Source organism: Sylvia atricapilla, chromosome 3 (assembly GCF_009819655.1).
Source record: "Sylvia atricapilla isolate bSylAtr1 chromosome 3, bSylAtr1.pri, whole genome shotgun sequence".
Classification (NCBI taxonomy): Eukaryota; Metazoa; Chordata; class Aves; order Passeriformes; family Sylviidae; genus Sylvia; species Sylvia atricapilla.
In genome coordinates, this window is record NC_089142.1 from 72,259,551 (window position 1) to 72,320,498 (window position 60,948).

A 60,948-nucleotide genomic window follows, 5' to 3' on the forward strand; every position below is an offset into this window, starting at 1 on the left:
TTCACTTGGCACAAACACTTACTATTGCCAAAAAACAGAAAAAATGGGCAGGGTGAAGGACAGGATGAAAAGCTCTTCAATTTTTGTTATTTCATTCTTCTTCAAGACTATGCAGTTATTAGTATCATCTTTAGGGTTCCAATTGCAGAACACAGAAAAGCTGAGAAGTAAAATAAAGTCAATTCAACCATTCCAGTATTAACAAAAAATGTGGAGGACAAAAGATAATCAAGACTTATATTGTCACTCAGTTGTCTTGCTGATAAGGACTGTATTTAGTTTACACATGACACTTGGAAAAATGCCAAACTGAACTGGGAACTGTCTGTAAAGCCATGGCAAGTGGTTGACAGCTAGTAGCTGATACAGTATCAGCTTCTTTTTAAACAGTATCTTTTTGATTTTTTTAATATATAATATTACAAAAATACTTCATTGTGAAAAAAAATCTAATGGTTAACAATGGCCCATTAGCCAAAGTATTTCAGCCCCAAAAAATCCTTCAGAAGGCCCCATATATTCTGTGCTACTTTTCCTCAGAACAGTTATAAGTAGCATGCACAAACAAGAAGGACCCAGCCCGGCTCCTCACACCACAACATCCTTGGACTAAAGGCCAGCCTACATGCCAAACATGAGACCTTCTAGCACAGAAGTGCTTCCAAATCTACAGAACAGATACTATAAGTATCAGATATTTTCATCTGAACAGAAGTTTGGTATTCTGTGCAGGATTCTATGAACATAGCTAAGTAGTCCAGGAATATGAAAAAAGATTAAGCCCCCAAATTTTCCTGAATAAATCCATGAAGGTAGAAACTATGTCAAACTAAACTTTCTAAACTGTTTTAAGTTCATTAGAGGGGAAAAAAATCTCCCTTTACTCTTGTATAAAAGATGGTCTGCTGCCTTCCTTGACACACATCCTCAACAACTTTTTCCCACCTTGTAATACCTCTGCATTTGAAGAAGCAGTGTAACTCTGCTTTTGAGTCCTTTGAGAAAAGTATTTCCTGTTCATTTACTTGAAATTGCCCCATTTTTTTGTGCTGAGTGTGCAGCCTAGGATATAATTCAGAAACTCTTCCTGCTGTGTGTAGGTTTTGATAGGAGGAGTGTGGAGACAGGAAACACATCCAAGATTTATGCTTCATAGAAAGCATATTGCATTGGTAAAATTTTCTGAATGTTTGAACAGTTTTAGTCATCAATAATCACAGAAAAATGGAAACAGGAAGTAGTTGAGCGTCTTAAAAAGGATGTAATCAGAATTCTTTTTGAACAGCTGCTTAAGCAGACACAGTGAAGAATGTTAGTGAAGAAAGCAGGAAAGGTTTTTAGCAACAGAGCTAAGTTTTGCTTTATACAACCAGAGAAAACTTGCTCTATTTCCAGACTTATTAAGATTGATTTGAAGTTAATGCATCACTCCAATCATCAATTTTCAACACATTTAGTGCTACTAATTAGCACATCATTCACGTGCACAAACCTTATATAAAATATCTTACCCAATTCTTCATTTGTGTTGTCATTATCAGTAGCAAATGGAAGCCGTTTTTGCTCTGCAAGCAACTTCGCTTGACTCTGTAAAACATCCCGTTTTTAAGTGTTTAGCAAACACAAAATTTAACAAAAAATTCATGTCTTAAATCCTTAAGAGAATGCCTTAAAACACAAAGTTACAACTAATGTGATTTCACTAAGGTAACTGAAATCAAGTTCATCCCTAGTCTTCCACAGGGAGAAAAGCTTCTCTTCAGTCAGATGCCGCTGTTTTCTGCTCTAACATAAGGATAACCAAACCTCAGGAAGAATATTGTCAGCATTTCACCAGGGACTGATGCTTCTGTATTATATTTGCTTAAGGTCAAGTTGTTAGGCCTATTTAAGACACCTTATTTCATATGATTAATTAACCTATGAATTATAATAGGCTAATTAACCCTATAATTATTCCTTTGTCTCCTGCAAAAGGAAGAGTATTGCAGAAGAATAAAACACTGAAAATAAAATCACTCCATCAATATAGAAAAGCTTAAGATCACAATGCCATACCAAAGAGCCTGTCCTTTCAACAATGACATTCTATCGGTTCTACACTTTGTCCAAATTGTATCCTTATCTAGGATGTCTGTTCCCTAAATAACGCACCTATAGAAACCAACACTGTCAAAGACATGCCTCCCAGAAATGTAGAAATACTCAGCTCTGTTTATTTCTACAAGTACTTCCCATAGATAGCTGTAAGCCTACCAGAGTAGTTTATGTCAGAAAAATACAAAATGTTCATTTAAATTAATAGGTCTTTCAAACTGTTTTAGGAAACAAGAAGGGGGAAAATTAACATCTCTCTCCATTCAGATCTCTTCTTTCATTTCAACTAAACAGCTCATTTCTATTACTGTCCTCCTTTAAGATTGTTTTGCTGGTCCAATCCAATCAAAAGTGGTCACATTACTTGCATCCATGACTCGGTTATTTTGTTTATCTACAAAGTGCAAAAGTTAAATGGTCAAATCCCATTGCACAGTTTTTGCCCTGTGAATCTAATGATGAGAACATCAGGTCTGCTCTAACAACTTGAGTATTTTGAAAAGCATGAATAATTAGCAAATGAATTTTGCAAACTTTTTTTTTTTAACTGCAATTGAAGGTGATGTGTTAGCTCTACATTACACTGTAACACTGAAAATTGTTACTTCACCTGTATCTGCACCTCTGCAGTGATGGAGTGTGGCAGTTATTTGCCTTATAGAGAAAAGGCACTAAAAAAACAGCACAAAACCCAGCAGGGTTCAACAGATATAACAATAAGAAAACTAAATCTACATTGCAATCCATATGCATCTACAAACACAACATTTTTATATCACCAATGGCCTTAATGTAATACTCAGAAAATTACCTTTAATGCAAAACATTATTCTTCTATAATTGTCTTAATATTAGGAAAAACACTACAACATTTTTACTGAAGGACAGTGTGTTCCTTGGTGGATTTACAAAACCAAATCTACACATCTTTGCACACAAAGATAAGATATAGCAAGATTCCACACTGGCACTGGAAAGTTAGCCACCAGCAGAGGAATCTCACAATATATTAGAATAATTTCCTATGGATTACTGAGCTGCATGTGACAGCAGGAGAAGTACCACTAACTCATCTGTTTTGTCATTACACAGTAATGTAACAGAACTGTTGGGGTGGTATAGAAAGTGGTTTCACACTTCCTCAACAAACTCTGAAGTCAGGTACAGGTTAAACATCCTGCAACTGTACACGGAAAAAAATGTCAGTCACTCTGTCTTCAACAAACAGGAGAATTTTCATCACAGCACATATCCCAACAGGTTCAATTCTTGCTCTCTTCAAAACAACCAATTTGGATTTCTTTAACAGGGAAATTTCTTACCAGCAAATATCCATTTCACTGTGTCAGTAAGAATTGCTGGCACTGTTGGATTAGACTACAAAGATCTTCTGACCAATATATGATGAAGTCTAAGAATATTTAAGTTAAATAATCGGCTTAATGGACTTGCAGTATGGTAGTTTTAGTTCCAAGTGCCACCTTTGGAGAAGTTGCTTCCAGTTACAATATTGCTAACATACTCCCTCATAGCCAATAATTTCTAAAAAATTTGCCAAGACTACTTTGGAAATCATGGAAATCATCTGAAGATTTTCAATGCCTGTACTCTACTGGACTGAAGATGTAACATCAAACCTGTGCTCTCCTAAGAGTAGTTTTCTTAACTCTCCTAAGAGTTAAGAAAACCCAAATTCCAAAATAATCCTTTTGAGGTCTCTCTACCAAAAAATACTCTTTAATTAGAATATTCTTCACATGCCAGGTCAGTATCGCATTCAGTGAAATATGGTCTGGAGCCTCTAACTCTAATCTCTATACAATGTTACTTCCGTAGACAAGAAGTCATTACTCTTACTTCTACAAGTGTTTTGTGGCAAACCTCAGGAAGTTAATCTGGGTAGAAACTAATGACTCCCCCTTTTTCAGGCATAGTCCCTGCACCCCCAAAACCAAAAAATTAATTTGTTGATTAATCGAGGTGAGGATTAGCTCCCAGTGACAACATCTGCTTCAACTAGTTGACAGCCCTAAAGACTCATGACAGATTACTATGAAGTAATACTTTTATGAGCAACTTGAGTTTATTCCTACTTAAGCCTTTTGGGCAGCTATGCCTACTGATTAATACATTTTATTTGCATTTATTTCCCTGAACTTCATTCTAACCAAAGCTCAGCTTCATTCTAACTGAATGAAGCCATGCAGCTGAAGTGATCTGCTACTTCAACAATCTATTAAAATTATTTCATATGTTATATTCTTGATAACATACCAGGATTTTTTCAGTATTCAGAGAAAGCATAGATTCACAGGACGATGATCCTCCTATGTCACAATCCGATTCATGGAAGAGCAAAAATGATGAATCTGGGAGAAAAGAGAGAAAATACCTTTAGAAAATCACAGAGTTACATATATGTTTTATTACTACAGCTCACATTTCCTCATGTTTGGCTGAACAGCTTCCCCACTGGGCATCCCACGGGGCAGAACTTTCATGAAGCACTTTCTGCCCGTAGCACGACACCCGCACAGGGAAGCAATAGCTGACAGGACAGTGTTTACATAATTAGTTTTATCCCTACTTATGCTTATGCTTTTGGTTAAAAATAGATTAATAAAGAGGTGATAAAAAATGGGGCAGAGGTAAAAGGAGGAAGCAAATAACAAAAGCTTGGGGTAGGCATGTCCCCTTTCAGCACTATAAGTCCATTCTCTCACCCAAAAAACATCAGATGAAATTATCATTTCAATCCCACAGAGGAAAATAAATTGAATGGACCATAAAGAGGTAGAGAAAAACCTGCAGCCAGAATAATGAACTTTAATTGACTGAACATATACAAAGGTAAGCTACTAAGAATGTCATTACACAAAGTCTAAGACTGATTCATTTCTTTAAAAAATCAAACACAGCTTGTTGGCATAGCAGAGAAGTTTAAGATATCAAACAAAGAAGTAACAACAAAAATCAACAACACCCCCTCAAACTGATAGACTACAGAAGCCACTACTTCCCCTACATGATGCTTTTAATTGCTAAATCAATAGAATTGTTGACTTTTGAATCTTTGGATCCTAAAGCTTCTATCATCTTTAAAGATTTCAAGACTAAACAAGAAAAAACAAATATACAGTATTATCTCCTTGAATCCATGCCACAAATACCAAATTTTATCATCTTCCTTAATGTTTGTAAATCTAAGCTTGATGCTAAGTTTGAAAGGCTGGAGGCCAGGGTGTGGTCTTATATTTTTACTTCTTAAGGATTACAGTTAGTTAATTCCCTCTCTCTCACAAGCACAGAGCTAAAAAAGAAAAAGAAACTTGTAAAGAGAAGTCAAAGCAGCATCTAAAATCATTCCATGTAAACAAGAACTTGGATCTACGTTGAGCCATAAATGATAACCTGTGGGAGAAGTTTTACAACAAAAGCAAGGGTGGTAAAAGCAGAAGGTCAAAGTTTAAAGTCAGTCCTGTGAGAACAGTGGCCAACCACTCATCGTTTCCAAAAAGAGCACTACCAGCACAAGGTTTCATTACTGCCCTTTGTTCTTCACATCGGCCAAACACTCCTTTGCTGTGCCAGCGTTATTAACACGTTACTTGTTCCTGTTGGTGCTTGTGATTCAGTAACTTAAGAGTTTTGGCTGCAGACTCACTGAGAAACTTTCACTTCAGACATCAAAACAAAGAGGTGCAGACATGGCTTGCCTCTGGAATAATTTTTTTCACAACAGCAAGGATTAGTGAAGGAATTTTTTGGAAGGTGGTAGGGAATAAGACAGCCAAGCCACAAGCTTGATACAAGCTACAGCAGGGAAAGGCCCCTTCAAATCTTGCAGTTCTTGGGACAACAAACTGCTTTACCCACAGAGGAAAATGGATCTGCCTTTTTCTGCAAGTCAGACAATCAAAACTGAACCACATTAACTTCACTAATAACTAGAAGCACCAACCAGATAAAGTCCTTTGGACCCTGTAGTACACTCCAGGGAAGAGACGTCCAGAGGTCTTTTTTTGAGACCAAAAAAAAAATCTTAACTTCTGTGCAAGCTGTACTAAAACAAAGACCAAGAGCTTAAGGGAAATTTTCAACAGGCAATTAATTTAGTCCTAACTGTTAAACAGCAAGGAGTGAATTGGTATAGAGCTATTTGAAGGTAAGCATGTTGTTCTTCAACTAGGGGCTATCTTATTATCAGTGCACGCAAGGTACCTGAGACACACAATGATTCAAGCAGAATTCTTTGTATCAATCCTAGTTACACTGGTTTCTTTAAAACAACATCCACCCTTAAATCAGATTCTAATCTTCCAAATCCACCTCTGAAGGAGCACCTTGAGTTAATCATTCATGTCAGGTCTAGTAACAGATGTAATCAAGTTCTCTGCCATTTATTAACTTGTCGGGTATACAGATTTTTATCTCAACACTGGGTGAAAGTCTTCTTGTTTTATGCTTAAGCTTGAATAATTTGTATCAACAGTTACCTGAGATAACTTTCACCAACTGATTTCATGTTTACGTTCCACATTCAAGTGAACTATACTAGTTTTATATTAGTTGTTAGGAACCATGGGAATTGTTGATATGAGCACAGGCTTTATGAAAGAAAGGGCAGAAAAAAATCACAAAACCATGCTGACAGCTAAGAATTCATGACACATCACTGGTTATTCTCTTATACATAATTCAGTATCACATTCCAAGCAACCAATAAACCTTTTTCTTCATCTGTATTATACACACATTGTGATTCAGACTGGCATTTTTGTATGGCCCATTCACACCATGCTCAAGATCAACAATCGTAACACATTAAGCTGCATGAACCAGAAACAAAAGATATTCGAGCACATAAAAATAAATAGTTTTAAGTATGCCTGTATTACAAGACACTAAATAACATGAAAAATAGCAGATTTGCTACCCAAATTTGGAACTCATGAAGAGAAAACATCCAATTCACCAGTAAAATGCATAGAACTGTAGCTGAAATTAAATCAAGCTACATTTCACTCACTGAAACATGGAAGTGATATGGCTGGAAGAGACCTATGGAGATCATTCAGCCCAACCCTCCTCCAGGGTCACCTTGAGCAGGTGACACAGGAACACATCCAGGTGGGTTTTGAATGTCTCCAGAAAGGGAAAATCCACAGGCTGCCTGGGCTGCCTGCTCCAAGTGCTCTGACACCCTCATACAAAGTGGTTCTTCCTCAAGCTGAAGTGGAACTTGTCATATTTTAGTTTATGGCTATTGCTCCTCATCCTGTCTCTGGGCATCACTAAAAAGTCTGGCACCATCTTCTTGACACCCGCCTTTGAGATATTTATACACCTTAATGAGATTCCCTCTCAGTATTCTTTTCTTTAGACTAAACAGGCCCAGCTCCTACAGTCTCTTCGTGGGAGATGTTCCAGAGTCCTGGACTCTCTCCAGCAGCTCCTTATCTCGTACTGAGAAACTCAGTAATACGAGCACGGGGTGCTGGCACATCCACATACTACTGAGCGCAGGAATTAAAAAGCAGGCAGAGCCCAGCTACTGGGCTCGGGAGCCGAGTGGGGCAGCAGGGATGCTCCCGCGTGGTACCTAAGGTTTGCCCGTCCCAGGGGTGAGAGGTTTTCCTCGGCTCGCTGCCACAGCCTCTGTGTCTCCGCGCCACACAACGGCACGGCGGGCTCAGCCGGAGATGCCTCGCTATGAGTCAGCCGAGCGGCAGCGGCGCGCACAGCCGAGGGGCCGCCGGCGCCCCGCACCGTCCCGGGCCCCCCACCGCCCCCGGCCGCCGCTCCAGCGGCCTCAGCTCCGCCGCCCCGGGGCTGCGGGCGGTCACCGCGGCGACGCCCCCGACTCACCGCACTCGGCCGAGTACTGCTCCGCCCACTCCTCCGCCGGGCCGTGGCGCTGCCGGTGCCGCTCCTGCTGGAGCAGGGACAGCGCCGGGTAGCGCTCGGTGAGGGCGAGCGCGGCCGGGGCCAGCACGGCCAGCACGGCCAGCGGCACCCACGCACCCCGCGACAGCCCGCCGGCAGGTGCCATCTTCACAGCGCGCATGCGCCCCGCCTCGGCAGGGAACACGGGGTGCCCCCGCCGCTCCTCCCACGGGGCCGCCGCCGCGGTGTTCTCTGGGACATGCGGTTCTCCGCCGGCGCAGTCGGGCGCACGGCAGTAGCAGGAAAACCACAGCTCCCGGGATGCAGCGCGGCGCGGTCTGGCTCGGGTACGCTCCCAAACGCGGAAACGAGGAGGCGGTGTGGAAGCGCTGACAGGGCTGGGCGTGCTCCCGCGCCCATGGCGGCGCTCGGCGCCTACCGCTGCATCGAGTGCAACGGGGAGGCGACGGAGCTGTACCGGGACTACCAGCGCGGGGTGCTCCGTATCTCCATCTGCGTGAGTGGGGGCGGCGGGCAGTGGGTGGGGGAGGCCAGGAGTGCACGTGGGAAGCTGTGACGTCAGCAGGCGGCAGCGCGCGGCGCGTGGTGGTGGGCCCGGCGGCACGCGGGCGCCGGAGCCCCTAGAGCGCCCCCTGCTGCCGGGCTCGGGCCGTGCCCGCGCCTTCCGGCCGCTTTCCCTGGATCCCGGGGCCTTAGGCGGAAAGGCTGAGGGACCTGGGCCTGTTCGGGAGGAGACGACTGTAGTGGGACTCATCAACGTGAATATATATCTAAAGGGAGAGTGTCATGAGGATGGAGCCAGGTTTTCCTCGGTGGTATCAAGCAGTAAGATGAGGCAAGGGGCAGAAACTGATGCACAGGAAGTTCTTCCTAGATGTGAGGAAGAACTCCTTCACTGTGCAGGTGACTGAGCACTGGAACAGGTTGTGGAGTGAACATCTCCTTACTGGAGATGTTCAAGAGCCATCTGGACACAATCCTGCGCCGGATGCTCTGGGATGGCTCTGCTTGAGCAGGGAGGTTGGACCAGACCCCGTAGTCTTTTTCAACTTGACCCGTTCTGTGATTCTGTAGCTTTTCTGTCTGCTCTGTTTCCTCCTGCTTCTCGAGTGCAGCTGTGTGGTAGAGCTGTCCTGACTGTGTGATTTTGTAAAGGCTCCGCAGAGTGTCTGCTGCTCTGTGTGCTTGGCCTGGCTCTTGCTGAAGGGCAGATCTGAGCGTGGCTCCTTGGTTGAACGCACCTCCCATGCCACTGGACCTAAAAGTCAGGGTCTGATGATTATTGAAAGGGATGTGGAGGTCCTTGTCAATGTGAAATTGAACATGAGGCAGCAGTGCCCTGGCAGCCAGGAGGGCCAACCCTGTCCTGGAGGCATCAGGCGCAGCATGGCCAGCCTGGCAAGGGAGGGGATTGTCCCATTCTGCCCTGAGCTGGGGCAGCCTCACCTCCAGCGCTGGTGGCAGTTTTGGACAAAACAGTGTAAAAAAGATGTAAAGCTACTGGAGAGCATCTAAAGGAATTCTACAAAGCTGATGAAGGATGTAGAGGAGAAGCCGTATGAGAAGCAGCTGAGGTCACTTGAGGTATCCAGCCTGCAAAAGGGAGACCTCATTGAAATCTACAACTTCCTCTTGCTTATTTCGGATGATGATAAGCAGCTCTAAGGCAGCCTGGAAGCCAGTAGATGGCACTCATTCCCCGTGGCATTTAACCGTTTGAGGACCAAAGATCCTAGTCTGTTGGAGCTGTGGCATGCCATGTAGATTCAAAGACTTAAGTCCCAGTTGCTGTATTTATCACAAATGCTAAACTCATATAAAAAGAGTAAAGAACTGAGTAAAAGAAAGAGCAAAGAATCACACATTCCTAGCAATTTGGAATTCTGTCCACCTTTCTCCATGCAGCCCCACATCTGTACCATTTTTCACTGATGTGTACCAGTCTGTTTCCTCTGGCTATGTTGTGGGTCATCACGGTTCAGTTTCAGTTTCAGTTGTAGTGGCTCTTACGTGGCACGTGTCATATCATCCCAAAACTCCCTCAATTTCTGTCCACACAGGCAGTGCTGAGAGCAGGAAACATGTTAGCTCACAGTATATAAAGTGGAGATGAGAATGCTGAAAGATTGCCAAGATCAAAAGATTCTTTCAGTTGAACTGATGTGACTTTGGGTTTATCTGCACTGAGCAGGAAAGCCCTACTGTTGTCTTCAGCTACTAAGGCTTCATGATTTCCAGTAGAGCAATGCTTGGTTTACTTTTTTCCTTTTAATCTGCAAGGATAGTTTTGTCACGGTACTAACTCTCTGCAGGCATTCTATTCCATGCAGGCAAGGCTGTGCTCTGGCCAGAGACCTGGAAACTTGTTCATCATCATGCTGCTGACAGCAAAAAATAGTGAAGTACTGAATGTCATTTGATACACTTCACAGAATTTCATGTGTAGTGATATGAGTGTGTCAATGTTATGAATCTTCTTGATGATAGAACCTGAAAATAATGATAGCTTAGAAGTCTTCACTTAAAAATATATGAAGATCCCACTTATCAGTGTGGAACATCATTTATATGAGTATGTATAAAACTTAGAGTGTAGCCCTCTAAAAACTTAAGGAAAGCTGAAGGAATTTAAGAAAAATTAAAGGTCTGAGGCAAGGTTAGAAGATGTGATCACTCAGCCTGAGAACATTTTTCATCTATCTTTGTGGATTGAGAGCACTGAGTACTGCTACTCCACTGTAGCATTAAGAAAGAAGAAGTGGAAAATTCATAGAAAGATTGTGTATTGATACTCAAAGTGAGACCAGTGGGCATCATCTAGATAATTTTTTTTTTTTTTAATAAAAAGCACTTGTGTTTCATTCCCATTTTTCAAGTAGTACCTGGAAGTACTGACACCTTAAGAAAAAAAACCAGGCAACAGACCAACATTTGTTCCATATGGTAAGTAAAATAGGGGACCCCAGAAAATTTGGAACAAGCAGAACATTGTCAAGATCATAATTGTTTCATAATGACCTACTGCCTTTCCACGATACTATTTTAAAATTATCCTTGATACATTAATAAATCTGCATCTAAAAGGTCTTTGCTATTCTCAGGACAACCCTGTCATTCAACACTTTTTGTAACATTATCTCAAGGCTGAAGAAGCTAAGTTTCCCAACAGCAAATTCTGTCTAGCCCTAGCTTTATTTTAGGATGTGTTTAACCAGATGTGGGCATGATTTTGAGGTGGAAGATTTAAATTTGAATGCCTAAGCAAAATACCATAATTTTGTATTCTGTTATTAATTTGTTGAAGAGAAGAATGAATTTTTTCCAGAGGCAAACACTAAAAGCTTCCATTAAGGAACATGTGTTTCCAGCCCACAACATTAGAGTACAATTTTGGAAATTCAGCCTAATGTTGCTTTAGTTTAGTTCCCGCAGCATTTGTTACTGCTCTTAATATAATTAAAAGTTTCTTTGAACTCCATATTGTAATTTTAATGTGGGCAAGCATTAAAGACCTCACAAGTGTTATTATCCACTCTGGGAATAAATTTGCAATGGATGCTGAAGGAACTAAAGAAACTTTCTTCTATAAAACATAGAAGTCCACACAGTACATTTGGGTTGGAAAGGTCATGTCTTTTCTTAATAACTCTGCAAGGTGGCTAACTGCCACAAATTCCTCAAGTTCTGTAATTTCTTTTAAAATCTGTTTTGTTTAATTAAGACCATTTTCAGCTGAAGCCTAGCCCAGACCTCTGGCACTGCACATTCCGTCTTGCTGGAGATTCGCATGTACTGGATGAACCATTTTCTCCTCCTGCATATGCTTTGCTGTGGCTAGACCTCTTCAATATGCTTTTTGTTCAGTGTGATAACTGAGGAGCCACAGGGGAGGCTGTGGAATGTGTGGGCATGTTAGGATTGCCTCCAATGGAGGTGATGGTTGGCACTCACTTTGCATCTCATGGGTCTGGGTTTAGTCCTGACCTGTCACTGTACTGATGTGTTCCCTATTCTGAGCGAGCAGTGATGGTGAAAGGAAGCCTAGGTAGCTCCTTCTAGAGAGAGGTTTTGGTAATTATTTTGAGACCCTTAAAATTTAATGGATCTGTAAATAATACAGCAAATCTTCACTGCATGTATTGCAAACTGACCATTAAGAGCAGTAAGGAAAAAATACTGCTCAAATAACACTTCTGCTGCAGTAATTATGCTGGGGCAGGGGGTGGGAACACATTTGGCTAAGCTGAAATAAATTCTGCGAAGTGCAATGAGTAAAGAGAGAAAATTAGCAAATTTCACTTGTTCAGAAATAGAAGCATGCAAACATTTTTAAAATTTGGAGTTTAATTTCATATATGTTATGCTTAAAAAGAAAACGTTAAAATTTTTCCAGATCATAACAAAGGAAAATAAATTACTCATTGCAATATATAGAGCACAGTCAGGATCCCCCTTGTGTTTTGTAATAAGAAAGCCAAATTGCCTGAGCAGTGCACACTTCATTTAGCTTTTCTGCAATTAAAAAATAATTGAAAAGCTCTTTTATTGCAGCAAGGCAGAGACCAAATGCTTTGAATGCAAAGCATTTATGTGGTATGGTAAAGAATCTGTCAAGAGTACAAGGATCATCCTGGAAAATAACATGTTAATTTCATGTAACTCTATTTACAGACCAACTCACTACTGGAAAACGTATTATACATGGAAAAAATTATAAAATAATATTTTAAATTCGTTTTCTGAAACGCAATGTATCTGAAACTGAGCTGTTTTGTCTTACAGTCTACTATGACACTTGGCTGCAACCCTAATAAAGAATCCATTCCTGAAAGCAGCACAGCTAATGTGTTTTATTATATAAGGGCGCAATTGGGATTGAGGGCACTCTCACAGGAGTCTTTAATTTGCCTATGAACCTATGGAAATGCACCCATGTTCATGTGGAAGCTGGGTAAATGTTGTTACAATTTGCTGTGTATGTAGTCCCGCAGAAAATTGTAGCTTAATTTTGCCAAACTCCAGACCCTGGAGAAAAGAATACTATAATGAGACTGTAGTAGTTTTAGATTAGGATGAATATTTGTTCTTCAGTGTGTATTTTTACTTTTTGTCATGTCCTATGGCTTCCTCTTCAAGAATTATTTTACTTTCCACAAACACCATCCCAAAATATTTTTATTTAGAAATAGGTAATATTTTAATATTAGAGAGATTACTCAAAAAAAGTCATGTTCATATACTTTAGAAACTTTATCATTCAGAAACAGAAGGTGTTTTCTCAAATTTTTGTATACTGTATTGTATTTGGCACACATTTGTGAATACTCCAAGTTGAGTATCTTTGATGAACAAAGTAAGAGTTATGTCTTTTGAGTAGTGTTTTATAAAAGGCTGATAAACATGCAGTTTGAATTAACATATCAGTACTTTTTGGTCATATTTAATACAACTGAGATGTTAAAATGTATGTTGCTTTCTTTAAATGTTTTGGATTGGTTTGATCAAAAAGAATCTCATATACTATACTATGAAGAAGATGGTTTGCTAGCTTTTGAAGGTTTCTTTTTTCTTTGATTTGCCTTTGCTTATTGGTTTTAAAATTTTTTAAGGTAACTAAGCCAACTTCTAAGTTATGAAAATGGAAGATTTTTTTTAAACAACACAGAAGCGTAGTCAAATCTTCCTAAATATTTGGTTAATTAAACAGTTCCCAAAGTAATATCTATTTAAATTTGCCAAGGTATTGATAGACTTTTAACATCCTTTTTTAGGGCAGCACAGTATCTGTTGGACTTTCGCATGTCAGTATCAAACACTTGTAATGTTTCTTAAATTTAAAGCAAATCAGAAGATATTAAATAGAATTTATGATGTGAAGCTGGACTTTTTTCTTCTGCAACATAGTCTGAAAGTACCTTTTAATCAAAGTAGTGTCTATTTTTTCAAGAAAACATACCAGTTACTTGTTTCTGATGCCAATTACCTTTTTAAGGCAGAAGTTGAAAAATGAGTAAAAGCATAGAGGAATCCAGTTACCTCTTTTTACTGCTTTTTAATAACTGAGGCACTTCTTTGACAAAGTCCAAAGAAGATGGAAAAGCTCAGGTGTGTTGAAGACATGCTTTCCTCACTTGTGCTGCCCAGGCCACTGACTACAGCTGTACAGAACAGCAGTGAGGAATGAGACTGAGCACCAGGATTGTAGTTCACCCTAAACTGCCTGACTAAAATCTTAAAAGTAAGTGTGCAAGCAGTTCTCCATAGCTGAGCTGCTCATACCAATCTTCTCTCAGTGATTATCAGCGTCCACAAAGTTACATCCCTTTAACCAGCTGAAACTATCTAGTGAAACATACGTGTACTTAAACTGCATCAATCTTTGCTCGCACTGATTTGCTGAAGTCAGGCTTTATTCACAGGCTTTCTTCCTAGGCATTAAAGGTTTGTGTCAGATGATTTAGTTGTATAGCTGGAAAAATAATGAAAAAGCCAGCTATGGAAAAAATTCTTCCTAGAGGGCATGTTAGTTCTGTAGTATACTAATGGTATAGCAGCCATCATCCAATTACTCTGTAGCAGTGCACACACAAGTCTTTTGCAGCAAAGGTAGTTTGTAGGTCTCACAAATCCCTGGATGAACTCATGCTGGCTAGGTCACTGGCTGGGTAAGCACAGAGGACTTTCCTTTCTTGCAACAGAGACTCAATTAGAAATAAAGTATATTAGGAATATAAAATAAATTAAGAATAGGGCTCTCATCTAGCTCTAGAAGACAGAAATTAATTAATTAATTAATTAATTTATTAATTATTAATTAATTAATAAATTTAACATAATTTGCACAGCCTCGGAGAAGGTTTGGTATTTGGCTGCCAGAAGCTGTGGGGCAGAAGACACCCCTATCCATGTATTCATTTGTAGCAGTCTCTGTATATATCTGCAGTAAATTTCTGTATTGTTGGTTTTGCCTGAATGGTTGGTCTGATAAATTTTTATTGTCTAAAATTCTTGCCAGCTGTTAGTGAAAATTTTTCAATACCTCTTAACTGCAATTTTTTTGATCAGTGTTTGACTGGGATCTTCTGATTGAAAATACCATTTTTTACTCAGAAAGATTTTTGGTCCTCGTCAAATAATGTTCTGTTGTAGGAGAATTTGAGAGCATAATAAAACTGAGTGTATGTAGGGTCCCCCTTCATTCAACCATTATGACACCCACTGTGTTAAATAATCTTATTTTGTATAGACTTGTCCAGTGCTTGTGTGAATAAACCTATTAAATAAAAATTGCACTTGTCTGATGCTACCTCAACCCAGAGATTTGACATGTGCAAATTGCCTCCTATAAGAACATCTGTTCATCTTTCCCAGTAGAAAGAAATGAAGCAAGACACTACCTCTAATTAAAATAGCAATTTCTTTTTCACTCTATAAATCTCATAACTATGGTCTTGTGTTAATTATGTCCATTTTCTATCTCATTCACTTTATTTTTAGACTTATCAAACTCTCGGTTAATTGAGGGAGTTTTTTAATTCATTACCTCTAACTTGTGTACTGTCATACACAGTTTTGTTTTATTGAAATGAGTTGAGTTTTTCCTTAAGCTGGACCAAGGAACACTGGTTAGAGGTTGCAGCATTCCCTAGACTCTCAATTTCAGTTTATGCATTTGTTTGGATGTTTTTCTTGACATTGATGTTAGACTTCTGAGTCTATTTGCTGGTGAAATTCTACATTCTCAGATTCTACAAAAATAATTCTGTTGAATAGAAAGGCACTTTGGACACTGTCCTAGTTTTGGCTGGTTTAATTTTATGCCTAGGAGCTGGTACAGTGCTGTTTTGGATTCAAAATGAGAATAATGTTGATAACCCACTGATGAGTTTTAGTTGTTGCTATTAGTGCTCAGCCCAAGTCAAGGACTTTTCAGTTTCTCATGCTCTGCCAGCCAACAGGTGCACAAGGAGCTGGGAGGAAGCAGAGGACTGTTGACCCCAACTGGCCAAAGGGATATTCCATAGAGTTATGCCCAGTAAATAAACCAGGGGGAGTTGGCCAGGAGTGGGTGGTCACTGCTCAGAGATGGAATGGGCATTGGTCAGTGGGTGGTGAGAAAATCTCCATAAAATTGAAAAACTTTATGTTCTTTCCTGGAGGGTTTTCTGTAGGTGTGTGTGTTGTCTGAATTTTTGGCCATTCCAGCTTTTCAGAAAGTGGTGTTCCAACATTTCTCTTCTGGCAGTGCACCACAATGCACTCATTGAAATGGAAATAGACATAATTTCTGTGACTGTTGTGTTCTCAGCGTGGCAGCTAGTATGAAGGCCTGGGGGACCAAGATTAGCTGAGGACAGCTTGGAGGAAACAAGTAGCCAGGCTGGAATATTAGCAGCAGGAGAAAGCTGGCCTGCAGGAGAGTACCCTTCTACAAGTGCACTTGTTTGAGCTGGAGTGGTGGGTGCTGCTCCTCCGCTGCTCCTCAGCTCTGCTAGGAGTTACTTCCCCCTCAGGTCTGCTAGATGAGCCTTGTGTAAGACTAACCCTCCCGCTTACAGTGTAACAGCCTTTTATTGCCTATAATTCAAATCAAGGAGTGATCAGCCAGGCAGGTAAGTCAATAAAGCTGGAGGAGATTGATGACAAGCAGTTCCCAGTGGTCTGGGTGAAATAACCTCTCTAGCAGACACCAGCAGATGTGTTGGAGAAGTGATGATGTAGTGTCCTACCACTGTTTAGTGGCAACTGACCCTTTGGCTGCAAATCTGTGTGAAAACTATATTATCCGTATTCTTAATGTATTGGAGTTCGCTCAATGATGGAAAACTGGTTGAAACATCCAGACAATTTAACAGTATGGAAGAACAATGCAAGAGCAAAAAACACTTACTGTCTCATTGAAAGGAAGAAAAAGGTAGGACAGGAGGATTAAGCATGTCTGAAAATAAGGAAGTGATAGAAGAAATTAATTTTCTTCCTTAAAAACACCCAAACTAACACAAATAAAATACCCAGTAGATGGGCCATGATCAGTTAACCACTAGCATGATACTGATGCATTTCTTGAGTCTCGAGAAAACAGTTTGGTTTTTTTGCATCTGTTGAGCACAAAATGATAACTAAGTCCATTCCTGCATAGTTCATTATCAATCTTAATCCAAAGCCTGTAAAAATCAGTAATGAATCTATCTATTTTATAAGGGAAGTCTGTGTGTCAATTGTAGTGTCAAGGGAGGAGAAGCAACTTTTCTGGATGAATTAAAACTGTATTGAAAATGAAGATGACATTAGGGAAGGGCCAATAATAATTGAATCGTTAGTTTGTATTCAGCCAGTTGTACTAAGTTCAGAAGAAAATCTTATAAACTCTTCCTATCTTTTTTTCCCCTAATTCTTGTTTTGTGATTTTCAGAAATCCTGCCAGAAACCTGTGGATAAATATATTGAGTATGATCCTGTCATCATCTTGATTAATGCAGTCTTATGCAAAGCACAAGCATACAGGCACATTCTTTTCAATACAAAGATAAATGTAAGTTGCTATGTCCCTACCTTGTGACTTTTTTTGTTAAAAATGTATTTAGGCTTGGTAAGTCAATTGTAATAGTTGTAAAACTTTATACTGTTCGTGTCCTGCCCTCAATCTCCCATTGTTACTAAGACAGCTTCTGTCTTCACAGAAGTGATGCTGCAGTACCAGCAAATACAAAGTCATCTTACATGTTAAAGAGAAGGAACTGCAAAGAACTGTTCATGCAGTTTTCTACACCCCCTAATCTACCTATTACATTAATTGATGCTAAAAGGATGATGTGCTAAATTACACTGTAAGAGAAAGATCTAATTGCAGATTAATTTCCAAATTAAATTTCTGTTGGAAACAATTATTTTTGAAATGAGCAATAGGAGTATAGCATACCAAATTAACAATACTATGCCAGTTAAACCTACTGTACTAATTTCTCATAAGTTTCTTCCTATGTAATTAACCGTGCCCTCAACGCCAGAGCAAAATGTGGTGGCTTTCACTTGAAGTGTGGTTGATGCAGAATTACACAGTTGGGCTGGCCAGACTGGAGTGTAAAGGTGTAGCTTTTTCGTATTGCATATTTTTACTGTAAGGACTGATTTCCCAGGAGAAGGAAGCTAATCTAGAGCAAAATCTCTAAGCATAAGTGCATGCTGTGTTCCTGTGGCTACCTCTAAGCCAGTTTAACCAGTGTAGATAAATACACTTGCCTCATCTTTCAAGCATCAATTTATCTAAATATTTTTAATTAATTCAGTGCTTCTGGAGACTGGTAATGATGTTTTCTGTGCAGCTTCAGGACTCTCTGTGAAAAGTTCATCTATTCAAATAAATTGAGTTGAATTTTAAATTGTCAAAGTCCGTGCATGTATGTACAGTTGGCATAATAATGGAGAAAGTAGAATCCATGCACAGAAATTGTTATGGCTGGTTTAAGTCTGTGTAAAACCAGAAATCACCTCATATATGCACTGGCTTATAGACTGTTTAATGTGGAAACATGCTAACTGTTGGCCCTCACAACATAATTTTTGTAATCACTTCAGAAGATATTTTAAATAGTTTTGTGTGGTTATATTCCTCCCTTTAATTTTGGCACCTCACCCTTACATGAACTAAGAAATATTCTGGTGTAACTACACTACCAGTTTCTTCTAATGGAGATTGTCCCAGGGAAAAAGAGAAGTAAGTGTACTTAAATCAGTTTGCTGAATGGTGTAGTTGCCCTTAAACTGAAATTTTAGATAGTACAATTCTACTAGCTATGGCACAATTTTGGTTTTTCCTTCCTAGCTGAAGACTCTTCTCAATTTTAAAATAGTATGGATCAGGCTTTAGAAACCAGTTATATACCTTCTTCTGTACAGAACTTTTCATGCAGTTTTGTACATGTTGTAATTTAACAGATCACGTGCTAAACTAGCGGCTCAACAGAAGTAATTTTGCTTATATTCTAAAGAAAAAGAATACACCTACAGAGTTTGTGTAGAGGTGTTGAAATCTATTTTAAATACTGATTTCATACTAATGCTTTAATTTATGCTGATTTAATACTTATCCTTTTATTTTTCTTTCATTTTCCAGATTCATGGGAAGCTCTGCATATTTTGTTTGCTCTGTGAAGCTTATCTCAGGTGGTTGCAACTACAGGATTCAAGCCAAAATACAGATCCTGATGACTTAATCAGATATGCCAAAGAATGGGATTTTTATAGAATGTTTGGCATAGCTTCTTTAGGTAAGATTGGTGATATGTACTATATACTCTTTAGGCACTGAAGAACTTCAGGCCCATACTGCAAAAAATGATACAGAATGGATGTGATGTCCAACCCAGTATGGTTAAACAATTACACACATATTCTCTAATTGACCTGCATTTCATGCAGATGTCTATTTATCCTGATTACAGTACAGACTGACATGATCAGCATCAGATATGAAGAGACTGAAAAGTGGCAATATTCAGAAATCTTTGCCTGATATCTGTTGACACAGTTTGAAGATCAGTGTAGAGCTCAGCCTTATTCCATGTTTCATGTTAACTTCAAGGTTTACTATTGATTAAGGTGATACAACCTTACTAAAGTAAACAATTGCGGATAGCTGTATCTGTTTGGAGTGTTTTTTTAACAAATATACTAAAATACAGACCAGTGTCATCAACAATAAAGAGTAAATACTTCTGTGCTCTAAGACTACACGTGAAGGCAGAGCAGCAGTTTTGTTTTATGCTGGTTAAAACATTTTTCTCATACTTTTTCAGATGTTAGTGTTTAAATCAAACTTGCACACTAAAACTAATATTTTTCTTACACATTCAGAGCTTAATTTAAATCCTTTATTTAAATGTTGTTTTAAGTAGGTTTTAATAATATGTCAGTAAAAATATCAAACTGATTTTTCAGTAGTGACTCATCTATTATAGTTACTGTGGGAGTTTCTTTGACATCTGCATTAATGCCAGCATATCACAGGAGTGGTGTCAAAAAAAGTCTGGTAGCTCAATGGTGTTTTCACCTCAGTGTCCTTTCTCATGCTGAATGAAAAGGGTTCATTGCTGGTAATCTTTTGCAAAGAAGACAAGGATTGATTTTGTTTTACAGCCTAACAGTTCAAAAAACCACCCTCTCTTGTTGTTAAAAAGTAAAAGTGAAGAGGTTCTTATGCTTAATTTCTTGTGCTATATGAAGTCAGAAATCACAAATCTGATAATCCTACACATAGAATCCTGTGACAGTATTATCCTGAATGTCATTATACCGAATTGGTTTAAGGAATATTTGGCTATTAAAATGAATACAGGAAACAGAGAACATTTGTATTTGCCTATGGCTTTTAAAAAATGACTCTATTGCATTTGGGATATGTCATTTTACTGAAATTCATTCAGAGCTGAACTTGATTTTTGGCATTTCCTTCTCTCTTTCCAACACCTCTTATTTCCTTTTAGAACAAACTTCATTCTTCATTGGCATATTTATTACTTTGTGGTGGATGACACCTGAGATGCTGAAAAGGAAGTCTGACTTCATTTTACTTCTCAAAGCACTGCTGTTGTCCACCTATGGAAAACTTCTGCTAATTCCAGCTGTTATTTGGGAGCACGACTACACTCCTTTGTGCCTTGCATTTATAAAAGTGTTTGTCTTGATATCAAACTCTCAGGCAATTAGAGGTACATTTTTTGCATTTTTTATTACTGGATTATGTGTATAGAATATGTGTGAGAGACTGCTGATGTTACAGAAGTCATTATTATTGTTATCTTTTTAATCTTTATCAGCTATGTGACTGAAGTAGCTCTAGTTTAAAACTGTGTTCTTTAATAGAAAGTGATTGAAATTAAAAAATATTTAAAAGGAAGAAAAAAGTACCTCTTATCTCATCATTATCTCTTTGTATATATGGTATTATATCCACCAGATCCATCTGTTACAATCTGGGACAACTCACGGATCATTGAAACATAAAATGGAATTATTTTGAGTTTCTGAAAAACTAAAATTTCATATTAATTTTATTCATGTCTTTGGAATGCAGATTTTAACAAATTTGTGTGATTTCTTATACACACAAATTAATATGAATTCTCACATGATTTCTTTATCTTCTTCAAGAAATGATAAATGTACATGGTAAATTTATTCTGTTTTCTTTTGCAGTTACCTTGAACTTGAACCGAATACTCCCTTGGTTTGCCATCTTCTTTGGATTAATTTTGGAAAATGGTGTGGTCTGCTTGTTCCAGAGAATGGGATGGGATGTTTGATATGTCAGCCCAGTGAAGAAATACCAACAACACTATGACAATTTTCTAAGAATGATCTCTGCCAGCAGGCTCCAAAAGCACTGTTTTAATAGGGATAAAGAAGGTGATAGATAAGAAAAACAAAAATAGATGTTTGGCTATTTACTGTGCTGAGCCATAAAACTTCAGCCTTAGTGTGTTTATTTTCCCATTAAAAATATGAATGTCTCACATCCTAACAGTTTTATAAATCTGGCTGAATAGCTGTGGCTGTAAGAAAGGTACACTAAAAAAACTCAGCTCTGCTACCAATCAGTGCATTTTGGCAGAGAGAGGAGAATGAATTGTTCCCTTAAGAGGAAGGGAATCAGTGGAAAAATGTAAAAGCCAAAATTTATATTTCCACAAAACCAGATTTTCAAAGAGAAAAGTGAACATTTGCAAATAGTTTATTAGAGAAAAGGCAAGTATTCCAGAGTGAAACTACAATAGGAAACCCAAGCTGCATTCTCTGGAATGTTTGTGTAACAATCCAAAATAATAAAATATCTAGTTCTAGAGTAATCTCTAGGAATGACAGATTTAAACTGGCTTGAAAGTTTAGGTGATCTCATAAACACTTGAAATTTTGTGTCATCTCATAAATGCTGCTGTGTTCCAAAAGCTGAAGAGAGAGTGAAAGGACTGATCCCCAACATGCAGGGTTGTTTGGGATACTGCTGCTTCTGCATTTCAGTCACATCCCCCCCACCCAGGCCTCATCTGGCTGTACATTCAGTGGAAGCAAAAACTGAAACATGAGGCCATTCAGCAATAGATTAGTACTTTTAAACAAACAAACAAAAATGTTTAGGCCTAAATTAATGAAGAAACATTGATAGAAGTTCTGCATCTTCCTCCTCAGCAGGCAAAAGGAGAGCTAAGTGGCCCACAAAGGAACTGACAAAATCAGTTTCCACAAGACAGTAATAAGGACACAAACCCACTGTTGTGCAGACCAGTTTCCATTCATTCCATCCTATATTTAACTCTTCTGCTCAAGTTCTGGAAGGCTGTACTATCCATGGGGATTACTTCCATTCTTTGTTTTCTTCAGCTGCTGTCTCATGTTTGTGTTTTCCAGAAGGAATCAAAAAAACATTTTGTAACATCTTCAAGTTAATTCCCAGCAGGTTTAGAGTAAGTCTACATTATGACCACAGAAGACATCAAGCTTGTTTGTCTGATGGAATGCTATACAAAATTGATCAGAAAAGCAAATGGTTGCTGATTCTCTTTTATTAAATCAAAGGCTGACAGCACTTTAGTCATTTTTGTTACACTTTGTAACTTCCTGAGCATGTCAGAGAAAGAAAAAAAACCAAATTGCAACATTTTTAAGTATGTGAGATTCTTGATTTAATTGGCAATGAATTAATTCCCCCAAGCTGAGTCTGTTTTGTCCATGACAGTAACTGGTGATTTAACTCTCCTCATCCTTATCTCAACCCATGAGCCTTTCCTTTTATTTTCTCTCCAGTGCCTACCTGGGGAGCGACAGAGCAGCTTTGGTGAGCATCTGACATCCAGACTGGGTCGATCCACCACAACTCTGGATGTCTCTTCAGAAAAATGTGCATGATTTCTAATGCCAATTTTGATTGTCTAACAGTGTAACAACAGTGCTTTGGCTTATTCTTCTTAGGTTATTATAGTTGGGTTGGTTTTTTTTATATTCATCATATGTGTCATGGTTATCTATACTCCCCACCCCAGGGATTTTTTTTGGTTTCTTTCCAGCTATTTGGTCTGGCACTGGTTTCAGTCTAAAGGTTGAGCGGAGCCTATTTAGGTGTAACTAATGCAGGTTTTTATATGTAAACATGATGTTGTCAGCAGCAAAATTGTAAATACAATGTATATAAATTTAATTTGAGGACAGTCTTCTTAAATTAAATGTTATTTTGAATTTTTAAAAACTGATTTCTGATATTTTCTCAGTTTGGTTTTTTTTTCAGAACACCTAAATGGACATGAACACATTCTGAAAGAAGCAGTGTTTACCTGCTGTGCTACATACACTGATAACGTATTAGTTATGCACTCTGTAATGCTGCCAGAAGCCACCACTGCCCTTACACAACTCTGAAGCAAGAGAAGCAATTAAAAGCTCCAGAGCTGTGGAACAAAAGCAGGTGTGGTACAGGTTCTCAGTCTTCAGAGGCATCATTAGCAATGTAGGGCATTCAGCATTGTTTGGTGTTAAATCTACTCATTTACCAAAACTACCATGACAAATACACTAATATTTCAGCTTAAGGACATCCAGTGGGGAGGGGGGAGGGGGGGCAGATGAGTGCATTTTTTATGCTTTTGAAAGCATATGGTGCTTCAGAGAGAACCAAGACTATTTTAAGGCTCTGCCTATTTAAAACCATCACATCTGTCTTGCTTTTATTTCTTTTTGTCTTTAGAGCTTATCTTTTTTCCATAAGCTTTCTGTAATGAAGCAGTTACCTGTGCTGGAAGATGGGTGGCAAATAGGCCCTTCTGTCAGTCATTAGTTTAAATAATCATCATTAGTTTCATTAACTTATAGGACAGGATTTATTTGAATTTAAAATACAGCAGCCTGGAAGTGAACCTATAGAAACTCTTTGAGTTTTGCTTGGAATCAGAAGGGGTATTGTGGCTTATGGAGCAAATTCAGAACTGTATTGCACGAAACAGCCAGAAGAACCAGGGCTGTTATTGAGACTTGGATTGAGCAATGGCTCAGTGATTGCACAGTGGGAGCTGGGAACATCTGTGGTCCACAGGCCATGTAGCAAGGATTTAGAAATGAGTGTATGCAAAACGAGAATTACAGTAAAAGCTAAGGGGAGTTAAAAGAGAAGGTAGAAGTCTGGCAAACGTCTACAAAATTAAGATGGCAATAAAAACTAAGGAGAGAGCATCTCAAGAAAAATATGTAAGAAAATATACAGTATAGATGTTTATGAGTGTATCATTAAGCAGATATAAAAACATCCTACTCCCAAGTTTACAAATTATGAACATGAAAGAAGAGTAGTATTTATTGCAGACATTTTTTTGATACTCTAAGTGACAACATGACATAGCAAAAGATGTCTTGCAAGCAGTAAAGTCTATGAGTTTCCCTAGAAAAGATACCAGTGACTCATTACTTCAATGGTTTGCACTACAGCTTTGAAAATACACTTTCATAAAGCAGAATTACCAATTGTACAGCGATAGAACTAGTCACTGAGTAGGAAGAGCTGTGCAACAGCAGAGCTTCTCCCTTCATTCTGCTTTAGTGTGTGCTGCATTAGGCTTTGCTGGTGCAAGGGCTACTACCCTTGTGACCTCCTGCATGTACAGACAAGGGAGCCCTTTCTTCCACACAAGTCCTGTCTCAGAGGCATATAAGCTGGCATTTGTTACCCCAGTCCTCACCAAACTGAAAGTAAAGTAGGACATCTGTACTGGAAAACTATTAGCTGATTTCTGATAAAACAAGCAGGCCCTTGTTTCTCAGGGGCTCGCCTGCTTTTGCATTCCTTGAGCTCTCCCCAGCCCGGTGGTGTTAAGCACTGCAGTGCCATCTGGAGTTGATAAGGAAACCTCTGTTGATTTCAAAACTGGAAGAAACACACAGACACTCTTATACATGTGTTCTTGGATTAATTTTCGTTTCTTTTAAATCACAAATCCAAGCTTTCAAAAATGAACATCCATCTTCAGTTTAGAGAAATGTGAGAATGAAATTAATGATGAAAACGAAGTCACAAAATATTTGTTTTGGTGACTTGGTATCAAGTCAATTCAAGATACAACAATGAAAGCTATAAAATACAAATTATTTCAGGATGACATCTCTTAAAAACCTAAATAGTCCCACGAGCTGGGGTTATTCTGAGTCTTACTGAGCTCTGCAAAAATTTATGTGGCGAGAGAGAGAAGGAATGTGTTCCTCCACTGCTAAAAATCAGTAGTATTTTTGTTTATTAATTGATTTGAAACTCAGGTTTCTGCAGTTAAAATTTGCAGAAAGCTCTATATAACAAGATTCTTATTTTTTCCCATGCCTCTTAGTTGTTCTGACCTTCTTAGTCTTTCCAGTAATGCTTACTGTATTACTGAGCTGGCAACAAAGAAGATATGAACATAAGGAGCTTCATAAAATCTTTTTCCTAAACATGATCTGCTGTCCTAAATTTGTAAAGCTTTTTTTGAGCTCTGTATAGACAAATTACAGGTCTCCAAAGCAACTAGGGAATACTGCTAATGATGTTTTAATTGCTATTCATTCGAATAATAGATATTGTTTGGAGTTGTTTGGGTTTTTTTTCCCCTGGGTAAAAATGTGGTTTAAATTCCTTTACATAGAAGCATAAGAGTGTGAACTTAAGAGTTTTTACATGTGCTGGCTGCTGCTGAAATAAATCCAGATGATCCCGTTGATTTCTTGCAATCTCTAACTGTAATTCTGAGGACATTTTTTAGCCAAAAGAACTGTTTTGCTGCACAGAAGTGCGTGCCATGGTTCTCTGAGCACAGGACTGGGGACCTGAATTAAGACCTGAATCCTAATCCTGGCTCTAAGACCAACCAGTGCTGTGACCTTGAGCAAGTCATATATGTGGCTCCATAAAATGATTGTATCTCCACCATCACAGGATTTGGGGGAGGATTAATTTGTTCATGTCTGCTTAGAAAGATGAAAAGCATTAAGTCCTTTCAGCTGCAGGTTGTTAGGAGTCAGTCAACACCGTGAATGTCAGATATGAAACAGACATGCCTGGAGCCAGAGAATGTGCATATTAAAGGTGACATGTTTAAAGTCTTTGTTACACTAAGGAGAGCTTTAATTCTGACCCTCATTGGCATGCAGTTCTGGAATGTACACATCTGAAGACTTTTAGGGGTATATACAGCAAATCACTAATCCCGTATTATGATTTTGAAGTTACTGCAGCTGTTGTGTGCCAAAATAAATCTGAAATGAGTTAACAAATTTGGAGAAAGGGAGCCAGCACATTAGCTGATCCTACTTTCACCTATCTCAAAGGAATAATAAGGTATTTTATTTGACAGTATGAGACTTTGAGGTAGAAAGCATTGGTACATTTTGCAGAAAAGTATTTCTTAAAAATGCTATAAACCATTGATATCTTTTCAGTAAACAAATTCAATAACATCACACAGATTTAAACAAGAAAACAAAACCTCAACAATATAGAAGCACTTCTACTCACCTTGCACTCCTTCCTCAGAACTGCTTATTCACTCTGTAAGCATCTGTGGGTGTTACCTTTATAGTGATTCCCTGCCAGGCAAGCTGCAGCCCATCTGATGCTGTCATAGATGCATCACTCCTTAACTTTGATCCTTTCTTTGGTCTCTCACTTCCAGAATAAAGCTTTGGTTCTAACCATCAAAGCCACATGTGTATCATGTCTTGGCTACAGTAGAGATAGTCTCTCTTTCTCTCAGTAGGGCTACAGTGTTCTTTTGATCACTGAAAATCAAAAGCCAACAGACGCGTAGTAATAACTAGGAAGAAAACATTTCCCATTGAGAACATCCACTGGATAATAATAAGCTACATACCAACACCAGAAAAACTGTCTTGGATTTTGCAGAATAGGGACCAAAAATATATGTATTACATTGAGCATACACCTTATAAATTTGTCTAAAGCAGGAATCTGTTTCCCTCTAAGGACATTAGTAGTGTAAAAATGGCAGATGGGTTGCACAACAAGGAAAGCACAATCCATCTCTTACTCATTTTGTCCTGGGAGAGAGCAAAATGAAAATAAAACACTAATTATTCATGAAGAATTCTTTCCAGGAATGGTGGATATTATTTGAACCCTTTTCTTTAGAGAAGCAAATTAACTTTGCTGTGGACAAACACAATGGCAGGTATTCATTTCTTTACACAACCACATGAGAAGACTTAGTTTGTACTAAAAATCGCATCTTTTCAAATGTATTTTGCACTTCTTTAAGTGGATTTTCCCCTAAAATAGTTTTCCCCGCTCAACTGAATTGTGCAATTTATGTAAATTGTGTGTGTGTGTAAACAGAAGGAAAGTCAATCCTGTTTCTACAGCCTGAACATTTTCTGCCTTATCTGTGTTTGAAATGGTGCAGCTTCTGTCTGTTTAAATGTCCTACACTGAAAGAAAAGGCCACCAGCAAGAAAGGCACCTTCCTGCCACAATAGTTTGAGTATTGTGCAACAGAACAGATTGTATCAGTTTAAAAAAAAAGTCATGTCCCTGATAAAACAGTATCAGAAGCATGTAAAGATCACGTCTCCCTCCTCTCATTGTTAGCTACTTTTATGTAACAAAATGCCAGCATGGTGATTCTGATCTAATTCAGCTGCACAGGCACTTTTGACTGAAAGTTCAGAGAGGTGTTTTTATTCCTCTCCAGCACGACCTAATAAATGGTGGCAAAACAGGAAGCCCTCGTGGGCAGATCCTTCCTCAGTATAATGGCAGTGTGGAAGGTGCCATCTGTCATTGCATGCCATTATATTGGAAAGTGCTGTCTCCTCTAAACTCCTTGCAGCAGCTGCCCCTGAAGGCTCAGCTCTTTGTCCTGAGCAGGCAGCTGCTTCTGCCAGCCCCTTGGGAATAGTTTTGTTTTCACAGAATCAGACACAGCTAGAAGTGATCTCAGAGGTCATCTGGTCCTTCCGCCAGCCGCTGGGATGGGTAGGCACTCCTGACAGATGTTCTCCCTGGCAGGCAGAGATTCTGGCTCTCAGAGACCAAACCTAAGCTGCCTTTCCTAAATTAGGAGACCTATCAGCCCCTCCTGCGTGTAGTGGCAGTTTGATGCCCAGTTGTTTTTGATCATTTATTCAAGCAATATGATTTTGTGAAAATACAAGATTTTACTTGAGGGCCCCATTGTGAAGATGTTGGCTTGGTCTTTTAGGAAGTTTCTGTCCTTCAATTTTATTCTCCAGGTTGCATGCTTCCTATTCCTCTACCCCCTCCTTAGCCACGCTAAACCAGTGACACAAAAATGCATCAAATTCCTTGGCTGCAGGACCACAAAGCATTAAAGATTTAATTTTAAATTAACAAGGCAGCCTGCACCTCTTCAGATCTATTACAAACTTTTTGTAAGGACATGTGCACTGGGTAACACCATTTAAACGAAACAAAAATACAGTCAGTGCCTACAAATGAAAGTAATTCAGAGAATGAGAGAATGGGCATGGTGCATTGAGATCTCTGTTCCTGGAGAATAAATGCATCCATACAAACTCTCCTAATTTGCAGAAGAAATTGTAGTGTAAATTTTCATTAGTGGGCACACTTTTTAGCAGATGCTTATACAAATAAATGTCTGTGGTAATAACAAGATATGCTTGGCTTCTCTCAGTGATTGATGTATTCTGCCTGTACACACCTGCATTTGAAGGCAGAAAGAGTATTATTCTCTATGAGAAAAAGGAACATTGAAAGCCTCAAACAGTCCTGCATTTGCAACAGAAACAGAAAGGACTTTTTGAATGACTGGCTAGTGATAAGTGAAAAAATGTCCTATTGTGTAACCACACAAAGCACTGGAGACAAGACAAACCTATTTACATATGAGAACTCAGACCTCAAGCAAATCCTATAGGAAAGGACATGAGACAGGATAAAAGATATGCAAAACCCAGAATTCCTTCTTCTTCACAGAGATTACTGCAAATTTCTACTTCTCTCATTTTTCCTCAAGGGTTAATCCTGTATGCAAGCAACTGTGCACTGATGGTTTCCAGAAATGCACTAGAACTCTGTTCATAAATGTCTTTCCACTTCTAAAAACGCAAATTATACATTGAATAGGTGCTATATATTCCATTCTCTCTACAGGTTATATGTATGATGCAAGGTATTTAAGGAAATGCTTCTCTAATTTGAGCATCATGACTAAGTATCAGCCAGAAAGAGCAAGATTATTTTAAAGATACAAGTCAAGATTGTGTATGATTTGTGCAATACTAACAGAAGAAAAAGGAATAGCAAGACCCTTGGAAAGAATGTAGACATGCTGTGTTCATACAAGACAAAAACCAAATGGTAAGAGAGCTTTAATATTCTAATGCTATGAGAAATTAGAAATTAGTTTTCTCTCTGATTCTATATACTGTTTTTTTCAGCTGATTCTAATAAAATGTCCTTCCCCTATATGAAACTATTTTAATATTTCAGACATTTACCTTTAGTGCAACATAGCATATAAGAAGTAACTTTATTCCAGAAGACAAACAGCCTTGAATGTTGTTGAGGAGTAATGGAAGAGCTTAAAATGTGGTCCTGTTTAAGCTTGTACCTTACCTGTTCAAAACTTCACTTGTTAGCTCACCTCTGCATGCAATGCTTGAATTTTCCAATATCCATGAGGCCTTTCAGTACACATAATTAGTTCTTCGTTAAAATCAAGATTCAGGGAACCAAAGATAATGTAAAAGGTTTAGAGAAAAAAAAAAAAAAAACCACAACCAAAAAAAACCCCAAAATGTACTGTCCCTGTCACCAGGTGCTTTCATAACTGAAGTAACAACCTTATTACACTGTCTCCTTGTAAATTATTTAAAAGGTCCTACTGTTTGACAAGTCAGAAGAGTTTAAGCAAGAGCTGGTAGGGCTCAGACAGGCAACTTTATTGTTTGTGACAGCACCTGGTATCCTGAGCCAAAAGGAGCTCACAAACTCTTACTCATGTGTCTAGCCAGATAATCACAGGGACGTTTCTGACCTGTGGAAGAAATACTTGTGATTTCTGAAAGTGAGCAGTTAGCACTGCAAGGAGGATTGAACTGCTAACATGAATTTAAGGCAGTGGTTTGACATAGAACTGAACTCTCTATGTGCTAACAATTCCAAACAGTCTGCTTTGGCCACTAAATTCTAACATTATTTGCATGGGATTTCTCCTCTCATATTAAACTGAGGGATTCTGAAAGATTACATTCTCTTGAAGACATTATCTTAGAAAAATCTTAGCACAAGTGCATTTAAAATCTGTGGCAAAAGTTTGAAAAGAGCTGAAATAGTCACAAGTCTGTGTATTTCAGTAGCAGATAGCTTTGTCTTTTTAACTTGCATACCAACCTTATCTGAAAAATGTAAATTCTACTGCTAAAAGCACATTCCTCTGAAATCAGATGCGGGCTTCATTATTTAGGGCTGGTTGTTCCCAAATTCATTTAATTAAGTTTTGTGACTAGAACAGATGAAAGAGAGAGGGACAAAAAACTAAGGGAAAGAGACTTTTGCAGTGAATATTCATCCCCTTCAGAGTCCCTCAGTCATTTAAAACCAAATAAGCCAAACTCACTGCTGAGTGAGTCATCTCCCTGAGAACCCCTTGCTAACCCTCTTCATTCCTTACAAGATGCAATTGCCCCACAAGCTGCAGGTGCCAGTCCAGCACACATCCAGTCTCACCTACGCTTTAATCCTTAGAGCACATGTGGGTTCTGTAGGGCCACCTCAGCTCAGGAGAGTGTGTCCCTGTGCACAGACCCCCCGGGCTCTTTCAGTCATGGCAGAACCTAGTCCTCACAGCAGACCCTGCCTGTTTGTAATGCTACCTGCAGAGTTGGAGTGGGCAGGATCTTAGAATAAGCAGTTAAGAGGCTTTACCAGACAGGAAGCTTGGAAACTCACAGAAAATGTTAAAATCAATAGAAGATGACTTTGCAAATAAGACAAATCTTTGCATGACTTTGCTAAAAAAACGAACAAGTTATTTCCTTAGGTCATGTAGCATTGTCCAGAGTTAAATGTAGTAACTTCAAGTAAACCAAAGATAATGGATGGAAAAATGCACTTCTGTGGAGTTTCTAAGAAAATGCATGTAGTATATGAAAAGGAATATGAACCTCAAACTGTGGTAATGTATCCTGTACAGGCAGGCATCACAAAAACAGAGTAAGTTCTTGCAAAGTGGCTGAAGGTGACAGAGCTGTACATTGGACAAAAGACCTGTTGTTAGGGTTCCCTTTGGCATGTACCTGATTAATCCTTCTATTTCACATTCCTCCCCAGCAGCCGGCTGAACAGCAGAGTGAGGGAATTAGTTTCCTTTGCCCCCAGAGCAATCTAATTCCTCAAGGAAAATGAATTGCTTTAGCTAGGCAGCTAAATAAAGTCAAAGAAAACACATTCTTTCCAGTTAAGCAAAAGCGTGTACCTGCAACAAATGACCGTCACGTTAAAAATACGTAACAAGTAGCATAACCCCAGTCTCTAAAACAGGTCAAAAAAGGACATGAAAAATCGCCCAAGGTGTCAGCAGCAGAACTAATCAAAATTGAGATTTTAAAGAATTCATGTCCCAGGACCTCAGCATCTCCTTCCAAACTGTGCCAAGCTCCCGCCTCCAGAAACTGCAACATTCCTCCCCACTGCTCCTCCCTTCCAGCATCCCACTGAGTCCTGAAGGCAGCACCTGAGGGTTTCCCAGGGCCCCCTGATGTATCTGCAGTTTTCATCCTTCTCTAAAAGGTGTGCTGAGACTCACCTCCTTCCCACATGCCCCCCTGGCACCCGGCACTGCAGAGCTGCCAGCAGCTGTGTGACCACCCAGCTTCTGCCTTCTAGCAGCCGGGGGGCCAAACAGAAACCAAAAGGGGAGTTACACTGATGATCCTGTCCAAGGAAGGAGCAGTTAAGTCTCTCTACTCCTCCAGCTCCAAATCCTTTCTTAGAACAGAGCAACTTTCCAACTTCTGTCCTATCAGATCTAGTTTATCGCAAGCAGACTGATGGAAAATGCCTGGACAGATTTACTGCTTATGCTTTGTTTCCTTAGGATGAAGGTTAAATGTGACACAAAACCTTAGGCTTGTAAATAAGTACTAAGTGGATCAATTATAAACACTGTGGGGGCTTTGCTACTCTCTCCATTGCATTTAAAATCTTGCAAACTGTCTTATTTACAAGAAATTGTAACCATAATTTTTAAAAATCAACTTATTTTAGAAGCCATATAAAATGATCTGGTCACCTATAAATAAGAACTGAATTAATTACAAATACTATAGTAATTTTTGCCTTATTCTTCTAGTCTTCCAACTTCATGACTACACCAAATATTGTACTAAAATCTCAACTTTAGGAAGCATCTAAACTGTGCATAAACTGAGTGCAATTTTGCCCCAACTTTATTGGAAAACTCTTTCATTGAAGCAACATTAATGCTTTTTACCAATTATTCTAATGATTGCCTATTGCATTTCAGTGCATTAAAGCAGTACCTTTTAGTAATACATTTATAGCGTGTATTTGAGTATCTCCTGTATCTCAGTATACAGCTGTCCCACAGTCTTGGAAAGAACAAACAGCAATTCTGATTTTAGGAAAAGATCCCTGCTTTGAAGTCAATCCACATTAAAATCAATAGCAGTGACAGTGACTTTACCAGGAGCTGAAGCCAAACCTAAATGCTCATCTGCTGTATTAGCCACGGTATCAGCCACCCATTACTTTTTGACACTCACTTTCTTCAAAGTGGAGCACTCCTTCCAGACTCTTCTCTTTTTGTAGACTAAGGAAATTTCCAGAGAACTAAACTGTAATATAATTATGACAGTATGACACTGCAGTTGTCATAGCAATGGAATGAGGGTGATATGCTGTTGAAGTAAAAATAAAACTTCAAGTACAGTTAGTGGAGAACTAACAATTATTTCTAACTGCTTTGCCACATTTATAGGCCCTTTGGAGAAAGGCCAGTGAAGTTACCCAGGGTAGACTGCCTTCTGAACTGCTGTACTCAGAGTTTTCCACTTCTGGGCAGCAGGAGCCTGACTGTTCTGGTTTCTTTGTAAATCCATCTTTTCCTGGGCCTACTCATTATTGCATGTGCTATGTGGGACTGGAAAAGTTCTGCAGTGTTCACTGGGTAGAGAAGCTTCTTTCACTATACCCTTAAAAACTTAGGAGTTAAGATGAACTTAAAGTCAAAATAGAAAAGCTGTGCTGGGATGTGGCTTGGATCATGAGTAGGAAGCTTTTGTAGTAACATTGACTCTGTTCTGTTGTGTACACACCAAATTCAGACTTGAAGGTGCCTGTAGCAATTACTCAGTACTTAAGTTACACTCTCCTACAAAGCACCCCTCTTTCAAGCAATTCCCCTGCCTTGTGCTGTCATAATTCGGTAGAGATACAGCTCACAACTGCAACACCAGGCATAGAAATCAGCCTCTGGAACAGCTGCTTATTAACTTAGTAACAAATTTCTTCTTGTTTTAAAACCTATTTGAGTTTTCCTTAGGAATACAGACTATAACTTCCCTCTCTCACAAAATGGTGTTATTAAAAGGGCACTGAAAACTCAGCAAGTCCCTATTTTTCAGACCAGATTTTGTGGAGTGATGCTTTAGAACTTTTATTCTTCCCTTGGTACAGGGAATATCAACTAAACGTTCCATGTTGCCCAAATCATGACCATGATTAGAAACAGAAATCATTTCACTTTTTAATTTATGCAAGAGAAAGTACTGTGAATTTTGCTCAAGTCCCTTCTAACCATCGAGACTATTAAGGAATGCCACTGTCTAAAGATCTGTAAAACAGAATCATTAGTTTTAGAAGCAGAAACAGGATTTTCTCCTGATTTCAAAACCAAGTAAAATCCAATTAAGACAGAGAAGCAGGAAATTCCATTCCAAACAGAGATAGGTGGAAGTTTTTCCAACATAATTTAAACATTGTTTCCCTCAGTCCAGAGTGATGACTAGTCCTAGTTTTCTTATGGGAGGGTTGGGAAGGGGAGTAGGGTTTGTATTCACTGATAAGATAAATTAAGATACACACACATTAAAAAGTTATGCTAAACATCATGCTTTTTATTTTTGGGGAAAGAGCAAGAAAATAGCAGTACTTCAACAGACTAGAAAAAGCCTCCTGTAAATACTAAAAGCACAGCAAATTATACTAAAAGCTTATACATTCATAAGTCAAAGCATAAAGTTGCATGTAAATATGTGTGTGTATATATATTTATACATGTATACACACATAGGCACACAACTTTTAAGTACACATGTAACTATCTGAATTATCTGTGTTTTCCTTATCATTCAGTTTAGTTTTGGGTGAGTGAAGCAATTAGACCAGAGTTTGCATTAAAAAAATATCCAACAACTGCCACAGACTAGATTAAGAACTTACACACATACACAATTACAGCACAGTCTTTACTCTTGTGGCCTTTGAATTCCACTAAAATAAGCCAGTTTTAGGGGGAATGCATCCTGGAAGTCTCTTGGCTTCCATCACTGAAACATCCTAGCCTTTCTTAAAAACTAACAGAGGAGCTACCCCAGAATGTGATCTCCAATTCTTCCTGCAAACTGCATGCATGCCAGACATGAACCATGCAAAAATCCTTTGAGGTTTAAGCCCTTAGTTATTACCTTGTGTCAATATTCAGGCACTGTGCTTTACAGCAATCTCCAGAATTAAATTTTAGAAATTACTATCGCATTGGGAGTTGATTTGACTTAAAAGAGAGAAGGGTGAAAACTCAGATAGTTGGCAACTCTCAGCTGATTAAGCATTTCACACTATGAATCAATAAAAACTTAATCAAGTGCTTTAGCAAGTTCTGAAAACAAAAATAAGTTATATTTCAAAGAACAAGTTAGTATAAAAGGTTTTAACATATGCAAAGTATGTGCTCAAAATACTTATTTTGCATTTTTAAAAAGAGCTGTCATCTACCTTACAGCAACAAAGTTCACCCAGTATAAAATATTGCAATTTGTCCCATTGTGTCATATGAGAGGTTTCCTTATTCTTCATATGATCAAGAACACTTGCACAAGAGTTCGTGTTATTTCAAGCCACATAGTGGCAGACAGACTACGTTTGAAAATGTGCTTTTACTATGCAGTGCAGTAAAAGCTAAGCAAACCATTTCAGAGCAGCGTTTAGCAGGTCAAAGAGCTACGTTGATGCAAGAAATCCAGAGAAGAGTATAAAAGTTAACGCCAAGTGGCAGTACCAAGAAAGTGAATTAGATCAACAGAAAAAAAAAACCCTGCTGATAATATTCACTATCACATGTACAGCTTGTAAGCTAGGAATAAATTACCTTAAGGAGAAAAAAAATTAACTGTGTAAACAATTCATCCAGTACAAAACTGGATGCAGCCAGTAAGAGCAGAGCTAGCTTAGTAGTGCTGAGGATGTGTGTGCATCCAGATGCCTGTTCAAAATGCATTTATCAATGCCACTGACCCCCCTCAAAATTGCCTAGAGCTATATACACCACAGCGGAGGCTTCCCTCCCCCCTTATGAAGTTATTACAACTCAGGAAGTCGCTGCCGTCTTCTATGATTAAAATTCCAGTTATAAGCTACAAATGTTTGAAAGATGAAAACACCCACCTTCCAAATTAAATTGAAAACTCTTGTCAAGCATGTCTGAGGACTCTTCAAAAGTTAAAGTACAGCACTTTGCTCAAGTGGTATTTGCATGAGTAACTTGTACTGACAGCCTGTTAAAATAAGAGAATTTAACACAACTCGGGGTAGCTGGGTGTTCCTTCTCAGGAAGAGGGATCCATACAAATTCCAGTTGCTCTTGTTGAGATGTGTTACAGGGAGAGAAGGACAAAAGAACCTCAGTTCAGTTGGCCTTGAGGGGAACCTTCCTGCTTCTAGAAGTATTCCTCCTCTTCATCAAAAAAGCCGTTTTCCATGGCGTATGAGCAGTCTGCGTTAGAGTCAGCTTGGCAGGCACCTTTGTATTCTTGAATGGATTCGTACAGGGAGTAGAGCTGACACAGTAAAGACATATCCAGCTGCCGAAGGCCAACCTGAAGGGTGAACAATTCAAACAATCATCACTACAATTGCCTTTCTATGGCAGTATATATCTTTTGTTGCTGAACAGGAGGTTTGAGCTTCTTTCCACCTTGAACAGTTATGAAATGTGGAAGCAAAATTCATTTTCTAAAGTGACAGGTGGACAAAAGAACAGTTAACAATGTGATGCAGTAATTCAGAACAAATGCAAAGTGTTCTTCAAAATGTTGTATTAGAATGGTGTGCTTAACTTCCATAAAGCAGTTCACTGCTATGGGAACCGTGGGAGAAATTCATAAAGTCTATACTCCTCATTATGCAAGGCAGATATTTTTCCATAAACAATGTGTGTCTTTTACACATCTTTCTCTCACACCATCACAATGCACTCTGTTTTTGTTTGAAATGTCCTGGAGTAAAAATTTCAAATGGGACTCTGACTGATCTTCCCAGCTAAGTATTTCTACTCTAATTTTCTTTTGTATATTGATGTACCTGGGCATCTGACAAAGCCAGATTGTCCAGCACAATACAGCAAACTACTTTAAGGCAGCAAAACTAAAGCAGAAGTGACAGAGGGACACATGTCCTATCTTGCAAATCTTCAGAATATTTTCATGTGCCACTCAAGCATAGGCTTGATTATAGTTAAGCATCTAATAATTTGGTCGTTAAGCTTCTCAAATATTAGTTCCAGAGCAAATTAAAGAATTGAAGAACCATTTCAAAAAAAGGCTGCATCTTTATGTCAGGTACAAAACCAGTATGTTGCACTGCAAAGTGAAATAAAGCTACTCATTTTACTCAATTCAGTATCCCTCTCTGGCAACAAAATGGAGAGTTCACTTGACATTGTCACCTATCCAAGTCGGATCAAATTAAAACTAGGTTTTGTCTTGCAGCAAATTTAACCACCACCCAAGAAGAGGTTTTAGAGAAACAGCCATTTCAGCCTTATTTTTCAAGGAAGTGTTAAGCCAACAGACTGTTCCTAGTGAGCTTCAGTTTCATCATATAAAAAGTTTTTGCCACAACTCATGTCAAGAGGAAATAAAGTAAGTAAGTAAGTAACTAAGTAAGCAGCCTTTATTGCAACCTGAACACCAGGCTACATTTTACTCAGAATGAGAACTCCTACCTCTCCTTATGCTTCTAAATTCTCAGGACAATACACTCAGTACACAAGAAAACCACAAGAAGCTAGTATGAAGACCTTACTTTGATATTGCTGAACTATCTTACCAGCAGCTCTTTCTAAAAGTGAGCAGAAAAAAAAAAAAAAAATCATACTCCAGGATGCTACTGATAAAAACAGGATGCAGCATCCTTTCAACACAAATTACTTGGGGACATCATGAAGCCAAAACATGAAGTCCTGCACAGGCTAAATGTGAAGACTTCAGGACAAGATATGGAACAAACACTGTGCTAGCTGCCAGGATATTAAGGGTAAGTCTTATATCAAGTCTTACCTCAGATCTATGCTACATTTCTCACCCATTTTCCTTTATAACCTAAACAAACTGCTCACCTCAGGTAAGAAAGGATGCTGTGAATTGGACCTAACACTATGACATACAAACATAAGATCCACCTGGCAGACCTGCATGAGAGCTTAATGTTTGAGGGACAGGACTGCAGTCCAAAACTGTTCAAAAAGCAATCATGACTGAGTTAAGCCAAAAAAGTCAACCCGGAGGCAGGCGACCTTTGTCTCCCAAGGAAAGTGGGAGCATTTTCACCGGCAGCTCTCCTGTTTGAACTCCATAAAGGACTTCAGTACTTTCTGTGAAGTTCAGTTTTACTGACTAGCAAGCACAAACTTAGAGGGAAAAATTGCTCAGCAGAATTAACATAACAGGTCTTTAAACCAAATACTTATGTTTAATACCTTATTCCTCTGTTGCTGCCGCTAATATCAAAAAACCAAACAAAAAGTCTACTGAGAAAAATGCAGCCTCTTCAAAACTTTCAAGTATGATTCCTGAGGTCAGGAAAGCCTGAAGAAATCTCCAACCCTGATAGCATTAGCACAGTTTTTAATGCCAGCCAAGATTTGATTTCTGCATTTGACTCTTGATAAGACAACCTATAGAGCACAATTTCTGTGATAACTCTGTTCCTCAGATCGCAATTCAGAAATGGCCTCTCCTTTCCTCCCTCCCTCCCTCTCCAAAGCATCCAAGTTCATCACTTTCTCAGCTTTAAAAACTTACAAACACAGTGCCTTGCTTGATCATGCAAGGAAAGATGCTCTGTGCATTTCTTCCTCACTCACTATGGAAAATTTAAAGCAAACTCATCGCTCAATAAAAATATCTTTGGCTGCTGCAAGAAAGAGTGTTCAGTATCAGTAATCAAGTGCTTTTATCTTCTTGATGAAAGGCAGCTTATTAGTACACAAGAGTCTCTCTAATTTGTACAAGCCACAGAAAAGTACATCCGGAACCAAGGAGCCTGTTGCTTGAAAGTCTTTGATGTGTTTAGAAGTATCTTTTTCTTCGGAAGCATTTTATCAAATTATCATCAAGTACTAAAGGGAAGTTTAAAGGGGAAGTCTAGTTACCAAATGACTTTGAGAAGTATCTCATTTAATTTCCCATTAGGAAAAAAAATAGATTAGATTTGTCTAATGAGTTATCTTTGCTTTTTTGGAAAGGCTTAAGACTACTAAGACCATATGTCCTTGTTTCCTTTTACAGCATTGCAGAAGAAAGCCCCGGCAGTCGATAGACACCCATTCCTCCTGAGCTTTAATGCAAACTGGCAATTCTAATACACAGTTTTAAGAAATTATCTCTAACTGTTGAAACACTGGTGGCAGACTAAGATTTCAGAACATTACACTGTCCTTCTAAATCCACAGAAGGACCTTTCAAAAGAGCTTCTTGTCCTTTTTAGCCTAAGAAAAACAGTCTTGAACTGGGCAGAATTTCAGCAATATCATATATTACATGCTTCATGGAGTTATTAGAGCTGGAATACACCTCTGGAGATCATCCAGTCCAACCCTCCTGCCAAAACAGGGTCACCTCGAGCAGGTGACACATGAGTGTGTCCTGTTGGGCTTTGAATGTCTCTAGACAGGCAGACTCCACAAGCTCCCTGGGCAGCCTGTTCCAGTGCTCTGCCACCCTCAATGTAAAGAAGTCCTTCCTCATGCTGAGGTGGAACTCCTTGTGTTTCAGTTTATGGCCATTGCTCTTCATGCTGTTGCTGGGCACCAGCAGAAAGAGTCTGGCACCGTTCTCTTGAGACTCACCTTTCAGATATTTATATATATATTAACGAGATTCCCTCTCAGTCTTCCTTTCTCTAGGCTAAACAGGCCCATCTCCTGCAGTCTCTCTTCATAGCAAAGATGCTCCAGGACCCGTGGAGCATTTGTGGCCCTCCGCTGGACCCTCTCCAGCGGCTCCTTGTCTTTCTTCTACTGATTCTACAGAATCCCCAGTGCGCAAGGCTTAGGCTATTATTAGTCATTACAGCTGCAGCTTGCAGCAGCAAAGCACCAACACCCAATTAGTGTTTAATCAAAAGGTGCGCCAGGTCGCCCGGAAGAATTTCGCTATACTAACGCCGCGCTACAGGATCAAAACAGAGTCCGGGAGACAGAAGCTATGCCGAATCACTGCCACTCGGGCTGCGCGAACCAGCGCCGACACCGGGGCTATTGTTCCACGCCCGCCTTTCGGCGTGGGTGCCGGGTCCCGGTGGGTGCCGCAGGGCGCGGTAAGCGGCTCCTCATCCCCATCCGCACCAGCGCCGCCGGCCGCGGCCCCAGCCTTCCCCCGGCACCGGCGGGGTAAGGGGGCTGCACCGGCCCGGGCCGCCCGCGCCCCCCGGGGTCGGAGCCGGGGCGCCGTTCTGGCCCCGAGGAGGCGGCGGCGCCGCCGCTCGCCACGTCCGCCGCCCCCGCCGAGCCCCGGCCCGCCCCGCTCACCATCTCCTTGCGGAGCAGGGCCAGCGCCGCGTCCAGGTTGGGAGGCTTGGGCGGGCGCGGCGAGCCCCGGCCGCCGCCGCTCAGCTCGTCTTGGATGCGGGACTTCTGCGCGTAGAGCCGCTCCAGGTCCCGCCAGCGCCCGCCCTGGCCGCCGCCGCCGCCCGAGGACGAGGAGTTGAGCAGTCCGCTCAGGCTCTTGGGCAGCGGCGGCAGCCCCGCGCCGCCGCCGGGCCCCAGCAGCCCCGGCCCGCTCATGCTGCAGCCGCGGCCACCGGCGGAAGGAGCCGCCTCGGCCCCGCCGCGGGAGGCGCCGCCCGGAGCCCGCCCCGCCTCCGGGCCGGGCGGGGGCGGGAGAGCCGTGCGGGGCCGGGCCGGGGCGGGAGAGCCGTGCGGGGCCGGGCGGGGGCGGGAGAGCCGTGCGGGGCCGGCGGGGGAGAGGGGAGGGAGACAGCGGGGCGGGGGCGGCGGAGGGGCCGCGCCGCAGGTGCCCCGGGGCAGGGTCGGGGCCGCCGTGGGCGGCAGCAGCCCGGCCGCTTTGTGTGAGCCGGGGCGGGTCCCTGCCTCAGCCCGTGCCCCGCAGACACGGCCCCGCGGCAGCGCCGGGTGCCCGGGCACCGGGAGGCAGAAGGGCCCTGCGGCTCGGCCCGGCGGCTGCGGGAGGGATGAAGCGCAGTGAAAGCAGGCACGAAAGCAGATTAAATGCTACAGGCGGAGGGTGACCGGTTCTGCTGTGGCGATGGTGTTACAGCAGTCGCCTGATAACTAGACATCTGCTCTCTCTTTCCATCAAGATGTTTCTTCTTCTCCGGTTTGGACTGGGATAGATGGCTTCTCAGTAGCCGTGTTTTTGATTCGGAATAACGTTGAATATATACTGATACTTTGTTTTTTGCTAAGTCGTGTTTATCCTAAGAGCTCTTTTATACCTCTGTGTGTCTGCTTCATGCTCCACAGGGGAAAAGAAACAAACTGGGAGGGAGCATAGCCGTGACAGGTGACCCAAACTGGCCAAAGGGATAGTCACCTTTTTTATTTGTACTTTGTTTTCAAATATTGAACTGTTCTTATCTCAACCTACGTGTTTTCTCCTTCTCATTCTAGTGGGAGGAGGACGGAGTGGGGGGTGACTGAGCGAGCAGCTGTGGTGTTTAATTTCCAGCTGGTCGTAATCCACGACGCTTTCACATCCCCATAGCCAAGTTTTGGACCAAAAGTGTTTAATCTCCAAGCACTGCAGTCTACGCAAACCTCGGTCTGTCTGCTTTGTGAGTCAAATGTCTCAATGTGAGTTAGCTCGCTGTCTGTCTTCCAGCGTTATTCACCGAGAGGGTTATTGCTCTGCTTTACAGAAATACCCATGTGCTTGCCTGAGAAGACTGTGCAGAGGGAGCTGTGCTCTAGGACGGGGATGTGGCACGGGAATCCCCAAAATTGCCAGTGCGGCCACAGCTCTGGTACCACAGCAATATAACCTCCATGTGCCAACTGTGATTTTGTGCCTTTCATGTTTCCCTCCCTATCTCCTTGACATGTTTGCATATCTGGAGTCTCTTGAAATAAATTTTAAAAAAAAAGGGGGGGGGGCAGTTTTGGATTACTCAAAATCCAAACTAAAGCAGGGTATAAAATTGGAGTTCAAGGAATATGCTGCCATTGCAAAGCCGGATTGTTTAGAGGTGCATTCCTGTTCCCATGACCCTGCTTTGTTTGTGGGGTTTTCTCTTCAAGAAATACCCAGAATATGGTCATTTTGAGTTAAGCCTCTACATAATTTCAGTTTTGTTCCCAGACTCACATGGCTTTTTCATGGTTTAAATATCATCAGACTGTGACAATTGTTTTCAAACTGCTTACAGTTGAGGAAGCCTTTGCCAACCTTTGTTCATGTTTACATCCCATTTTAGGGATTGATTTCTCAGACAAGTTGATGTACTTTTTTATGCTTTTTACCTTGGAATGAAGAAGAATTTTTTTCCTTCTGTTAGGCATGATTCTACTTCTGCCCAAGCTGTTGTGAAAAATAAAAGTGTGCTTATAGCTTTTATGAAACTAAAGGCATTTTTAAAAGGCATTTAAGCCATCCTTATTGTAGATTAAAATTGTCAACCAAGGGTGCCTGACTGCAAAAACTTTGTTTTGGTTTGCTGAAGAATACACACTGTGCTAGCTTTCTGCTTATTTGCAATTACATTTATTTTTTCTCCATTCAAGCCCATTTTTTTCTCCCAGATGACAGCTGTTAGAACAAGCTTGTATTATTTTATCTAGACCACTTTTTTTTTTTTCTTACCTGATCTCATTAAATTGTGAGTGCATTTTCTTCACACTTGTGTCCTCTAGGCAGCTTGTTGACATGCTTACCATTGCAGAGACCTTTACGCTGTCTTACTGCTCAGCTTTGTAATCTGAAAAATCAAAAAAAACCCACTTTTTGTGTCTTCAGTGAACCTTCTCTCAACTGGCAACCTTATCTAGCCTTCATTCATACCAAATTCATAATTATCCTTTAAAATCTAAATGTACTGCTTTATTTATTCTGACCTAGTTATAACAGCGTGATAATGGAAAACTGGAGTCATTTGCAGTTAATGTCTTTTGGATATGAAGCAAGCTTTTGTTAGCTGTATAGACCTCTTGGTCTTTGTTGGTTCCCAGAACTGAACTACAGAAACATGTTACTTGTCAAAACTGATCTTTGCTAAAGGCATTACCTCAAAAAACCCCACATTAAAAATACATGCTGCTATGTCACAAAGAATTAGGAAGTTCCAGAAGAGTGGTGTCCCATAACATCTCTTTACGGGAATGCATTATGGCGTGGGTTTAATTTACATATTCATATGTGTTGTTTTTCCTTTTCTAATTCATTAGGAGGATTCACAATGCCTGTGTATCATTTGTGCATCATTTACTAACAACCCTCTCGCCGAATGTGGTGATCTATATGCATTACAGTATACCTTGAACTGATATATTAAAACTATTCCCTACAGCCTTTTCTGTGATGCTTTCCCCTCTAGTAACTGAGTTATCCACAGATGTTAATGGAATTCCTCATTATGACAGCCCCATGTTAGAAGGTAGCATTCTTATCCACACTGGAACGAGGACAGGGGGAGCTGAAGGTAGGTCGTGGCAAAAAAACATCAACTAATTTTAAATGCTTGGTTTGTTATTCCCAGGAATTTTTTTCCACCCAACAGAACTGACAAAAGGACATGTGCCTCTGCTTCAAGCTACCCTGCACACCTTTGCTTAAAGCTACCTTCCTTAGAAATTTAAAGCAATACTCCAGAGTTTGCAGCAACATGGCATGTGTCACATTTGTCCGCTGTGCATCAGGGATGTCTTAAAACTTGCTAAACAAGATGCACCAGAGCTCATCTGTCTGTATCCTTTTTGTGTTGGGAAGATGTGTCTCATTGTCTTAACTTGCAGTCATAATTACTTGTCAAGGGCCAGTCAGGATCCAGATATCACAAACTGGGCATAAGCAAGACTAATAATTAGTTACACACGCTTTACTCTTCCATTTGCCCCTGTGGTTAAAGTGCCTGAACTCACTGTTTCTCATGAGGCCTATAGCTTTTATCACTGATACGGAGGAACAGAGATCAGACTGTTCTGTGGTGCTTTGGGAATGATGCAAATCACTTGGCAGAAAAGAATTTAGAATTTCTTTGGTATAATTGGAACCTGATATATGATGCCGTGTAGTGGTATATCCAAACAGAAATTAGATTTTCAGCTAAAGATCATTTAATTCTTAGGCATCATTTCTCATCAGTTTTAAATAAAAATGTTCGGGTCCTAATTTTGACACTTTTTTCCCAGGTATATTTTTATATCTCTGCCTAAAAGGTGAAACCCCAAGTATATTCTAACATAACACAGGGGCTTCCAGCTAGGCCCCTAGAAAAGTGATATCTTTCAGATCTAGAGCAGAGATCCTCCTATTTAAGCTACCTAAGTAAATAGGAACAATAAAGGGCTCTTACCCTTTTTATGTCTTCTACCTCATAGGTACCCAAAAAAAGACACTTCAGCCTTTGCAGGGTTCAGAACAAAGTGCTGAAAGCACAAATATGGAGGTTTGGGGATCCAGGCTCCAGTTCTTGATGAAATGTATTCTTGTGGCTATAAACCCTGGTACACACCACCTGCTGTCTTAGCCTGCTGCTGTTGCTCTTGTTGGTTTTTCACCAGATCCTGTCCTTGTCCTGTCATAGACCCTGTTCCAAAGCAATGTCCCCTAGCTCTGTTCTCCAGTGCCCTCATTCCTATCCCTGCCTTTTCTTGCTTCTGGTGACACATATGGATGCTCAATCTCTGTGTCTCTGGAAAGGGATCGTGGACCAAGAAATCCCTAGCCCTTTATACCCTCAGTCTGTGCACCGGATCTTCACCTGCCCTGCTCCTCTGGATCCACTGGCAATTTATGGGGTCCACCAATATCTCACTGAAGTCTTTCTCCATTCCTATGTGGGCAGCTCTTATCTTATAGCTTGGGCCAGCCTTGGGGCCCTCCAGGATCTCAGTCCTTATCTGAAGATAACCAGTCTTTGTTCATCCTCTGCTTAGACATTCACGTTAACAGAGTTCATTTAGAATTCACCTATGCTAATTTTTGAGCAGGATCCACTCATGGTAAGCTGTAAGCAAGTTACAGTTAAGCTTATGCCTACACAATTCATTTCTAATATTCTATAAGAAAACTTATTTTATTCTTCAGCACTCTTGCTGCTGCCTTCCTCAGCTTCTCTGCCATATCTGATGCTACCCTTAAGCCTGCTGCAGTGAAGCCAGACTGCTAATTCTTCCTTTTTCATGGAGAAACAAAAAAAAAGAAGAAAATTTTGGCAACAGAAGAGAGAATGAGTCTAGAGCATGGGAGGTAAGTGTGACAGAAAGGTGGTTAGGACTGGGCAAAGCAAGGGCAATACATTCAGCAGGAATCAGAGGTTACAGTGATCTGTAGAGATCTAACAGTGTGTGTTAGTAACAGTTTCATCACTGATGGTAACTCTCAGCCAGCAATAGTGCACATGTAGGGTTTTGTTGTTCTCATGAGGTTTGGTTTTTGTTGTTGGGTTGTTGGTTTGGTTTGGTTTTTTTTAAAGTGGCAGCAACTCAAAGCAGAGCTCTCTTTCCTCTCTCCTTTTCACAATGAGGATGGTTTGGATTTTTTAACTATTTTATGCCCACGACTTAAAGCAGCGAGAAGCAGTATGGAAATCTGAATAGTATGTGCATGTGGCAAATAGGCAGCTACATTTCTGCAATGATGAGTGGTCTAATTCCTCTTTCTCGCTGCGTTTTTTCACACTGCAGTCAGTTCCAAGTACTGCTGCTTTTTGTTGTGAAGGGGAAAAAAGACTCAAAGTCTGTGCTTTCACATCAAAAATTCTGGTTCAGGATTATAGGAAGGATCATGCTAAGGAGAAATAAGGACTGGGTCTGAAAGTCAAATTGATGGGATCTCCAGTTGAGATATCTCACTGTTTGATGCCAAAATATGTTTTGTTTGTACCTCTGTTTAACCTTAGATCAAGCTATAATCTTTTCCACAGTACTGCACTCTGTGTACTGAAACACCGACTTTAAAATATTTTTATTCTGTCCTCTCGCTTTATTAAATTAGATGTAGTGATATCAGGCTTTTTTTCTTTTTTCCCTACCTCTCCAGCCTCATAGATTCTTCCCCATTATGTGAACTCTAGAAAAAAAAAAAAAAAAATAGTTGTAATTTAGACCACACCAAATTCATAATCCTATAATGTATCCTTGTTTTCAGGATTTCTGCTGTAACTGAGAAAGCAAGCCATTTTAGTATTTTTTATTAGCTGGTAAAAGTAAACCCCCCAAAATGAAACGAGAAACAATGGTAGGCTGTAGGAATTTATAATTTCAGTATTATATAAAAATTCATAGCCATGAAAGAATCCAGCAGAGTTTGTGAGGTAACTGTATAATAAACTAACCTCACATCTTCCCTACATCTCCTTTTGCAGTGTCAAAAAAAAAAAAAAAAAAAAAAAAAAAAGGAAAAGGACTTCAATGTGCTTTGGGATATTCTCTCCTCTTTCCCATGAGTTCAGTACAGTTCTGATAAGCATTTGCCTCTTCCAAAAGATGGTTTCAGGGGGCATTTATTACCAGTCTGTGTGGTTAGTTCAGCCTCACAACAACTCACTTCTTACTCTCAACAGTCTGACGACTTACAATAACAGCTTTCCAGAATCTGATTACTTAAAGCAGATCGCCAGGGGATCAGAGCTACAGGCTTTAAGGGTATTTGTCTTATTATCCCAGTGACACTGAGCAGACCCTTTCCTTTAGTGAGATCTGCATTGGGGTCAGATCTGGAGGATGCTGTCTAAGCTGGGCTGAGGTCATCTGAGGTAAAAATGATGGGAGTTCTAAATCTGCAGGCAAAATGGCACAGCGGGAAGCAGGAATGGCTGCGGGTGCACAGAAGTGGGAAGGACTTGTGCTTTCAGAGTGCAGTTTATTGCAGATTCTCTAGTAATTTGTATCTGCCTCAAAGCCTTTCTGAGTGAGGAATGGTCATTGGTAATTTTTTTAAAAATAATTCTTTATTTCTCTGTGAAATGGTCATTTGGAGCAAACATGGAAGTCTCTATATACTATTATGTCAGCTGATGTTAGCAAAGAGATCATATTTCTTGCTTCTTTCCTCTGTGTTCTCCCTTAGCCAATGTGTATATGAGATTTTTTCCCAGGCTGAATATGGCAATCTGTTAGATAACATGTTTTCTCTAGATAGATGTAGATTACACTGCCCAGGAGGTAAACGTTTCACTTTAGCTGTAAATGGCTATAATGCTGGCTGGGCCGGGGGCATAATTTTATATTCAGATGTACCTGTGTTCTCGTAAAATTACCTTTCCTCTCCTGCAAGGCAAGTAGACAGATTTGTGACTGAACTAAGTTGCTGAATAATGAAGTTCAAAACTGAGGCTGAGAAAAACCGGAGTTCATACCCTTCGGTTCAGCTGTGCCAAATGCCATTGTCCCATACTGCCCTCCGCCTGCCTGGAGCTCTGCCTGCTGCTGCAAAAAGGCTGAGCTCTCTCTCAGGCTCTCTCTCACTCCTCTGCATTCCCTCAGAAGGGAGAGTGATGAGCAAATTCCAGCAGGGCCTCTTCCTTGCAGCTGCAGCTGGGATTGCACAGGATGGATGAGGCCAGCCAGCCGAATTGAGGCCAGGCCAGTGCTTGAAGGGAGCATCCTCATGTGGACCTGGTCTCCTTGTCTTGTGCTGAAATGGAGCCAGCTCTGAGGTGGGACAGGGGAAATCATTTAATGGTGTGTAACATTATTTCCAAACAGTTTAGAGGAGAAAGGTGCTCTGTGTAATTGAAAGTTCATTTAGGTAGAGAGATTGTAATTACCTGGCACAGTTAGAGGAGCAAAGCTATTATGAGTGCCTGATGAAAGATGTCATCAGTTGTTTAATGGCCAACAAGTGACTAGAATTTTTGTTTCATATTTCATACAAGAACAGCACATTTAGCAGCCCCAGTGACCTCTAAATTCAGTGCAGGGACACTCAGCAATTACTGACCCAGAGGCAGATGTTCTTCTAGCTGAACTATGATCATTGCTTCTTGCAGCATTTTAGTATGTAGCACTTGAACAGCAACAAGTTTGGGCCTTATTTGTATGGGCAACCTACTTTTGTTATGGTACAAAGGAATATATCTTTGAAGTACTGTCAGTATTTAAAAATTAAATACATTCTATGCAGCAAACATAATGCTTGAAAATAACTTTTTGGTGTAAGTACATGATACCAGATTTTTACCTGGTGTTAACCTGGCAAAGAAATTGTATGAAAGCAGTTTACATTTCAAATACTGTGAAAACAATTCACCCCTCTTTTTTCCCCTTCTTCTCTATTAGAAAAGCCCCTCTCAGGCAGTGCAAACTGTGTGTTTGTTTCTTTGTCTCCTGCCCAAGGAATGTATGTGCCTGCCAGGAGGGAGGATGATCCTTATCAGCATGTGCTGAGCTCGTGTGCCTCTCAACACAATCATGCTTTTCAATTTATTGCAGACAGACATGATTGTCCCAGGCTGGCATGTGGACTGCGAGAAACACATCCAGCACACTGGGGGACCCAAAGGTTCGGTTCACCTTCCTTCCTTGAAGTCCCTCCAGCTTTCTAGGGTTGTTCTTCATTGGTAGAGACATTGAGGAATAACTGTAATGCCAACAGCTGCCATTGCCAGATGGGAATTGTGCTGGAGTGCAACAATTCCTGCACACACCTTAAGCACCTGCTGCAAAATTGGAGACAACTCACATGTGACAGGATCAAACCATAAAATGATCCAGTCAATTCTTTGTCATTTTACAACTTGGTGCCATCTGCAGCATGGCTCAGACAAAGCCTAACCCAAAAAGCAATCTACAGTAAATGTTGAGGTTGCAAAAGGAAACAAAAACTTAAAGTAAAACAAAAGACCAAAACTCCTGCAGGGGGAAATGCGACAACAAATATCCGCCAAGAGGGGAAGCTGCTAAGTCTAAACATCAGTGCTGGAAATGAGATCAGATCAAGCTGATCCCTAATCAGTCACTGACAGGAACAAACAGGTATACAAATGAATTGAAGGGAAAAACAGAGATTTATGAAGTATTTTTGGCAAGTCTGGAAAAATAAGAGTCATCCCATTTGGTAAATGTAATCTAAAGACTTCTTTGCTTTTCTCTGTTGAGTTGTCCAGGGAAAATGGAAGCCTACAGAGACTGCCTGAATAGGAGCCATCAAAAATAGGATTGCTATCAAGTCCAACACTTGCTGTGAAAATAAAAGTCAGTTTTAAGGCACATCAATCATTTTATTTCCCCTACATCTCTAAAGAATGCTAAGGAGATAAAGTGGTGGAGATCTTTTTGAGTTTACAGGTTGGACAGGCAAAAACAACTTCATTGTTCCCAGTATCTTTTCTCTACTAGCTTCTTTTTAAAAACTGTGAAAGGATAAATGAAATGTAATTTATACAAGGCTACAAACCTCTGTACTATGGAAAATAAGATGTGGAGTGCAAGGTATGCATGCTTTGTGTTCAACTTACTGGTTTTTATCACTTTTAGAGTGCAATTGCTCTTTAATTAATTATGAGTTTTCAGAACTTTTTGGAATACCAGTGACCTGGAATAACTTCCAGGTGTCTTACAATTATTTTCAATTTTCAACTGTAAGAATAAAATATCAAGAACCATCTATTTTATTTTTCAATTATGAAAACTTTTAGAATAGAATGAACATAATTTTGTCAGTGCTTTGAAAATAGGTTACTCGCTCTTTTGATGAAGACTTTTATATTACCAACTTTATTCTTGTCAAGTCATGCTTTTCTCTGATATTGCTTTGAGGTAGAGAGAGAAAGAGGTAAAATGATAAATTGATATCACTTTGGTGAACTATCATAGTTCAGAAGATAAACAGTAACTCAAATACCATGATTTTTTAAATAATTTCAGAACTGAAATATCTTGCTGTCTCCACTCTAGACTTGATTCTGAATATGAATTACTTTTAATTCTCATTCATTTAATGAAATATCAACAAAACCACAGCTAGCTAAAACTGCAAGAAGTGCGTAATTTAAGATTTTTTCCAAAATTTTCATAGGAAGAGGCTTCCTAATATGTTCTGTGGACCTCTGGCATTTCTAGAATAAGCCCCATGAGGCTTGATCCAAATCTCATGGAATTCAGGGTCAGTCTGTCCCACTGGCTTCAGCTGTAGAGGGAGCTGGGTTAGAGCCTGTGTCTGAAACAACGGGAGGCCTGTGGTGTTTGAATGTTGGATATATCAGAGAAGAGCTGACAAACAATCTGGCTGTCAAGCTTTTCCTTAGGGGACCTCAGTCTTCAGAGCAATACTGATTTACCAAATAGACCTGGGAAATACATAATAGTCACATACACAAGGATGAAGAAAGATTGTGTTATTTGTAATACTGGCCTGTGTAAAGGACACAATCAGTTTTATAAGAGAAAATGTAGGGAACTTGAAGAAGGCTTTCATTAAGCAGTATTAATAGCAAAGTTTTATCACATTTCACAAACAAACACTAAATGTGTGTGGGTTTTTTTTAGCTGAGGGCAAGAACTTAATGTGTGATTTATAAATTCTACTTTTGATATTGGCAGTGATGTGAGACAATTTGAAGAACTGCAGATGAGCATGTCCTGGATTACTGATGTACAATAACATCAGTGTTTTGCTCTCAAGTGCCCAAGTTGTGCAGGTGAGGTGTTTTCACTCTTGTCCTCACTGGTTTGCACACTGTTGCTCCATTTTGCTGATACATTTGAGTGTGGTTCAGCCTTTCTCAGTTTTATCTTCATCTTCTCAGGAGTTTGTTTTGGGTTGGTTTTGGCTTTCTGGTTTGTTTTGGGGGGGTTTCCTGGTAGGTTTTTTTTTTGTTTCTTCCAACAGTCATATAGCAATACCTTTACCATTGCAGACTGAAAGGGCTGGTTTTATGTAATCACTCCTTTTCCTCAAAACATCTCCTTGAAGTGTTAAGTGCACTGCCACACTCATTTGAACCTCAGCATAGCAGTTAGGTTGCATAATGCATTTCTCTAAATCAACTGGAGCTGATGGGAAGGAAAATATCTTGAGCTAACACAGCACAACTCCCCCTGGGCACTTTTCAGATGGCAGTGGAAGTGCAGCCTGGCAATGCCCTACTGTCTTGATTTTGTCCTCTGGAATGACAGAGGCAGCCTAGCCTGAACAAAGAATTATTCCCCCAGCTCTTCCTCTCCTCCCAGTTTACACTGGGAGCACTGTACAACTACACTCTTTTCAATATTGCTTGTATGGTAATTTTTCTCAGCCATCACACATTGCTTCATTTCTACTAGTATTCAAATAAAAAAGAGAGAAGATAAAAAATAAGTGAAATATAAACAAGAACAACATAGGTTAAAAGGTGATTTAAAATAGTGGCATTAATAAGTCTTTTTTTATGCTTATCAGGTAGGAAGCTCACAGCTTTATGAAGAAAATAAACTCCATGATCATAATTGGTTAATTTATCAAAAACAGAAGGAATGGAACACTACCAAGCAAGGCTAAAGGCATCACTTAATTCAACCTTGCTGTAATCACTGAAGTCATGAATTTGTTTAGCTGGCGTTTATCTGTTCTCTGGTGTAGAGGCAAATGGTTATATAAAAATAATGTAAAAAATCAAGTTAGAACTGACTGTTTTAATGAACCATTAGAGAAAACAGGCTCCATGTTAAGATACAGAATCCACTGGTTTTGAGGAAAAGCTTCACCTGGAGAATTTGTTAATGTGAAATGAATTACATACATAAATGTCAGTGGTGGTGTCACAGGTCAGCTATTCAGTGAAGGAGGGACAGATCCATGATCTTACCAGAGGTGCTGCTTATTTATGAACAAGCAGCAGGAAGAGCTCAAATCTTTAGTTTAGTACCCTTGCCCCAGAGCAAGCCATGGCTGTACCTCAGAACCTGCCCAAAGAACTGTGAGAAGATCAGACTTTTCTCCTGCCCTTGGTCTGATAAGCCCAAAGAAGCACCTGTCCTCTTTTTCTTGTACTTCATCCAAGGATTCAGTTCACTTCCAGCCTTCTTTCCTCATATAATTTATTGATGTCAGTGGTTGGGAAATTGCTAACTACTTTAAGCTTTTACAATTTTCAAAAAGACTACAGCCCTGTGTGCAAGAATATTCCCTTATGTACATCCTCTGCAACTTAATTGTGCTAGACCTAGTTTAGGATGACAGCAAAATGGGCCAAAGAACTGATAAAGCTACAGAGGGTTTAGGTTGTCAAGTTCTTTATAGTCCAGGGACAAACACTGTTAGAGAACCTGGAGCAGCAAGGTGCTGCGACATATTTATGCCTTCCTAAGCCAACTTGGTCCCAATTTTCCATATATGCAACAGTTGGATTAACTTTGAATTTACGAGCTCCAATTCCTTCCAGTCCCCTGCTTTTTCCTTGTAATTTCCTAAGTTTTATACCACTCTGCTCTGTATCACACTTGAATCTTAATCCAGTCTTGTCTATTTCCTTCACATTTCTCACTCTTTTAAATTAGTAATTTGGCAACATTTTACTGTGCTTCCTTGTCTTGCAAAAGTTGGATGGTTTTTTCCTACCTTTTTGAAGCTTCAGTGCAATGCGAAGCACCAGGGGAGCCCTTCCAGCTTTTATTTTCTCTACAGGAGTCTGTGCTTAGTTTACTGTCTTTGCAGGAGACCACATGAGCAGCAGAGCTCACAATTGACGTGGGAGGCTCAGTTGTGCTCCCACTCTCAGCACAGGTAGAGCCAATGCATTTTTCATCACTGTGACAGGGGTTTCTGTGGGTCTTGTGACTGTTGTAGGGTTCCTTATGGAAAATTCAATGAGGAGAGTCACGGGAGATGTTGAAAGACAATAAACACAGGGGCAGCTTTGAGGGGGTTTTTTGGTTGGGAAAAGGAGAGATAATGACATTGAAAAAGAAGCAGAGAAATAAGAAAAAAGTAAAGAGAGAAGAAAAGCCTCTTTTGAGGTTAGGTTCTCAGCAGGGAAGGAGGAGCTCTGTTTAAAGGTCATTGGGGCTTTTGCTGGAGCAAAAATAATGAGGAGAAATAGGCAAATTTGAAGTGTGTATTTGGGGGACACAGCCCCAGTGGTATGGTGAGGTATGTAACCAGTGAGACAATAAAGAAAGAAATTTAAAAAATGTGGCAAAAGGAAATAAATGTTTCCTGGAAACAGTGCTGAGAAAAATAATACCCTTAAAACAGTAAAATTGTCAGCATAGTGGAAAGGAGAAGCCAAATTAAATGGCAAAAGAGAAAAATAAGAACATCCATGGTGAAATGCATGTAGGGGAGAGGGGCCTCTGCTTCCTCTGTTGTTTTTTTCTCAAGCATCTAATAATTTATGTAGTGAAGAGCTCTTATTTTTCCATTCACATATTTCTTTGCACCTTTTCACATAAGCTTTCTATGTTTGTGGATATGTATCACAGAATCCCAGAATATGCCCTGTTGGAAGGAACCCACAAGGATGATCGTGTCCAGCTCCCAGCCCTGCACAGGACTTCCACAAGAGTCACACACACTTAATATCTTCCTTATATTGTAGTGGCACTTACAGATGAGGTTATCCCATTTTACATCACTCTGAGAGTTTTCAGAGAAGTTACAGCTCAGCAGAACACAGCTGCATCTCATCCATCTCACAGTTTGCAGTGCAAGCTGATGATGGGCAGTAGCTGATGGGCAGTGCTGCCACTCTGATTCAGCTCTTGGAGATGTTACTTGTTTTCTTCAGCATATACCTCAGCATTTGATTTTTGACTGCTGCAAAGTCAAATCTTTCATTCAGAACTTTTGGGGATTACAGACCATGGCCTAGGTCTAATGTGCCACAGCTATGCCACATTTCCAGTGAAGACCTCCACTGTGCCATGTCCTAGACAGACAAGGACTTTGAGCAGCTTTCAGGGAAAGGTTACAATTTCATCTCTTCTCCTAGGTGTTTGCAGGAATATGGAAGGATTGGATAGGCTGTGTTTATTTGGGGAAATACTGTCTCTTCTGCCTCCGGGCTGAGAGGGAATACATTTGGTGATATGTTATTGTTAAACTATTTACATGCTCTCTGGAGAGAGTCTTGTACGCAGGATACTGTGCCTGTCAGTAAGAGGAATAAACAGGTACACGCTGCAAAGCCAGGATCTATAGCAAGAACTCCACTCTTCGTTGACAGGGAAAGTGCAAGTGACATTTACTCAGGACTTCACAGTTGCTGCTCACAAAATATTACATACAGTGAGCAAAAACATCCCCTGAAGAAACAGATGAAGATGCATTCCTCAGGGATTACTGTGTGATGAGACTTCAGGAACACTGCTCAGCACTGGTAGCCAGTGTCCCAAGAGCAATAACAGTTCATTTGCCCAAGGCACTGCCATCACAACCAGGTACTTCTACCTCTCTAAAACTGGGGGGGGGGGAGGGGGCGGGGGGGGCAGAGAGACAATTAAAGGCAAACTTTGACATTTGGAAGTTAGTCAGCCACCCTGTCTCACTCCTGCTTGCCTGCCTGTTTGGCAGCAGAGCTGGCTGGGGAAAATGTTTCTCTGATCACAGACGGCTTGGAAGCAAACTGGCAGATCTACAGCTGGAGCCTGTATCAGCATTGCCTTATAAAAAAAATTCACTAAGGAGTTCAGTTTTAGTGGCACAAAATATAAAGGCTTGGGTTAACGTTTTGTCCTCCTTGGCCTTATCTTGCTTTTTCTCCTGGATGAACCTCGCACACACACACCACTAAAGGGGAGGTAGTTTCAACAAGTTGCTTACTAAAGAGTCACACTCCTCTCAGGACTAGCACCTGCCTCTGCCCTGTTAGTCCCATCCCACAGTTCTCCAGGGCATCCAACTATACATTCAAGATAAATTAATTCCATTCTCAAAATCTGGTCTATGTCCTTCTGTAGCCAAAACATGAACTTCATGCTTGCCCTTCTTCAAGTTGTTGCCTACCTTGATGTCAAACGCTGCCTTTGCAGAAATTCTCACCCAGTTAATCTTTCACAACTTTCTCTTCTTTCCTGTCTCCCTGTTGTCTCCCTGCCATGCCACATGAGGCTCAGGCTTTTTCCAGCAGTTCAGCCTCCTTCCCTGCAGAGATTGCAAGGCCTCACATTGCAAGGGTGGAGAAAGCTGCTGCTGAGGGATGAGGAAGAGCTGTCAAGCAGTGAAGCCCTTGCAAATGTGAGCTGGAGAGGGCTCTTCTAAGCTTTCTTATCAATCTCAATGCTCTTGAGAGGAAGTGGCAGAAGAGCTCTTTTTGTCTCAGTTTGACAGACAGTCAGGTAGGGCAGAGGGGTGAATAGCTACAGATGAAAAAACAAGTATCTGAAGACACTGGAATAAAGTTGAACAAAGCCAGAGAGCCATTGTAAAACATAGAGACTTTAGACAGTTTTGTTCTGTGGTCACCTCAATCATGTTGAAAAACAGGGTTTTGCTATTGTTGCAATGGAATTGTTGGGTTTTGACAAATATGTCTTTCAACTGCTTGTTTCTTCTTCTTCTGACAGAGCTCTTTTTCAATAATTCAGATAAATTCTCTTTGCATTTCTGTACTAGAATAATTAAACTCTGAGATTATTTCTCCAAAGTGTGGGACCTTGTGGCATCAATCATATCTGTCAGCAAGACTTTCCTCTGCTGTAGCAGCAGGAGTTTTGGCTCAGCAGTGGTCTGTGAACAGAAGGGAGGTAACATAGGTAGGGAAGCACAACACCTTTCATCACAGCAAATGACAGAGCTGAAGAAAGACTTTTGTATGAAAAGGTGCCCATTTTCTCCAGTGTTGTGTTCTGGTCTAATAAAATACAGGATTTCTTCCTGTTAGCCTTGTGTGCTTACATTACCTGTGCTTTGATCAGGGCCTGCAGTTCACTTCAAACACTTCCCCAGGACATCTGCTTATTTTAATCACCACTGGCTGTTTCTCTTGCTATCAAAGGAACTACTTTTGCTAGCTTTTGATATGGGGAATGCACCACTCTGTAATCAAAGTGGTGTTTAGCTTGTCCCTGAGCATCTAGAGAGAAACCTTGAACAGCAGTTACTGCCTAAATGCAAAATACATATTTGTTAACAGCTGTGCAGATTGAGGGTGGAATGCATATATATATATATATAGTATAGTTTATTGTGCTGCATTTGTATTTCTGGAAGGTGAATGCAGCTGCTTTTTTTATATTACAGATTCAAGGCATACTGTCTTTTTACATAGAGATGTAAAATTAGAAAAAAATGCAGAAAAAAATTAACTTCTTATTTTATAATACCATTCAACTAATGTAGTGTCTTAGAACATCACAAACCCACAGTCTAAGGCTTACAGCAACTTGTGTTTGCCATTGTAATTATTATTAATGGACTCACAAATGGCTTAGTAAAAATATTTGAAATTTTAAATATTAAAGAAGTAGAGACGGGCAGAAGGTGAGTGCCTTTCTCATCTCACTGGGGTCACCTCAGAAGCCTCTTCCAGAACTCCTGCAGACCTCATTCACCCCTAATTCCCATATACCCTCTCTGGGTTGTGATGGAAATACAGAAAAGCAGGCTGTAATTGCTCGGAGCTGAACAACAGGTATGTCTTATGTATGTACACCTACACAAGAAATTTACATGTATGAAAAACAATTCTACTCCTAGTTTGAGACCTCTGTTGTCTCAAATAATAATTTTACTGATTATGTCACTACCCACAGGTAGTAATACAGGCCAACTTGTGTATCACGCAATTTTAAGCTTAGAATATCCAGTCTTTTGCTTGAGCTGGGGATGTTTGTCACGGGCACTTGCACCTCAGATTAGAATATTGGTAATTATGGCTTCCACTGAAGAAATGGTCAAACACACTTCCCTGCACAACAATCCACAAAGTGATCCATCCAGTATTAGTGAGTTACTGAGAAGATGAGGAAGACCAGGGCAATGTTCCTCAGCATGCAGGAGGCAATAGAGAGGACCAGTTCCTGCAAGGGGGCCAGTGCTAGACCATCTCCATGATTAGGGGGAAGGCTGCTCCTGGCCCTGTGCCTGGAAGAGGCACCATGGAGAACCTGCAGTCGCACTGAACCTCTGGGCAAGATGGTGGCAGGGGAGATGAAGGGCTCTGCAGAGAACGGTGTGTGGCCTATTTTGGTGTATTTATAGTGTAGCCATCCTTTACTCTGCTCTGTGTCCTTGAGGATCAATTATGACTGAATGTCAAAGCTGACATTGCTACCCTCAGTCATCCTATGGACAGACAGGGCTGTCAGCAAGGCCAGAAATAACCTGAGGCCCAGAAGCAGGAAGGGCAGTGGGGTTGGGAACCTGTTGTGCATCCTGGCCTTTTGCAAAAAGAATGATGCCCCCACCCCATCTCCTCCAGTGCTGACATCTGCAGTACCTCTCCAGCCCCTCACCATAGGCGCTGCTGTCCCTTCAGGAGGCAAAGTCCCTGCAGGCAGCATTTCCCAGCTGAAGCCAGCTTGGCTCACCTGAAGGGTGGGTGTCAGGTGTAACCTTGCCAGCTGCCTGGAGAGGCTCTGGCACGGCAGAGCAGTGGGCAGCTGGTCTCTGCCAGCAAAGGCACCTGTCCTGTGGAGGGATGAGCCATGCTCTCCAGGTGGAATTAATCCCACCCTCCATTTCTTGCTTGTGGACCTGTGCTGTGCACAGATCATGAATGGAGACTGCATTTTACCAAACCAGAAAGAAATAAACCCAATGCTGCAGCGTTTGAGCTGGAGATATTCCAAATGTCGGTAACAAATGGAAATCATGGCACTCTCCTTGTACAAAACATTTGTGGTGCTGTTAAATGAGCCACTGCAAACGCTGTAATGTTCCACTGATTCTTTGTTACTCAGCAACTGCTGTGGTGGTTGAGCAGCGAATAGGCTAAGCTGAGTTTTCCTAGCAGAAAAATAATGAAAGAGAATTGAAATCTCAAGTTTTAGAAAGGGACTGATGAGACTGGTGGCACAGCAGGAGAGAAATGAGAAGCAAATGGAAATTTGGCAGTCTGGAAAGGTTAGGTTTCAAGCAGAGCTGCTGGAAAGAGGTCAGGGGTTCACCATCCTATTAGGAAATCAAGGGAAGGAAAGTTGTGAAGCCAAATGGAATAATTTAAAGGAAGCTAGTGAGAGGGAGAGATGGGGACAGCACAACATACCACTAGGGCAGAGATTTGCCTGGTTTGGGACAAAGGCATTTGTTAGGACTGTTATAATCCAAATTTTCCCATTAACTGAGCAATTACAGAAGACACCAACACATACTTTGAAGATGCATGATTTCAGCTTGAAGTTAAAACTGGTTGAATCTTAGGGTCACTATCTCAAGTTAAAAGGAAAAACAAATTAAAAATGAATGTTTGCCCAAATCCCTGCGGCTCTGCCTGTGCAGGCAGGACAGCTGATCTCCTCTGCTGCCATCAGGTAAGGGAGCACTCAGGCACAGCCCAGAGCACTGCTCCCTGTGAGCACTGATCCTGCTTGGAGCTGCCTCTCTAGAAATCCATGTGTGCTCATCCATGGGAATAAAGCCGCGCTCTGACTAAGGGAATTATTTTAGTTCCTCCACCTGCTTTAACCTATTTTTCATCTTCCTCAGATTCTCAAATTAGCATTTTTTTCCCCATCTGTTTTTTTGCACTTCTATTTTGCACTTCCCCCTGTTCCCTTTATTGGCTGCTGTCAAAGATAAGGTGGGCCAGGTTCATTGTTAGGCTGATGCTATATGGCCCTTTTTAATGTTCTTCCTGGATAACAGCTTGCTAAAATTAAATCATTTAGTAAAAGGACAAATTAAGTCATCGGCTGGGGTTCTTTTTACCGTGGGTAACATAAAAGGATGTCTGTTGCATTTCATTTGAATTAAGGATATAATCATATGCACATTGCTGTAACTATTATGTTTCATAAAGTGGTCTTATTATTTTCTGCATATTTTTCTTTGTGTGTGGAGTCTTTTTCTTTCTATTAAATTGCATATCCATGGAGGATTTGGGGGCACTCAGCCAGTCAATCCAATTTGGAGTTGGATGGTAGCAGTAGTGGACTAAGTCCCTTATCTGTTCCCTTCAGCTGTTTTATTCCTCTGCTATTGATGGAAACATAAAATTAAAAGTGGAATCAACTCATAGGAAGCAAGAGCCCAGCAAGAGACTTAGGAGGGAAAAGTTGAGGAGGGTGATTCTGACTAATCTCTCTACAGCTGAGGTAATGTGCTGACAGATTTGATTTTAAATACACATGCAATAAATTGGGCATTTCACAAATACTGCCATTTTACTTATCTTAGTGGGCATCAAAGCAAGTACAAGAAGAAAATTGAAATCAGATTGGTAATGGTTTGGGGTTTTTTTTTGAGGAGTGTGATTTATGGAATTCTGGTTTCCCATGTTATATGTACTGGGAAATTATGAAGCTTGAGAAATGAACAGGAGGTCTGGAAGTGGATTAGCCATTTCTACAGGACACAGCAGAAGCATATAGAGGAACTAGCCAGTGTTTATACGTGATTCTGTGCATGCCTCATGTCATGTACAGGCTAAGATGAAAAAGAAGCTCAAGCACTTGAAATCAGTGGTTGCAAAGATGCAAAGTTTGATGTAAATAAGAATTAGAATATGGTGGACCAGACTGACTGGCATGTCTGTGGGATACATAGTGCTCTTTGTACCTTTTTATTCCAGACCAGAGGGGGCCTTCCATTTCTTCTACATTAGTACTTCTCAGTAGGCTAAATGGTGACAGCTTCCTACATCCCTCCATGACCCAGATTGCTGGAGCTGCACAGGACTCGAGTGATGCTGCTTTCTTTATATTTATGCAAACCTCTCTGCTGTGCTCCTGTTTTGGGCTGGCATTTGGCAATGCACACTGACAAATAAAATCTCTTATGTAAGGGGTTCTCCCCAGGGAGGATCCTCTGCCTCTTGTATCACAGTGATGTGACTAAGAAAACCTCATGGTCAGCATCATATCCCATCAGCAGGCTGGTCCTTCTGCAGTGAGGGCAGGAAAAGGACAATCCTTTGTGCCCAAAGGACAGATAGGCACATCTTCCTTCTCTTGAATAAGGGTTTCTTTCCATAGCCAGTACGGAGGACTGATGGGATCAACCCCACCTCTTTGTAGGATTCACGTTCTTCAGATTGCTTCCCTCTTGTCCATGGGGCTGACAAAGGTACAGCCTAAATATCTAGGGCCGGATTCAGTGTGAGGTGGGGAACAAGCAGAGTCTTGGAGGAGGAGGCCTCTGTTTGTGAGATGAGTAGTGGGAGAAAGGCAGAAAGGCTGCAAAGGAGTCAGGAGGGGAAGGTAAAGGATCAAGGGAGTTTGAATCAAGGAGGAGCAAAAAGTAGCAAGGGAAAGCAACATAAGGAAGAGGGAAGCAGAATCTTTGTACTTATATAAGAATGTCAAAAATGCTGTCATAGATGAAAGGAAAATGAGAAAAATGTAGCAAAGGGAAGGAGAGGACAAAAGCAGAATGAAGGTGTTTTGCAAATCAGGAAAAGTAATACTAAATGAAGCAAAAGAATACATTGCTGGGTGAGTGTGATTTAGCTGACGTCTGTTTGCTCCCTCCTACTGGGCAGCTCAATGGGCTGCTGAAGAGAAGGATGCATAAATCTCCTGTAGGTGAGGTGTGTTGTTGACGAAAAAAGCTTGGCATCTTGCAAAGTTGCCTCTGCACTTGACTGATGCTGATGTCTCAGACCATAGACATTGCTTTTTGGATCTTGTACTAATTCTTAGTGGTGCTGCAAGGGGCCTTCCTCCCCACTTCTGTCCTTGTATAGGCACAGGCACCTCTGAATCAAGATGCTGATGCTGAAAGCTAATTATCCTGGTCTGGATTAATGCTTGTGGTTGTCTGAAAGCTGCTGTAAGTGCAGGAGAGGTGATGAGAATGGGCAGCTGGGGGTGGTGTTAGAAAGAACCTCCCTATGCAGCGGTGACACAGATTTATGCCGGATTACAGAGCTCATCTCATCAACAATTGGCAGGACATGAGTCTCCATGCACATAAGAAGCCTCTCCTGTCTTGATTCTCTGGTGCATAGCAATGTGGGAGTTCCTGTTTACTTATCAGAAACAAAGCTGAAAAGAGAAGGGGAAGCTCAAGGCAGCCTGTTTCTGCCACCTGTCAATCTGGCCTCACTCAGTTATAATCTCCTACATTTTTTTTGGCTCCTACCACTCATTTCTCTATGCAGCTTCCAAGGCTCCTCATTTTTGATGCTCCTGCTACATTGCAGCATGTAGAGGAGGCTTGGTCAAACCC

General features: G+C 40.5%; 3 protein-coding genes across 4 annotated transcripts in view; 1 reads left to right on the forward strand and 2 right to left on the reverse strand.

The window, feature by feature from the left end:
• The window catches only part of TTC13 (tetratricopeptide repeat domain 13), a 38,788-nt gene extending 30,323 nt beyond the window's left edge, over positions 1-8,465 (reverse strand). Inside the window, exons 1-3 of one of the 2 annotated variants that reach the window (XM_066315766.1) lie at positions 7,966-8,465; positions 4,372-4,466; positions 1,512-1,587 (exon numbers count right to left, since the gene is read on the reverse strand). In XM_066315766.1, the coding sequence (XP_066171863.1) occupies positions 1,512-1,587; positions 4,372-4,466; positions 7,966-8,164 (370 nt within the window). In that variant the 5' untranslated portion in view covers positions 8,165-8,465. The remainder of the gene's footprint in view (positions 1-1,511; positions 1,588-4,371; positions 4,467-7,965) is intronic. The other variant, XM_066315765.1, reaches the window with a different exon arrangement.
• Positions 8,163-23,246, forward strand: ARV1 (ARV1 homolog, fatty acid homeostasis modulator). Its single transcript, XM_066315782.1, is given in 6 exon segments — positions 8,163-8,394; positions 8,397-8,500; positions 17,417-17,536; positions 19,118-19,271; positions 20,487-20,711; positions 21,199-23,246. Coding segments are annotated over 6 exon segments (942 nt in total). The 3' UTR covers positions 21,306-23,246.
• A 10,879-nt stretch (positions 23,247-34,125) lies between these two features.
• FAM89A (family with sequence similarity 89 member A) lies at positions 34,126-40,310 on the reverse strand. The gene is made up of 2 exons (XM_066315784.1): positions 40,056-40,310; positions 34,126-36,123 (listed from the first exon to the last, which is right to left on the reverse strand). The coding sequence occupies exons 1-2, from the start codon at positions 40,308-40,310 to the stop codon at positions 35,965-35,967; spliced, it is 414 nt and encodes a 137-aa protein (XP_066171881.1). The 3' UTR covers positions 34,126-35,964.
• Positions 40,311-60,948: the final 20,638 nt, after the last annotated feature.

Bases quoted from the DNA above. Each gene is read 5' to 3' on its own strand.
- FAM89A (XM_066315784.1), bottom strand. From the start codon at position 40,310: ATGAGCGGGCCGGGGCTGCTGGGGCCCGGCGGCGGCGCGGGGCTGCCG. The intron at 36,124-40,055 runs GTGAGCGGGGCG...TTCACCCTTCAG, and splicing joins CCCTGCTCCGCAAGGAGATG to GTTGGCCTTCGGCAGCTGGA.